This window comes from Watersipora subatra, chromosome 9, assembly GCF_963576615.1.
Source record: "Watersipora subatra chromosome 9, tzWatSuba1.1, whole genome shotgun sequence".
Lineage (NCBI taxonomy): Eukaryota > Metazoa > Bryozoa > Gymnolaemata > Cheilostomatida > Watersiporidae > Watersipora > Watersipora subatra.
The window spans coordinates 11844646-11905593 of NC_088716.1; the positions used below are offsets into that span (position 1 = coordinate 11844646).

Here is a 60948-nt window from a genome sequence, read left to right on the forward strand (position 1 = left end):
CAGTTTCTCAGTTATATGTTTGTCTCTCTAATAAGCTTGACAATTTTCTCAATTTAATTTTTTTCACGAATAGAAAACCCCTAGAAGTTCCAAATAATATTGAACTTTTTAAATATATTTGCTGTAATAAATGTTAGAAAAGATTTTTATTGTATTTCAAATGATGCTTTTTTTATTCGCACCGATCCAACATGTTTTTCATCATTGAATTATTATTACTGCAAGGTGAGGCAGCTTCAAATGTAAACAAAGTGACTGATTTTAGTTAACAATGTTATGTGTACATTCAGTTGAGACACATGGAAAAAACTCAGTAATGGGCCAGCTAAAATAGCAGTTTGTTGCGTTTAATAATAGCCTTTTACCTATTCACCACAATAATTGCTTTTCATTGCCTTTGTTTCAGGTGGACAACTACAAGCACAAGGGGGCTCTTCACTCCCGCCCTTATCCAATAACCCCATCGTACCTAAGCTTGATTTATCACAGGAATCTCCGAGGCGAGCTGGTGGTACAGCACCTGATGATGGCAGTGATGGGTGGTCCACAGACTAATAGATTATATAATATCCTTGTTTGTTCATATTGTTATGTATTTAATAGAAAATGCTATTCAATTATTTAAAACAATGCTAAGTTCAAATATTCTGCTATTGATATCATGTGAACCTTGACTCGACACGCCTCTGGCAATTATTCAATTCAATGATATTGGATTTAAATATTTAGAGCCATTTTTTGTGAATTTCACCATTTCGTTGTGAAATAGCTTTTGGTAATACAGCCTACCATAGTGCACTCCATTTTAGCAATGTTTTATTTTCTTTATGTTTTTGTTCACTTGATCTCAATTTCATTTGCGCACACATTGTAAAATGCCTTGCACAAGATCTCTACAAATACAGATATTCACCCATCTTCATTAACCATTCATGTGCAAGCTTTTTAAAATTACAGCAATATCTCATTTCATAAAAATAGAAGTACATCATACGTGTATCATTTGAATACAAGCCAGACAGAATGGATCACCTATAATATTAGGTTTACCCCTGTTGACCTTGGCACACAATTGGTTTAACCTGGCTTATCCGTTGGCAGGCAATTCAATTTTCACTTACTGAGTTGCTCTGCTGCTAGTTGAAGGGGTGGGTGAGAGATATCCTGAGTGTATTTGGTGTGGCTAGATCTGCTCTCCCATAGTCCTGTCTCGAAGTTGTTCTTGGAACTTGAAAAATTATCTTTATAATGTTATTTATAACATTATAGACATATATAACGTTCTATAATGTTATTTATAACATTATAGAATGTTATATATAACATTATAACATTTTTTTTAATGTTATGTATTTTTTGAAAATAAATATATATATCTCTATTATATATGCTAGTACCTTGGCAGCCCAGTGCACCGTGAGAAATTATCAAGTGTGCCAGTAAAGCTCAGAGAATAAGTATGTGCGCAATTATTCTATCAATTAGTGTTTGAGCATTGGTCTACTAATAATTATAAGTTATAATAACAGTTTTGACCATAGCTTGAAAAGTTCTAGAAACTTCTATAAACTTTGCCAGCTCTCGTGATCACAAGCTAGTTCATCTGTAGATACAAAACTACTTTAATTAAACTGTTAACATACCGAGGGTGTTAATTTGCAATTATATTCTCACCAACATTACAATGACTATTATTATTATTACGATAGCTTGTTTTCTCGTTTTTATTCTTATCCGCTAAAACATCTTTGACGACACACGAATGTTTGTTAAGACAGAATATTGATTAGGCATTGTAAAGAAAGATCAATCCCTATTGTACTCACTACTCACCTTTGCTTGCCGTCACCGAGGAGCTGTTTGCATTGTGTTTGGGATATTTGCATTGATTATATTGTTTCTAGTCTATAGAAACAACTTTCACCTGTAGTAGGTGTCATCTTGCTGTCACTCAGACAGCATCTTTGAGTATAAGTTGGTGAATGTTCATCCAAAATGTGGAGAACCTTTTTGATAATTCTATCTTTTTCGTATATTGTCTGTTTCATCCATCATACAGGTGAGAATATCAACTTTGATTGAAAGAATAATTTGTGAGTCTCAATACTGGAACAAAAACAACGGAAGCGTTAGTCTATATTGGCATCAATACTATTGAAAAGTAAAGAGCACCTGTTTGCGATGTCATTTACAATGTTGGTGTCAACATAGTCGCTAGTTGGCACATATTGATATTGTGAAGTAATGCTATACTCACAGCCGAGAACCAAAAAACACCTGTTTTTCCATGTCACACTGGCAGTTACAAAGTAGGAAATGCCTGTTTCTTATGTCATACTGACAGCTGAGAAGTAGCAAAGACCTGTTTTCCATGTCATACTCACAGCTAAAGAGTAATAAACACATGTTTGCTAATCCAAACTCACAGCTGAGTAATAAGAACACCTGTTTTCTATATCATACTCAGATTTAGTAATTAGCAAACACATGATTTCCTTGTCATACAACTGAGAAGCAAAAAACACCCGTTTTCCATGTCACACTGACAGCTTAAAAGTACGAAACATCTGTTTTTCATGGCATACTCACAGCTAACAAGTAGCACACACCTGTTTTCCATGTCATACTCACAGCTGAAAAGTAACAAACACCTGTTTTCCATGTCGTACTCACAGCTGAAAAGTAACAAACACCTGTTTTTCATGTCATACTCACAGCTGAAAAGTAACATACACCTGTTTTTCTTGTCATACTCACACCTAACAAGTAACACACACCTGTTGTCCATGTCATACTCACAGCTGACAAGTAACAAACACCTGTTTGCCATATTATTTAATCTTAGTTATTAAGAGTGGTTATGAGCTATTTTGAAAAAATTTAGATAATATTTTTACTTCATCGATTGACTAGGACATCGGAGCAGACAATATTCTGTCTTTGCACAACAGCTAAAATTCTCGATAAAGCATAATTCTTTTACATTTTCATCGTCTCAACTGACAGAAGTAAGACAGCACTGCATCATAGCAAATGTAAGGTGACAGTTGTACATTGCTTATGGAACTATAACAGGAGAGCCAGTCTCTACCCAGTACCATCATGGCAAAGGCTTCTGCAGTCTCCAAGAAGCTTATTTTAAATAATGCCTAATAAGGTAACATTAGGTATAATAACATCTTATTATAATCTGCTTGTTTTCTGAACCCTTGTTTCTGTTTAGATGCCCAGGCTGAGCTGAATGTTCAAGGAGAGCTGCATATTGGATATGAAGGTAGGACCCCAGTATACTAAATTTTCATAAGTACATCACAAAGTTTTAATTGCAATTGGAGTAGTTGGATGTATTTATAGAGAAAATATGCAGTTTCTATTTTTATTAAAAAAAACCATTGCATACAATATTGGTTTGTAAGTAAAAGCAAATATCCATATCATATATCCAGAATACTGTACATATAGGCTATAGTGTACATATAAGCTATAGTGTACATATAGGCTATAGTATACATATAGGCTATAGCGTGCTATAGTGTACACATAAGCTATAGTGTACATATAGGCTATAGTGTACATATAGGCTATAGCTGTATACATATAGGCTATTATAGTGTACATATAAGCTATAGTGTACATATAGGCTATAGTGTACATATAGGCTATAGTGTACATATAGGCTATAGTGTACATATAGGCTATAGTATACATATAGGCTATAGTGTACATATAAGCTATAGTGTACATATAGGCTATAGTATACATATAGGCTATAGTGTACATATAGGCTATAGTATACATATAGGCTATATTATACATATAGGCTATAGTGTACATATAAGCTATAGTGTACATATGGGCTATAGTATACATATAGGCTATAGTGTACATATAGGCTATAGTGTATATATAGGCTATAGTGTACATATAGGCTATAGTATACATATAGGCTATAGTGTAAATATAGGTTGTAGTGTACGTATAAGCTAAATAATTGTACATACCAAGTAGGCTATAAATGTGTGTTCAACGTATGTCCTTCTATTTTGCTGGAGTGCATAAAAGAGCGAAACGTTTTTGTTTTACTTTTGGTTGGCATAATGTATTTACCTGATTAGAAGAAATAACAACATGCTGACCCACTCAGACAAAAGTTAACCAGTTAGTTTTAGCTCACTCAAAAACTCTTCTCACACTTTTTGATGATAATATTTTTTTAAAGATTTTTTGTGATATCCCTCATTTGGAAGGTTTTTTAAGATGTGTATTAGTTGAACGGGTTTTTTAAAAACATCTGGCAATATATTCTGTAATTGTAATGTTTGTCCATTGCAAATAATAAATCTCTGCTCATAGACAGGATTAGCAAAGCTTGTTATGTGTCTCCACAAAAGAGACCAGCATGCAACCTTTCCATAGATTACCTGAGAAACTGCTGAATTGGTCAATGCTGTTCATACATAGATGTAAGCATAGAGGTACTCACATGATACTCATACTTGTGTATGTATTTTAACAAAGAATTAGTGAATTCAAGAATATCAATGCCTGAAATCTATTCAACATTTGGCAATGGTGCCATCAATGGTATTCAAAAGGTTTTTTCAGAACATTCTAGAATGTGAATTTAAAACCAGCCTTACCCCTAGGCACCTGACAAGATGAACGTAGTTCTTTTATTGCAGATCAGTGCAATGGGTCAGCAACAGTGATAGAAGAGCCAGAAGGGGACTTACTGTTTCCTCCATTTGGTTTTGGAGTTTATTTCCCTGACTGTCACTGGTCACTCACAATCAATTCCGGCAGCGAGAGTCAGCATCTGACCTTAAAATTTGAGACATTCAATTTGGGATTAGGAGACAGTCTTACAGTAAGCATGCCATCACATATGATATGTCCAACATTTTTAAAAGGAAAAATTTACCATAATTATGACTGAAGTTCTATTTGCTGTTTTGTCACATGTTTGTTCTGTAGCTCCGCCTACTTACTCTTTGAAGAGCAAACGATTGCTTTCTTTAAACTCTAAAATGACTTATTATTAAAATTTACCAAGTAGTGATTATCGGAATGTTTATTCCAGCCAATACCAGTCAAGTAAGTCTATGATTGGCTGTCAAAGATATATTTAAACAATTATGAATTAAAATAGTGAAAACCTGATGTATCTGAATTATGAAACAGAAACCGTCTTTTAAAAAACTTATTAGTCTCAACATGTTTGTTATAAAAACCAATTTTCTTACCATAATACTAAAAGAAATTTAATTTATTCTAACCTTATTTAGGCTTTGATGAAGTGCCTAAAAATGCAAATTGTGTAAAAAAAATGTGTCAACTGAAAAAGCTGCTCTGTTATTTGGTTATTTTGGTATACGCTGTCTTTGTACCATGTTTTAAGCATCTTTTGCTTGTTCTGTGCTCGAATAAGAAAAACTAGTTTTGAAACAACTTTAAGGCAGCCATCTTATTAGTAGGTCGTAGAGAATAAAAAGTACAAATGCTTTTACAGGTTTTAGTTATTCGAATAATGTGTAAAAATGTTTTTTACTTTTTCTAGTTATTCAAATTATTATTATTTGAGTATTTGAAAAAAGACAAACTTTAGGAAGAAAGCTGTGAGTTTAAAAGCTTTGCCTAATCACTGAGCGTATAAAGTTTTTGTTATGTTATATATAAGGTACACGTGCACATTAGACTGCTTACTTGTTCAAACTCAGTCATAAGTCAATCAAAACAACCTTGTAAAGAAAATTGTTTTTTATATGTTGATCGTTAGTTTAGAGCTTGATAACATTTAATTTCACAGGCTTTAAAACAAGGGTTGACTGGGGACCACATTTAGAACAGGCAATTATCAATCCCTTCATCAAATGTTTGAGCAATGTTTTTCACAAATCTTGCTAGCTGCTCTGTGAATAGGTCGCAAATGTATAACCAATAATTTCCTATGGTTATCTCTAAAACATAAGATTAAGAGTTGTCTCCTTTTTAATTAATTTAACATTTACGCAAGAGCAGACAACTGCTAGTGCCACGCATAAAATAGTTCTCTCAATTTATGCTTGCCTAATTGCCTAATTCTAAAAATCTTCAACTCGAATGCTCAGTGAAGAGCTCATGAAATAAAATTATTTTAAATTTGTTGGGAGTCTTTAGATGCTTTTAGCATTTTAAAAGACAATCCTTAGGGTGCAACAGATATACTTGAGTTGAAATGTTCTTGTGCTTTCAGCTGAATGACTGTGTCTATCAACATTTGAATAATTGTCTTCTATTCAAACTATGAACAATCGACAAAAAGGCAAAATCATGTCAAGTTCACTGAATGTGGAAACACATTTTTTATAATATTGCATTGAATACATAAACTGGGTGAATAGTAAAAAGAGTAATTGGGCTTTACAAAGAGTTGTCTGTTCTTTTGCTAACCCTAGCTAATATAAAAGAGGAGCCAACTTTAAGCTACTTAACTAAAAATTTACCAAAAACTTATGAGTTTGGGTGAATAGGTCGTCAGCTTTTCTATGAATGAAATAACTCCCAGCTCAATGAGCTCTTATTTTGTCTTTCATAGATATCCGACACAGCATTTGGTGGTTCCTATAACGCTACATTCTCGTTTGACAACTTCCCAGATTCGAATCCTATACATGATTTTAAAGACATAGTACATATTTTGTTCGAGTCAGATGGAATCTCTGAAGGAAGAGGATGTGTGCTGTTGTGGTACCCCACACCAGAAAACCTTGAAACAACGACTTCCAATGGTTGTAAGTTTCTCCTTGTACCTAAAAAGCAATGACTCCGATATTTCTTTTACACTCAGGATTACTTATTGTGTTCAATTATTTTTCAAAATGATTTTGCAATTACTTCTGGTAACTTTGGTACAGCAGTGATTGTATTGAATGTTATGATCCGCTGATCTGACCTATTGCCATAGAACACTTTCCGGGCAATGGTAAAAGATGCTGGTTTGTGTTTTAAAATCAGACCTAGAAGACAAGCAATTACATATATTTTTTTAGTGCCAAATTTTATTTTTCGTATATATACAATATATATATGAAAAATACTTTTCATATATATATATTGAAATGTATCATACTTAGAACTAAAATCAAAGTGCTCAACATAGGATGGAACAGTATAAATTAGAAAATTAAATAGTTCATTTATTTTTTTTCAGCTACTGGCAGTTTCTTGCTAAAGAAACTGACTAGCAAGAAACTGCCAGTAGCTAAAAAAAGATAAGTGAACTATTTAATTTTATAATTTATATATATATATAATGACTCGATGTGTTTTTACGTACAGTCATATGAGCTTCAGATCATTTTAATGTTACCTGATAAATGGTAACAACCATGAAACTTTAAGTTGTAAAATGTTTTAAAAGTTTTCAGTTCTTAATATAGTTTATATAAATGCTCTATTTTAATATTGAGCACTCTCTTCTAGTGAACTGCAACCTTCTTCTTCATCAGTATATATATATATATATATATATATATATATATATATATATATATATATATATATATATATATATATATATATATATACATGTATATATATATGTATATATATATACATATATGTATATATATATATAAAAAATTGTTTCCTCACCCCGGATACCCCGTATGGGTGGTAAATTCTGCTCTAACTCGGGTCTCCTACCAGAGACCTGGAAGTTTGAGCACTCGCCTCAAGATCTTAGCTGTTCCCAATAGCGCACTTTTCTGCAACTCACCGGAGTTGATTGTTGTTGGTATTTGGGCAAGCCATATTTTATGCGCCGGTGTTATTGCGCCCAGTGCCCCAATGACTACTGGGATTACAGTTGTTCTTACATTCCAGCATTTTTCAATTTCTTCTCCAAGAGGGAGATATGTCTCTACCTTTTCTTTTTCTTTGCTGGCTATATTGTAGTCATTGGGTACTGCTATATCTATTAAAGTAGCCCTCTTGTTCTCCTTGTCTACCACCACTATATCTGGTTGGTTTGCTAGGACACGCTTGTCAGTTTGGATGTAGAAGTCCCAGAGGATCTTAGCGCGGTCATTTTCATTCACCTTACCAGGAGCTTCCCATCAGTGTTGTAGTTTATTAAGGCCATACTCATCACATAGACCTCTATACACAACACCTGCGACATGATTGTGCCGCTCAGTGTATGCGTTCCCTGCTAGCTGCTTGCATCCACTGATGATGTGTTGGATGGTCTCAGGTGCATCTTTGCACAGTCTGCATCTAGGATCGTCTCTAGTGTGATAGATTTTTGTTTGGAGTTGCCTTGTTGGGAGCACTTGCTCCTGGGCTGCCATGATTAGCGACTCTGTATTGGCCGTTAGGTTTCCTTTGTTCAGCCACATATATGTCTGGTGAAAATCGCCAACCTTAGATATTTGTTGGTGGTAAGCACCATGAAGAGGTTTCGTGTGCCAGTCAATTTCCTCATCATCAGGGCGTAGGTCCGTTGTAAGAGCAGCCGATTGAAATTCAGCTAGCAACTTATCTGAGATGGCCATGGAGGCTGCATATGCTTTGATGCTTTGCTCCTCTTCTTTCACTGTCTGCTGTACACTTTTGAGTCCCCTACCGCCATCTTTCCTCTCAAGATACCATCTAGTAGTATTAGATTTTGGGTGGAGTGCTCCATGCATGGTCAGCAGTTTACGAGTTGCTATATCTGTTTCTTTGATGGCTTCCTCAGTCCACTTTATTATGCCTGTTGGGTATCTTATTACTGGCAGTGCATAGGTATTTATTGCCATGATTTGGTTCTTGGCATTGAGCTGGCTCCGTAAGACCTGCCGAAGGCGTTTCTTGTATTCGGTAATGGCTTTGTGATGTACCTCCGCTTCGTGGTTGATGTTGCTTTGCATAATCCCCAAGTACTTGTACCTTTCTTTTATATCTTTTATGGTACCATTTGGCATTCTTAGGCCATCTGTGAGCATAGAATGGCCTTTCTTAAGAATTAGCCTTCCACATTTCTCAATACCGAAGGTCATTCCGATGTCCTTGCTGCATACCTGAGTGAGGTGTATTAGCGAATCAATGTCCCTTTCTTTGTTAGCGTACAGCTTGATGTTATCCATGTAGAAGAGGTGGTTTATCTTGGTGCCACTCTTAAACTGGTACCCATATTGAGTCTCCTCCAGCATATTGCTTAGAGGGTTTAGGCATATGCAGAAGAGCAGCGGTGATAAGGAGTCACCTTGATAGATGCCTCGCTTAATTTGTACACTCGCCAGCTTTTTGCCATTAGCTTCCAGTTCCGTCTTCCATTTGGTCATTGACATCTTGATGAATGCCACAAGAGCAGGGTGAACATTGTACATACCGAGGCACTCAAGTATCCAACTATGGGGAATTGAGTCATAGGCCTTTTTGTAGTCAATCCAAGCCATGGCAAGATTGGTTTGCCTTCTCCTGTTGTCTTGACAGACCGTCCGATCCACCAGTAACTGATGTTTAGCTCCTCGGGTGTTGCGCCCAATTCCTTTCTGAGCACTGGTCATATAGTGACTCATGTGCTCTTCCGGTTTGTCTGCAACTATTCCTGAGAGCAGTTTCCAAGTGGTGGGCAAGCACGTTATTGGTCGATAGTTTTTGGGAATCGGCCCCTGCTTTGGATCTTTTATTAGAAGTAGAGTTCGTCCTTTGGTCAGCCATTCTGGATGGTCACCTTGTTCTATTAGGCATTCCATCTGCTTAGCCATTCCAGTGTGAAGTGATGTCAATTTCTTTAACCAGAAGGCTTGAATCATGTCATGGTCAGGTGCTGCCCAGTTGTTCATACGCTGCGCTCTGCACTTGATGTCCTCTTTGCTGATGGTGAGTCCTTGCTGAGCCACAGTGTGTTGATGGCTCTCTTTAAGCCTCTTCAGCCAATTTGCAATGGTGTTATGAGTAGTCTCTTTCTCCCAGATGTCCTTCCAGAACGTTGAAGTGCTAGATCGGGGAGGCTCAGACATTGGCCTCTGCAGTTCATCTTTGAACTGGGAATACACTCTAGATGGATTATTGATGAACAGTTCAGTCCGAGTCCATTTCATTCATTTTGAACCAGTAGCCCATTTTTCACTGCCTTGTCCTGGTTCAGCTACAGGCAGCGCGGACCTTGTTTGACCGGGCGACGTCCGAGCCGGCATGGCTTTGGTTATTGCACTCATCATAGAGGTTGTAGACGTTATACAAGCAAGGGTCTTGTGCAAGGACCACCAAAAAAGTGCAGTTGTTAGGGTTTGAACCGAGGACCTAATGATCACGGTCCCGATACCTTACTAACTGCACTATCTGTGCTGTATATATATATACATATACATATATATATATATACATATATATATATATATATATATATATATATATATACTAGCTGTGTTTCTTGGCTTTGCCCGACTATTAAAAATCAGTTTATAAACAATGAGAAGTAATAAGAGTTGCCTTCCACTTGCTATTAGCCTGGCACATTGCCAATGGGAAATTTGAGTACGCTTAATAATGAGAGCTACCAGCTTCTCATGACGTGATGCTATGACCATGCGTAGTACGCAAAGCCATTAGGTATATGCTCCCATATAGCGACATACATGTATATCAGCTGGCGAAGAAATCAATCTCTGTGGCCTAAAGGGTACGGTGCCGGACTTGCGAATGAGAAGGCCCGCGATCAAATCTTCTTCAGTGCGAATTCTTTATTCCAAGATTTTAATAGCTATAGCCAGGCGATAACCTAGCAAATTAAACTACTCGAGACACAATGGATTCATTTGGTAATGAGTTGTTATTGTGGTTAAAATTCGCATAGCACCATGTGTTACACAACGTCATTGAAGCTTGCTCTCACAGCTCTTAGTAGTAAATTTAGCAATACGGATAGTAGCGTACTGAAATTAGCTATTATCAATGTGCCAGGCTAATAGCAAGTGGCAGGCGACTACACTACCTGCCACTATTTATAAGCTGTTTTTAATACCCATGCAATGCCTGGCATTTGCCTAGTTGTGAATAATTAATTTTATCCTTGAGATCTTTTTCATGCTCAACTTAAGCAGCAGTAATCAACATGGTTTTACAGGAAGAGCTGTTTTATGTGTGTAGTGTTTGAAAAAAACTTTTAATTTCATGTGTGCAGTGCCTGAAGACACCATATTTCGATCGATTCTGGCTGGTGAGACAGAGACAATCGTCAGCCCAAACTACCCTGGTGATTATCCAAAAGGCAGAAATTACTACTGGGTGCTGACTGCTCCTGAAGGAGAACGGATTAGGACATCATTTCAAGACTTTGCTCTCTCCTTAGACGATGACTTGACAGTAAGTCTCATCTTAGATAATAACTTAACAGTGAGTATCTTAGATAATAACTTGACGGTGAGCATACCTGCCAACTCTCACGCATTGGGCATGAGACTCACGCAATCACCCCAAAGAAAAAATGAAAATGCGTGAGAAATGCGTGAGATTTTTGTCCCAATTTCCACAATTTTATAGATACTATCATTGATACATCAATTACACCAAAACCAAATCTCACGCATTGCCCCACTGTTGGGTTGGCAGGCCTGACAGTGAGTCTTATGTTTCAGGTGACATAGTGACAGATTATAGTAGTACTAGCTGACACAGTAATAGGTGATATAGTACTAGGTGACACAGTGACTGATGGTATAGTACTAGGTAACATAGTGATAGGTGATATAGTATTACATGACACAGTGATAGGTGGTATTGTACTAATTGACACAGTAATAGCTGTGCCCCCCCCCCCCCCCCCCCCCCCCCCCCCGGCGTTGCCCGTGTAATAGAAGAGTATTTGAACAGAAAATTAATTTGTATTTAACATATAACAACATTTGCCATTCTAACTTTCAAACTACATATCATGAGAAAAGTTTTTTTGTCTTATAAACAATGAGAAGTAGTGAGAGTTTTGCTAACAGCCAGTTTAATAATGTGAGCGAACAGCTTCTCGTGACGTTATGCTATGACCCGCGTCATACGTAAAGCAGTTAGGTATTGCTCTGATATAATGACTTATATTGGCATGCTAGCAATTCAACTTTTGTAGTCCAGTGGGCTAAGCGTAAGACTGGTGAACGGCTAGGTCCGAGATCGAATTCTCTTAGGTACGGAATATTTATTCCAAGATTTTAAGATCTATAGCCGGATTTCTGACGGACTTTGAGAAAGTCACACAGTGACACAGTAATAGGTGATATTGTACTAGGTGACACAGTGATAAGTGATATAGTACTAAGTGACACAGTGATAGGTGATATAGCACTAGGTGACACAGTGATAGGTGTGTAAGTGACAAGTAAGCAGGGCGGCGCATGGTCTGGTAGAAATTTGTATTCAGCCGTAACCCATTTGCTATTCCCAGATTCAGTCACCTAAACAAGTCTATGATTTTTCTTTTAGTTTTATGAAGGAATAGAAAAAACTTCAGAGAACCAGAGAGCGAAGTACACGGGTCAAACGACCAGCATACCTAATGCTGTTACGTCTCTCTCTAACAAGGTCATGATCATTTTCCACTCTTCAAATTATGTCGCCGATAGAGGCTTCTCTTTAAGGTGTTCCATCTTCGTACCTGCTGATCCCGTGACAACAACAGAAGGAAAGAAGAAAAAGGAGGTTAGACCGTTAACAGAAGAAGGTGAGTGAAATGACAAGGTTTGGGAGAACAACTTGCAGTAGAGCTGAAATATCATAGTTTTCTTCTCCTGGATAAGTACAAGCAGCACTGATTCTTTTCCACTACAGTAGACGCCCCTCCCACATAAATAATTCACTCTGAGAATGTTTATACTATGGGAATTTTACGTTACACAAAGCGTAAAATATATTTTAATTGCCTAATTCATTTCAGGATTTTTCTAAACTCACCTCTTTGGTCTTTCAAAATAAGAACAAGTAAGTGTAAGTATATATAAAAGAATAATAGAGATACTCCTAGATGAAATGATATATGTTCCTTCATCTTCGAATTACTGCCGAAAGTAAGATGATATTTTAAGGTTAGCTATAGAACTTTCGTTATTCACATCAAATTTAAACCATAACTGTCACGGAACAACTTTTATCGTATTTTCTAGGTAAATCAGACACGCTGATTCCGATTTTGTACTCAAAATAAAGATTAGTCTACTAACCTTCAAAGTCATTTAGGCTTTTTTAAAGCGTTTCAATATCCGTTTCAAAAACAACACAATCAGCATTACAAGCTCCGCCCATAAATATGTGACGAAACCTAGCTTTTTTAGAAACGGAAGTTGGGAATGTTTAGTCCGATTTAGAATAATAGAGATGGGTGTCTTAAAACCCATTATTATCTAAATCCAGCCTGTAAAATAGTTTCAGTTTTTTATGAAAGGGATATAAACTATTTAAAATTGCTCGCAGCTTGTTACATGACGTTTAAATAGGCTGGACGCCGAGAAAAATGAGCTCAAAAAGCGCGGTTTTATCACAAGCTAGCGTTGTTACTGCGCTTTTTAAATATGCAATGCTAAATAGCTTATCTACCTTTCAGAAAAGACTGATATTATTTTTAAGGCTGAATTTAGATATTAATAGATTTTAAAACACCCATCTCTATTATTCTAAATCGGTCTAAACATCCCTACGTAACTTCTGTTCCTAAAAAGCTAGGTTACGTCAAGTATTTATGGGCGGAGCTTGTTATGCCAAACGTGTTGTTTTCGAGACCGATATTAAAACGCTATAAAAAGTTCTTCATTACTCTGAAAGTTAGTGGCCTAATCTTTATTTTGATTACAAAATCGAAATCAGCATGTCTGATTTACCTAGTAAATATGATAAAAGTTGTTCGTGGCAGTTATGGTTTAAGAACTTTACACTAACAGTTCACGTTATATTGAACGTATATTTTTACGTAGTACTTTCATCAAAAACCTTTCATAAATTCTGTATGTCAAGTGAACTTTTTATAAAAGGAGCTTTACGCTATGGAGATGTCTACTGTATCTAAAACATATAACAAAACTATATGATTTGTTTTTAGAGAAATACTTTTTATTTCTAAAAATTAAGTTTATAGCGGAAATAATTGCTTTGTTGGTTTATTTGTAAGCATCTAGTAGATCAGTAATTCAAAAGAGAGCAGTCAATTTTTTCTACTTTTTCACAGCACTCTTGACATCATTATTTATGCCAGCTTAACAGCTTAACAACCATAATTAGAAGGAATCTAACAAAAACATAAAATAACATCAAAAGTAACAATCATTAATTATTAACCTGTATTTATTTATTTTACTATATCAAGGTGTTAGTAACGAATTTGTTTAGCTGTATACAGAACATGGTTAAAGCATTAATGTTGATCTTCTTACTGTTTTTTTAAATACCTGAGCTAGTTCTTTCAGAGAAAAAATTGTACCTCAAAAACTATTTCGAACAAGTTTTATTCTTAAAAAAAACTTTAATGTGCTGCTGCCAGGTAAACAATAAGACTGGCTTTATTACCTTCATAATTCTTTAAGTTTAATATCTGTAGTTACAATCAGAGTAAAACTTCATTTCATGCATGGAATAAATTATTTAAGTATACATGAATAGGTGATCATATATCATCATACATTGAAATTCTCAGTAAATTTGTTTAAGCAAAAACATGTTGTTGGTTCAAAGTTTACTTAACAAACTGAAAATAAACTGGTATTTTTAAAGTGTATACAGTGAAAACTCTACACACAAAATCATTTTATTCAGAGATCTACTTAATTAGATGTTAAAACTATTGTATGTTGAAGCAAATACTTTTATAAACATACATTGTAATTAGTTTAATTCGTTCCACAGTACAGAAAATTTTTGTTTGTGCTCAAATAATTACTGCAAGCACTTACACATAGAATTGTAAACTCATTGTATAAAATATAAACAAAATTGTATAAAATGATGTAAAAGCTACATAAAAATGAAATAAAATTATTTGTAAGAAAATTTTTTTTATAAAATAATAATTAATAAACTGAGGTTTTTGTCATTACTTTACCTTGATGGTTAAAAATGAAAAGAGAGCTTTTGTAACACCAATTTAATATAGTTTTATATCTTATAGACATAATGACATATAAATAAGCTTTCTAATTTATCGGAACATTTGCAAAGTCAGTGTTGCGATATTGCTGTACTGCGTCAATATTGTGTTTTCAAAAGATGAAGCCACTTATATCTTACAGTAAACTTTTGCTTTTATTTGAAATTGCCTTAATAAATTTTATAACGAATGGAAATCGAAAATTAAATTTTTGCATACAACACTCCAGGTAGAACAGTGCTCATCGTGATCTGCCTGCTGGCTTGCCTATTACTCGCTATTGTGTTGGTCTACATTTTTTACTGGCGACCTAAACAGAGGAAGGAAGAGCAAAAAATAGCAAGGGAGCTCTACGACAATGTCCCAGGTGAGTATAAAGCCATTGATCGCTATTTGTTGTAAAAGTACAAAATTTGTAAATGGTTTGTGGATGGTGGATGGTGGTTATATCCTGTTGGAGTTTTGAGACACAAAATGCATTTTTACACTGTCAGCTCTCTTATAATCTATTTATAACTTTCTCAAAAACATTTTGCTAAAAATTTACAATACTGAAGCATTAGGTGGCATTAAGAAATTGCTGTAGCTGATTTACAGTATTAGAGAAAGGTGCACATAATAACCAAGGCTAGACTTTTTGTTTTAGTGGTCATAAAACATCAAAAATAAAGTAATTCTCCAGCTGGTAGCATATCGGCCAACAAAAGTTTAAATGAGACAAGCTAAAGTTGGTAACTGTCCATAATTCTTGCTAAAGTTGGGTGATAAAGCCTGCAAAATGTTTGCAGATAAAACTTTTACTTGGCACAACAGACCATAGAGTTATCTCCCCCTAGAGTGATAACTGTGCCATCAACAACACGAGCGTTTCCGGTGCCAACAAGGAGCGTTTAGGCCACGCCCCTTTTTTGTGCTAGTCACTCGCAGTGATTGACAGAACGATAACATCAGCCATGAGAATGATCATGAATTTTCACAGTTAAGATAGTAATTATTGCTCTTATTAAAGAAATGATGATTATAGTTTATTACTCTAATATATGCTTATTATTTAAAGCAATTCAATAGCTATATGCATTGCAAAGGCACTGAATAGATAATGTTAAGTAAGTGAGTTAATGCAATCAGTTACTCCAATGATATACAGCCCACCACACATGGGGGCTGTATATCATTGGTTACTCATAGACAAGATAGATAGTCATACTGGGATTGTATTACATTGGTGTGATGGGAAGCTAATCAACTGCCATCAACTGAAAGTATTGACACTGTATGGTGATAGAGTGATTCATTGACACCACAGTTCACAAACAGCCCTTGCATGTAATATTAGATTTCAATACATATCAATCAAATACATAGACTAGCTTAAAGCAAAGATGTCCACTAGTTAGTGGACATCTTTGCTTGATGTAAGCAAGCAAAAAGTTTGAAAGTAAGAGTGGCAAATGTTGCTATATATTAAATAAAAATAAATTATAACGTACTTAATTATACTAAATTATAATTATATAAAAATAAAATAGACTCTTTTATTACCTTATTTATTAAATAATTTTTTATTGTAATCATAGCTAAACAGATTATATCTAGCCATTACTTGCTAATTATTTTACATTTAAACACATTTACAGTTTTTTTTTCCTAATTTATTTCAACAAAACACTTCTTTCATGATATGAAATTTAAAAGTTGTAGTTGTTTAAAAAAACTTGAAAACCTTTACAGTTGTTTTCTTTTTCCTCTTAATTCATTTGGACTGCTTAGAAATATTTTCTCATGATATGAAATTTAAAAGTTAGAATGGTAAATGTTATATAAAAATAAATTTTCTGTCCAGACTTTTTTATTACTCGGGCAACTCAGGTAGTACAGCTCATAGTTGATGGCAGTCGATTAGCTTCCCAACACACCAATGCAATACAACCTCAGTATGACTATCTATCTTATCTATGAGTAGCTGAATGCATTAACTCACTTACTTAACACTATCTATTCAGTACCTTTGCAAGTCAAATAGATATCAGAGATTACGTGTATGTCACAATTTCCATTTCCATAATTCATTTCCATATCAATTCCATAAAATTTCCATAATTTATTTCCATATTAATTCCATTTCCATAACCTTTCCCTATTTCATTTCCATAGTATTGCCATTTTCATAACATTTCCATAATTCATTTTCATATTATTTCCATTTCCATAAAATTTCCATAATTCATTTCCATATAATTCCATTTCCATAACATTTCCATAATTCATTTCCATATTATTTCCATTTCCATAACAATTCCCTACTTCATTTCTATATTATTTCCATTTCCATATTACTTCCATTTCAATAACATTTCCATACTATTTTCATTTCAATAACATTTCCATATTTCTAAAATAAAATTTCCATATTTCTAAAATAAAATTTCCATATTTCTAAAATAAAATTTCCATATTTCTAAAATAAAATTTCCATATCCATCTCCCTAAAATTATGGAAATATTTATGTTTATGAAAACAATGATATACAGGGGGGTTGTATATCATTGGCTGTATATCATTGCTGTATGGGGCTGTGAGGGGTCGCATATCATTGATGGAAATGGATAGGAAAAAGTAAACATTTCCATAATATGTTTAGCGATCCCTGGTAGGTATTGAATTGTTTCAAATAATAAGCATATATCAGAGTAATAAACTATAATCATCATTTCTTTAATATGAGCATTAATTACTATCTTAACTGTGCAAATTAATGATCATTCTCATGGCTGATGTTATTGTTCTGTCAATCACTACGAGTGACTAGCACAAAAAATGGGCGTGGCCTAAACGCTCCTTGATGGCACCGGAAACGCTAGGGTAGTTATCACTCTAGGGGGAGATAACTCTATGCAACAGACTATCATTGCTCAGTATGGCTGGCAGGCACAGAGTTTGTCTCTGCATTCTTCTCACATATTTTTACTGATCTGTTCTTTTTGTTTGGGCCAAATGAAAGTTCTATAAACTCAATTATTTGTAATAATGCTGCTATGTAACGCCTAGAAGTTCTAGTCAGCGGCAGCATAATTCTTCAGAACACTTTTCAAACAAATTATTTATTGCCTGGTTCATCTATCATACAGGTGAGAATGTCAATTTGAATTAAGAATGATTTGCGGGTCGCAATGCTGAAAAATAAAAAGAAGCATTAGTCTTTTGTGGCATCTACACTATCGAAAAGTGAAGAGCACCTGTTTACAATGTCATCAAATAGAATTTTAGTAATGTCTGTTGGCCTTGACATAGCGCATTTGAATTTTCAATTCACAAAAGATAGATTCTGTGCTGCCTACTTGTTCAATCGAAAGCAAATGATCAACTTTATCATATTTCTGAGTAACATACATTATAGAATAACAAAGAATTAAAATAACATTTTATTGAAGTTTTGTGCTCCTGTACTGTTAGTAAAGGTCATCTTCAAAAAGTTTCACCAAACAATATGTCACTTGACAATAAAAAGTGTTAATTTGGAGTTGTGAACACCTGTTTTATAAAAAAGAAATTCTCAGAACTGTCAAATATGCTGTTTTTGTCTAATCCTTGTAAACTTGACTAACAAAATTTAACTGTTCCCAAAATTTAGTTTACAAAAATGAAATGAAAATTTTTATAACATCGACTCAATATTTCTATAGTATCATGATGACATTTTGTAACACTTGATAAGTCAACGTTTGATTGGGTTTTTGTTGCATTGTTGCTTTACTGCATCGATATGATGTTTCAAAAGGTTGAAGCCACTCATACATCAAGTGAAAATTTTATTTCATGCTTAAAATCTCTTAAAAGAATGTTTATAGACTAAAAAATGCAAAGTTTAATGTTTTATGTGTGACACTTGAGATAGAAAAGTGCTGATAGTGATTTTAGTATAAGACAGTAAAACTTCACAAAAATGCCAATAGTTTGTTTTCAGAGAACAGCCATTGCGACCAACTTTTACAGACTTTTACTTCTGTGACGTGAAGACAGCCATCTTGATTATCCTAATGATCGTTATAGCAGTTGGCTTGAAAATGTAAAAACGTTCTTAAAATCATCATTTTTATATTTGACTTTGACGACTTTTCAACGTTTTACTTTTTTGCATTTTTTGGTCTACAAATATAGCATTTATCGGTTTTTCCTGTTTCAGAGCCATTGACAGAAGATAAAATTCCTCAGCGACCTACAACAGCCTCCCAAATGGCTCGAATCAGAGCAGCTGCAAACATGAAAAGAAGTTATGGCATGGAGCTAGAAAGAAGCGGTACCCAGGCGCAGCTCACGATGCGCGATAGAATCCTATTGGCTGCGCAGCAACAGACCCCTGGATCACCTCAGCAACAATCAGAGCGGCTGCCTAGACCGGCATCTGGTCAAGTCTCTAATCCTATCAAAGCAGCAGCTGAGATAGAGGTTGTTCCTGAACCTGGGTGGAGCAAAAAGTTAGACTCACAGCATATGAAAAAACAGCGACTATCTGGGAATGATCAGACGGCTTCACCAAGAGGTCAGAATCTACGACAACCAAAGGCAGCTGGTATGTTGAACTTGTCTGCAATATAATGCTGTTAAATACGCTTCTAGTGTTTTTATGTGCCTAAAAGCTTTCAATTTACATTATATAAACAATTGTATGAAATGCGTATCGTTGATGACAGCATTTATGCATCGTTTGTGACAGCAATCTACCATTTAAATTGTGTTTACTACTCTCAAATATATACTTTGTAGTGTTATTATATCCTTCAAGCTGTTGAATTTAAATTATCTCAACATATATACAAAATACATGTCATTTACAATGCATCATTTGTGGCATCAGGCTGCCAAACCTAACTGCATGAATTGTCAGAGTTAAGATAAATTATATGGTAACCCTGGAACTGCAAATTTATCGGTCTTCGTTACAAGATATTTTCAATATTGTGAAGTCAGTATTGAATGAAAATTTACTTTTTAAACATCCCTAACATTTAAGCACCAAACATGCAGACTATAAATATACAATGCCATGGGAAGGTCACGCGAAGGTCAGGCGAACTCATTGTGCAAATGATAACTACCGCCGCTGTTCTCATTTCAGATTAGTAAAAGCACCCTAATTTTATTTACTTGTAGAGACTTCTACGCCAGCAGCAAGCAAGACTTCGCTGCCTCCAATAATGCAGGATGCTGTTGATGAAACTAAACAAAAGAAGAAAAAGAAAAGGAAACCAGCTCCAAGTATGTTTACAATCTTATCACATTTTAGTAAACACAGAGAGAAAACTGCAAGTGTTTTAAGGGTTGTCTTCTCAAAATGGATCACTTCCTTTTGGCATTTTTAAAGGTTGACTTGCAACAAAATTCACATTACAGTTATTTCATATCAAAAGATTCACCTTGTCTTACTCTGCTGTGTTGCAGGTGCCAAATATGTGGAAATGTGACTACAAGCTCTTAAAAGCTAAAGAACGAAAAGCCGCCGTAGATTGGAATTTGTTTATTGCTCTGACGTAGTCATTACATTTGGTTATTGTCTTGTCACGTGATGTTCTCACGGAAATTAAAAGGCCAATAAAAAGCTCAATATCAAACTTATCGTAGCACTAGTTTATGACAAACACTTCGGGTTTTACCGAAGACCTCGTATCAAATATAGATGCTCGCTACTTCACAGGTTTGTTTCGGCTTGATCTAATCGTCAAGTCGTAATCTGTTCATGTGACCCAATACTTCACAAATAATTTTTGCAGCACTTTTCGATTATCACAGGTGACCAACAGGCTCGTCATGATTATCAGACAATGATATGTACTCTTTCGACCTAAGGTTAAAAAATTAAACGAATTTTTACGGTAAGTTATAAGATATCAGTGCTAAAAGTGACAGCATTACAATGATGATAAAATAGACGCGTAAGAACAATAGACATGGTTTTATTGAATGCGTAAAGTATATTTGTGAAAAATATTTTGACTAATGAGGTTGCATGAAAGTGTAAACAAAAACCATCTTGTAACAACTATGTCCCATTTGAGCCGTTTTGGAAAGAGAATCCAAACTACGGCGGTCTTGTGTGGCTGCGATTAACTGTTCGTTTTTTACCTTTTAAGAGCTTGTAATCACATTCCCACATATTTTGCACCTACAACACAACAGAGTAAGACATGGTGAATCTTTTGATACCAAATAACTGTAATGTGAATTTTATTGCAAGTCAACCTTTAAACTTTTGCAATTAGGAAAAATCAAAAGAACACGCTGCATATGTTCTTTTAATTTTTTTCCTAAGTTAAAAAGTTCAAAAACCTTGCAATCTTTTCCTCTCAACATCAGTCATATCAAAGTTTTGCAGTTGATAAAGTAAGACTTTTCCTGATTTTCAAATAAGAATTGCTTGGGCATTTTCAACCAAACACGTGATGCACCTCGCTGTCATTTGTGGCTAAAGAACAACAAACAATTTGCTTTTTTCCACTTTGAGAAAAGTGGAAAAAGCTGAAGGAAAAAGCGTTTCATTTAAGCTGAAAGATAAATTTATGGCAGACTGTCAACACTACCTGTCAACAGACTGTCACAACTTTTTGTGTGAGTTAGAGCTTCGCCAAATAAACCGTAATAATAATTTACACCAAATTCAAGTCATAAATAGTAAAACTCATCGTTTTGACCATGCAGTACAAGCCCTAATTTAGTTGAGAAAGTTGTCCTCTCTTGCCATTTAAACTTTTATTTTCACCTTTTTCATCAATTTTCATTGTCAAGTTATTATGCTACAAGCCACATATTTGTATGTTTGTTTTACTAGAAAATCTAACACTCATTTGCAGATGCTGATGAGCCTGATGTGGTAAAGACGACTCCTCGACCAAACTCGGCTAGACCTGGCTCCGGTTTGAAATCTTCACGAACGGCTCCGGCAGACCTTGGTGCATCCTCTTCTAAACTACCAGGCTATGTGCTTAGACCTGACGATGAAGAGGACATTGTGTAATTATCAATGGCCAAATTGTACATCTATGTTAATGATACATCTATGAATATTCTTTCATACAAGCTGCTAGTCTATTTGCAGTTGCATCTTGAACAATGGAAAAGTATGTATGCTTTTGCATAACATTTTTTGTTGCCCATATATGTACAGTACATAAACTATTGATCAATTATTCAATGACAACTGTTCTAGCAGACATGCGTGTGAAATACGGATATTTTTAGCATCTACTGTTTTTATATTATATTATTTTCAGTTTAGACTAAAGCTGACAAATAAATCCTAACAATAAAACCAATGACGTACAATATTTTTTTTTAATCAAATTGCTTTTAGGTAAGTGTTTAGGAGACTAATTTTCAGAGTCTAGACAGAGTTTTGAAACCAAATATTTTAATGACCTGACTTAAGGCACGAACGTGTGAAGTTTTGTTGAAATTGGCTAAAAAATGTGAAAACAAATAGTGTTGATACACCCGAGACACACACTGACAAAGTGGTATTAATTATTGTACATTTAACAAATGCTATCATATATGTTTCCAAGTAGAAATGAGTGGTTGGCATTCAGGTTCTAGAAAAAGCGCTGCTAGTAGTATAAAAGGATTATTTGACCCTAAATGACTGCTTTCTCAAATGCAACATTGCAAGTCTTCTGTTGCGGCCGCCAAAAACCAAAACTCACCAAGAATGCGGAACCAATTGTGCTAAACATGTTTAGCTGACACTTTGAACTAAATACTAAGCATTGCAATATAAAAAAATCGATAAATATTTACTTACATGGCAGTAGCAGACCATTTTTTGGAGGTGCAAAACTTTGTAGTACTGAATAGTGTAGTTATAATATATTTGCATAAAATAATTAAAATAAATGACAGCATATTGAAGCTAAAAAAAGTCATTATATATTGTGAGATAACGACAAATGGTGCGTGTGATTCACTGCTAAAACATTTCACTAGTATTATCATAAATAAAATATAGCAAATGTCTGTCTAAAACAAGTTTTAAAATATAAACACTTATATAACAATAAAACGTCAGTAATCAAAGGTTAGAGCGTTTGATGCTGCCAACATTGTCATAGAGCTCATCATTGTTTATGTTGCTATGGCAATCGTCGGAAGTGCTCTCATTCGTGGCCGGCTCACCGTCCACTATAGCTTCTGCTCCAGGCAGCTCCTCGTAGTGATCCTCTAGGACAGCATAGACGCTCTCCTTCTCTTCATCCTTCAAGTAATCACACACACATACGGTGGAAACTAAGGCTACCGTAATAGCTTCTTTCAGTTTCACAATTTTTAAAATGATGCAGGATGCAACCTTACTTTTTTAATTTAAAAGAAAAACTGAAAAAACCAAAAGTGTTTGTTGGCGTGTTTGTTCTTGTAACTGCAGTTGCGGCATAAAATGTGAAAGTTTACGGGTGAGTAACTATTAACAAATTTTGCCTAGCTAAAGTTTGCACATATATCTTTCTCAAATTTGAGATCACCTCAAACATCAAAAACAATCGCTAATGATGGAAAAATTTTGATACTTTTTGGTTAAATTTACAAAATCTATTAAAATTTTGTGCAAATCTATCTTAAAGGCAAAAACAAACCTGAGGCGGAGCTGGACTGCCACTCGTAGCATCACAGAGATGACTATAGAGCTGGTCACTAGTGCTGACCACCGGCATCGCTTCTACTCCTTTAAGTTGGCTGTAAATGTGAGGATCCGGGACAACAGCTCCTTCCTGGTCTGTCACATGCTGGTAGTAGCCAGTTGGCGTCAAAAATGTCAAGTTTTTTCTATCTTTTGATCCAAAAGAGCTAGATCGACTAAGGCTGTGTCCTGCAATACGAGTTCATGTAAAATAGTTCATTGCAATTCTCAGTTTAAGTAGAAAGTTTATTACATTTCTATATAGTACAAGGTCATGGGTACTGCATAAATACTGATAAATATTCTATATATTATCTATTCTGCGAAATATTGTCAAACCTTTGCTATTTTATCTATTATATGTTTATATAATAGATAATTCTATATATAATTATTAATATTATATATTATACAATATTCTATATATTATCTAGAATTGTATAATATATATACCATAATACCGTAACATATAGCATAATAAATGGTAATTCTATTATAATTTTGACTGAGAATGGCTGAGATTTTAATAAAACATAGTAAAAATAAGTAAGGATGTATTATAATAATGACGGCGTGTTTTAAAAATAACAAATAAAATTAAGACTATAAAAGATGCACAAGAATGGAATAGATCTTCAATGTGATGATCCACCAGGTGGCCATGATTACTATACAGCTGGATGTTCATGTGTAGACGACTCCTTGTAGCTGGTGATTTAGTGTCATTACAATGTAACTTCTTTTGCAGCCCTACAGCATAGGGCAGAGTACATAACTGCTATATGTACATTATATAGTGTGCTATTTTTCTAATTAATATATTATACATACATATGCATTATATATATAATATATATAATATCTATATATAATACAATACATATAATATAATATATATAATATAATATATAATATAATGTATAAATATACAATATGTACAATACATATAATATATATATTACTTTATTGGCACTAATTAATTGGTTACTAGCTTTTTATTTATCCCTGTTTTATGTAAATGAATCCATCTAGACTCAAGCAATCAAAAAATAAAAGCACAACCTCTACAGATGAATATGGTAAAACCCATTTTTATTTAAGATTGTTACGAGATTAGTATTTTTTAAAAATTTACATAATATTTTGTCGAATAGGTTTTTCGAGGTTGTTGAAAATTAAAATGAGAATATATAAAAATTTAAAAAATAAGTCTATACTAGTCAAGTTTAAAACTAGTTTAAACTCCTTTAAACTCGCTTAGTAAAAGTTACAGTACATTCTGCTTATATCTTCATTGCCTCATTTACCTCCAAACCTCCACATCCTTGAGCCTACACTTGACATGTCTCCAAAAACAATTGCTAAAAATCTTTATTAATTAATATCTAATCAATTTAGTTCACGCATTTAGTTTTTTGCGGTTTAATTAATGTTTTACTGATGCGTATTTGCCTGGTGTACTTATTAAAAGAATTACATTAGATTTTTTTAGACTGTAGAACAAACCAATTACTATGTATTATTATAGGAATAGCAACTCCAATGATTTTAACATGCGAAGCTAATTTTGGAATTATTTAACTTGGTGTGTAAAGGTTTGATTGTGCATTTTTATCTCGCGCTTCTCATAGCAATATGTGAAGATAATATTCTGTCTGTAAAGTAACTAACTTTTCTAGCCATAGGTGATTGGACAAACAAGACTTGCAAAGATACCGTGTACTTGTAATCTTATTGCGTGGTCCACACAGGAGCGATTCTTCAAGGAAACCTTACAAGGAGATTTCTTTTCAGCAATTTGATGGATTCGTTAAATTTTTGTGAGGATCTGATACATATTAGTTTGTATCATTTGTGTGTTTATACATTCATGTTGTAACTGTTAGTTTATTAGCTGTGCAGTCATACTTTCTTCCAGTAGTGTTTTAATCGAGTAATTGTAGCTATGGACTTACTAACTAGTGTCAGTTCCTTTATGTGATTCTCAGCTGTTAGCTGTGTTCTCTATAATCGTTGGTGACAATAAAAAGAAAATATTGCTACTACTGTCAATGTGTACTAACCAGCCAGAGTGCAAATCCCGCATAAACAGGCAATACAACAACAAGCAATGTTTGTTTTCATAAAATTGTTAAGAGAAAATAGAGATATGATTTAGTAGCTGCACGTTCTTATGTTTTCGTTACTGGATGAAGCTACATCTATGCATCTATGCATCTATGGTGAACTATTTGCAAAAGAATTATTTGTTGTCTCGCGCAGTATTTAGCTTACTCGAAGGTGTGACCACTTATACCAAACTTATGGTTCGTTTCGTCCTAGGTTTTTAAGTTTTGTCCTCATGTGAACAAGGTATAAAATTTATCTGCATCAGTTAGGTGACTTGAATTTTAGGTGCCGTCTGCTAGAAGTCATTTCAAATAAATTACACATACACCTTAGTTTTTAAAGGATCTTGTATCCAGCGCATAAAAGGCTGGTTCACACTATATCGCCGCATCTCGAAGTTGATGCCACAATACTTCGGTGATCGTCTGTAATAACGATGTTCACACTATCACAGACCCTTCCGCGTTTGTATCAGCAAATACTCAGTGATGTAGTGTTTTCATTTACCTTTTTAAATTTTCACGAAGAAACCTTTTTGTTTTCACGTGCTGGAATTAAATACTAGTCTCGTAGCGACTATCATAAACGGATATGAATAAATCACTATTCGCGACTGCGAATCACCATCGCCGAAATGGTTCACATTTGAAAGGCAGACGTCGATGCTCGGCAAAGTATCGGGAAAGTTTGACAGCTGTAAACATTCCTAATTGTTTCGTCGATGACATCATTTCACGGTTCACATAATCGTCTATGAACGCCGAAAGGAAAATGCTGACTAACGACGATATAGTGTGAACCAGCCTTTAGCAAGTAGCAAATGCAGAGTTCATACCTAGCGTCGTCTGGCATAACTATACTTGGCTATACAAATGGCGGCGCATGATTAATCATTGAAGGCGGAAGATACGTCTCTACAGCGGCAAACCTCCAAGATCTAATTGTTACGTAACCTTCAGGCAGCAGTAATCAGCGTGTAGGTAGTTACTTCTGCTAGTAGTACAGCTTTATTGCTGCTGCAAAAATTTATAGCAAGGAGCTGTTATCACTAGTTGTAATGTTTGTTTGTTAGTAAAGGCTCGTTCACACTGAATCAAAGTGTTGGAGTTTTCCTCTCGGCGATTATTCATCGACTATGTGCACAGCAACTGATGACATCGTCGAGGCAACACGGATATATCGGGAAAGTTTGCAGCTGTCGAACTTACTTGATAGGTTATGGAGCATCGACGACAGCCTATGCAATGTGTACTGATGATTGGCCACCATGGATGGCTCAATCCATATTTTTTATTACAGTTGCTGCAGGACTAGTATTTAATCATTTCCGTGATGTGCATAAGAAAGCTATACAGTGCATCCCCGAGTTACAATTACCCTGTAATACAATTTTTTTACCTTACGTTGTGGAACACGATGTTTATTCGCCGTCGTCATAAGACATTTTTCGCCATATATCAAAGATTTTTTTCGATTTTCAAATTTGCCAATTGCTGGGCTGGATACGTCAGAATAACAAAGATGCTGATTTGTTATTCATCGAAGTTCCTCTCACAACATATGGGAGAAGCTGGTGCTCGCTCTTTTTCAGTTCAGTGTTCTTCGTAATAAGTTATTGTGAAAACAAAACCAGAACCGAGATAAATATTTAGACAAAATTAAAGTTAAGTAAAATACATACTAAAACTTGGCTTTAAGTATGTGTGGAGTAATGCAAGTTATGCAAGTTAAATTCAAAGTCTATAATGTTATACGTGTGTCTTGAAGGTGAGAACTCCCTACGGTACATACTGCACGTAGTACATTGTAATGTTACATTTTATTGCAGATAATAACCACTAAATACACTAAAGTTACTGCAGATAACTAAGACTAATATACTATTTTGTAGCTAGTTTTCAAAATTTACAATATGTATTTAAAATTTTGATGTGTTGTACCAGAGGGTAAAAAACATCAACTTTTTATACATTCTGTACATCGAAAACTTTAGATAATTTCTATGGGTTTTTATACCCCTCTATACAACATTTGCCTTACAATGACAACATCGGAACAAATTACTGTAATATGGAGCGGGTCTACTCTACCATAGACTATTTGCCGAGGTGAAGGCGGATGCGTTTGTGATGTTGTAAACATTGATCACCGCTGTATTGCATCATTAACACCGACATATGGCGTGTGAACATATAGTGTGAACAAGCCTTTGGTTAGACATTGGTGAGCCATGGCAGCATTCGACAGCTCATTTTAGTCCATTTGAAATATTCCAAGCAAATAAACTCTGGCAGTTTTTCTCTTCGACTTATCTTCTACAAAACCATTGCCTAACTAAATTTCCTTTGACATTAGTCATAGCTAATGGCTTGAACTCAACCATACTCACCAAACACTCACAACTTGAGCAAATTGTAAGGAACGATCGCCGCACTATGTTCCCTCAGGATTAGTTTTTCACTTTGTTGCCGGTATTTCAGATTGTTCCAAAATTTTTTAGACTATTCAGGAAGTTTGATAAGTTTAAAATATTTTCAAATAGTTTTAAACAGAAAATGCAGTTAAAATTTAATTTAGATATAAAGTAGTCAATTACAGTATAACCTGGATACACGGATCAGCTGTAAAAAGTTGAATGGACATATCCATGAATTCAAAACATCCAGTTTAAAATTTTTTGATTGGCATTTCTTAGCAAGAAGTAAGCAATTGATGTACATGTGTGTACTGAACAATAAAATGAGTACATATATAAACAGCTTATGTACTTAAACAATTTCTTATGCAGGTGTACACTAACTAATTAGCTATATAACAACTTGTACACGCAAATGTATAAAATTTAATTATTATAGCTGTAATTACAACTTTAATTTTTTACTAAAAGCTATGATATCTTTTTAGTTGCATTAAAATTTTTGCCAGGTTTAAATTGATGGCAGTCAATCAGTGTATCTGAATATTCTGTTGATATAAATGTGAGGGGATAACAGGCAAGTTTCATGAAGTTTAATAAAAGTTTTATCAAAGTTCCCAAACTTTGATATTCATTAAACAAATAGTAGCAAACTCCCGATGCACAAGATATTTTATTTTTAATCAATTAGTTCGTAGGTGGGTCACATGACAGGAACCAAGCAGAGTTTTAACAAATACATATTTTCTTAGTTCTGGTGGAAATCATATACATGTGAAATTTGGATGAAACCAGATGAGCAATGTGGGAATGCATAGCGTTTACACTGGACTAACAGACAGACACAATGGTAAAGGTGGATTTACTAATATGGAAGATAAATTCTGAACCACATCAATCATGGAAGGTGATATATAACTTATTTATATACTATTTTTAATAAATTGAAGTTGCCATGACGATAAGCAAATTGTGAGTTTGTCTCTTTCTTGTTCTACATATATACTATCATTCGAATCTATACCGCTTTATTAAAGGTTACAGCTGTAAAACCGGCATACTTAGTTTGTGCATGTGTTGCTAGGCAACAAGGCTCACCTTGGCAGTCCAGATGACCTCTATCCAGGCACTGCTCACACTTCTCCTCATACCGTTCATTAGACTTTTTACACTTGCGAGAAGACTTCTTGTATTCCTTCTTATCAAAGAGGATGTCAAAGGAGTCTTTATAGCCGCCATGAATTAGGTCAAATTCGCTCACCATACCTGGAGGTAGTGGAGGATATCCAGCCTGTTTTCCTTTCACCTTGCTCAACTTCCTGTAAAGAAGAGAAGAACAGATATTACCTGCTGTCTATCTCTACTTTTGTTTAATTATGACAATATTTGATATTCAAGTGTCAAATGATTATTTAAATTGGACCAAACATTTATCAGAGATTTATCTACACCTGCACTAAATAGAATCATTACACTCATAATCGTTACACATCCTGATCTTTCATACAATCATGATTTTCAAGCACACTAGTCAAGTTGACTGTGTGACATAATAAATAGCACGCCAGTTCGCAGAATTATGTTTCTAAGTCCAATGCCAGTGCGAAGCAGTTTTTTTGCTCTTATAGCATGTTCATTATAACTGGGCATATGAACAACAAGTATTTAGATTTATATAAATTGGCGCTGTATTTATAGAATTACATATAATAAAGTGAATACTCATTTGCTATTCGATGATATATATTTTTTAACTCATCAAACGTACCCGTATAGGCCACCCGTTGGGAATCTGCAAACACCCAGAATCCAATACCATTATTTCTATTGACTGGTTAGCATACGCCAACTCTAAATCACATACCTGCGTCGACACACAAGAACTACAGCTAAGGTCAGCGCTGCCAATAGTGCAATTCCAGCCAGTAAAATACAGATGAGCCACACGAGACTGATATGGTGCAGATCATCACCAAAAGAGGATCGATGGACAAAAGTGGGCTCAGTGGTTGATTGAGGTTGTGAGTAGGCCGTCGGTACTTTCACACCTAAAAAGGTACTCTAAGGATATCTCTGCTGCTGTGTTCAGTGGGGATGTTTAAATACTGACTACATCTTTTAACTTTTTGACAAAGTTTTTTGTGAAATTGACTAGAAAAATGATTTTGATGGCCTGATCAGTGCATCTGCTTTTAAAGGGAATTTATAAAACCAACTTTAAATTCTTTATTGTATAAATCGGTGAATTAATAATTTATATTCAAACTTCAGACGCTGCAGTACACGTCACTGCCTTCAACCATCATTGGTTACTTTTTACATTTGACTTGACTATCTAAAAGTCATTGGTTCAAATCTTAGCTACATCAATTTTTTGAGTAATATGCTTTAAACTGTCTTTCAGCTAAAATATCGAAGATGTTCCATATATCTATTCCTCTTTGAAGCAATAAAAACAAATTAATTTTCCTTATTTAAGGTTGGCTACAGAAAATGAAACCACAATATAAAAACTGTGCCAATAATGACTACATATTGAATGAATTAGTAAGAGGGTATTGTATCATATGCGTGTAGGTAATGTGCTCCTTACAGCTGCTGAGAACAACCTCAAAAGTTAGCCAAGCTCTGTTTACACTTCAGGAATTTTGCTAAAATAACATTTTGATTAATAGGCTGCCGCAATAGTCGGCACTATTGAACTTGAGGTCAGCCATTTTAGATTGTAAAAAATATATAGAGTGATTTTCCAGACAGGAGCCAAGAGCCATTGTGCCCTGGTTTGGGGTGGACTTTGTTTTGAAATACTAACCACAGCTGGCTGTTCTAAAGGTCAACCAGTAATATTTTAACCAAAATTAGATTATCCATACTTTGCCTTTTACGGCACAGAACCTACAGTCTTGAAATACTGTTACAACAGACGTGTGACCGACTAGTTTATCACTATTCGACTAGTTTATCACTATTCGTGGCCTTGTAAACCCATAAAATCTAATATTACATGGTGGTAGCACTCAACACCACATGGTATATTTAACAGAAAGCCTATCAGTGTTATATTATATTAGATGTCTTCCAACACAACGGAAACAGTGTGAAACCAATATTTTAACTGAAGTATTTAACTGTATATCATGACAGCGATCAGGTTGTCATAAGCACAATGCAATAGCAGCTATTCCATTTATGTTAGTCAATGCTGTATTATTAGTCATCTTATCACGTATCAAATTTTTGTCAATAAAATTCATGTTATAGTCGGCAGCTCATTGTTACTAGATGCCCTCATTATTATTACTATTATTAATATTACTACTATTATTATTAATATTATTAGATACTATTATTATTACCAATATTATTAATATTATTATTTATATTAATATTACTACTACTACTATTATTATTAGAATATTACCCTTACTAGAGGCTTCAACGATTGCAAAACTTTTCATGCTGATTGACTTTAAATTGATAGATACCGAGTATTGACTTTAAATAGAAAGTACATTTCAAAGCTAAATGCTGTGTTTAAACAATAACGTTCGCATATCGAGTAGTGTAATTTGGTGGCTCTTCGATGATTCTTGTGACAAATTCTATAATGTTTATTAAAAACATAAATATATACATGTATCTATAAATGTAAATATACATGTATAAATACACTATAATATAAAGAGCACATAGTTGTTAATCAATTGCTAAAAACTTGTTTCAAACAAATATAGATTTGCTGTTATCAGGTGATAAGTTCAGCAGATATCCCCCGATGAGAATTACAGATCTATATCTGCTTGAAATTAATTTGTAGTGACTGACTAACAGCTAAGAGCCCTTTATATTTTATATAACTTTGTTAAAGCTAAAAACACCGAGATTTGACATGTTGTCAGAAAGCTCAAAACATCAAAACTGTTATGATACAGAGTGTAATATGATCACAGGCATTTATATGCTCTGATAGCTTTTAAAAGGGCATCAAAACACAGTTTTGACTAAATTCCTTTAAATTAAAAGGGTTAGAGTTGAAGCAAGCACTCACCTACTGCATCCATCTTGTAATATCAGTGTCACACTGCTGACTGTCCACTCGCAAATAAAACTTCTCTCACGGTCCTCACGGCTATGGCTTTATCTCTTCTAATTGTCTCTCTCTTTCAGCAATTATTACAGGATGAGGTGGCTGTTAGCGAGCTGGCTATCAGGTAAGCAAGTTAGTGCGGTGCCAGCCGATGGCTTATAAGATAGCCTTAGATGCAAGGAAGATAACGACTATCTGGCTGTTGGCCGGAGAAGTGCAGCTTATGTACGCAAGTAGTGGTCGATCTCAGTCACACTAGCTAGTAAAAATGTTCACAAGTATCTGAGGGAAGCTTTTCTTTATAGTTTAAGGGAATCAGTTCTGCAAGAGAAAATACAATAAGATTATGACTGGTGACTAAGATGAGTACATTGGACTCAAGCTAATTAATAAAACAACCATCACAAGAGTTGCATTCTCTTGAAAAGTAAACCGACAGTTTTGTTTTCAATACTATAAAACCTTTACTATAATAGGAGTTCTGTTTATGCGTATATCTATTTTGGAGCTGCAGAAAAGGTTGGGAAAAAGTGCTTCATATAGGATTTGAACTCGAAACACTTCGTTCACAAGCCTAACATGCTAACACATACACCAATCGGTCACCTTCCATTTTATTCAAATAATTGTGAACATAACTATTCTCTGTGCCTATCTGCACACATCATGATCTTTTACAGCCCGAGGCAGGCTACTGGTATTTATAATAATAGCCACTAAAGTCATCAAAAAAATTTATGGATATCTCTGCATCAACCTTCTCGAGCAGCATTTAAAATTAATTTTGTATTTTATTTTTTGTTTTATGTGACAACCACATTTCTAAAATTTATACAAAAGACATAATATATCACAGAACAGTGATATATTTCTAGGTAGTGCAGCATGCTGTGAAGCATTAGTAAGCATTTTATCAATGCAGTAGACATTCCTAAAATGTAAATAATCCATTTTGAAAACTTTTCGGTTATAGTGATTTTACGTTATACGAACAGTGAAATGCGTGTAAACTTAACTTTTCAATTCAACAATTGTACAGTAAATGTGCTATTATAGGATTGTATCAACAACTTTTTATCAACAACATCTTATCCCTTACATTTGATTTAGGGTCAATTTAAATAAATCTTTTACACTTTTGTCTCAACTGCTACATGTATGGCTATGCAGGAAAAAATATTCTATATGTCTAATAAAGTAACATATAAATGTATAAAATGAAGTAAAAATATAATAAATAGTGAGACAAGAAAGAAAGCAATGTTTTAAGGCTAACAATAGGACTCTCGTTATTCAAACTGAATTTGAGAACTTGCATCGACTTTACGCTTTACCTTATATGGAAGTCTTTACCTTATATGGAAGTCTTTACCTTATATGGAAGTCTTTACGCTTCATATTATATGAAGTATCTTATGTAATACAATGCAAAAACTTTACATGAATTCTTTGTTTAGAGACATTTTTGTTAAACGAGGTTTGTGTTATAGCAGCTTATTGTACTACGAGGAGCTTTGGAAGAGCAGCAGATACCATGTTAAAGAATACTGAACGCTTGAATTCGACCTCTTTTAAAGCAAGAGCAAGTTGTCTAGCTAAAAGACACTCTACCAAGAACAGCAGCTCGCTTGGATTGACTGTACTGCTTACCAATTATATAAAACAAAAAGTAATATATTGCAGGGCAATGTATCTTAAAGTCTGGTTCTCATATCGCATGCGAGACCCCGGCAGTATTCTCGCGCAGCAAAACACTTGCGGCGCAAGGCTCCAGCGGCTCTAATGTTCCAGTAAGTCTGTTCAAGAACAAACCAATCAGAATGCTGATTTCTAATATGGTTTCTGCCTGACGGGCTGATAAATAAAGTTTCAGGGTTTACAATGGTTTTCGCCAAAGTTGGTGTTCACTAATTTTGATAAAAATAAAAATCCTTCCTGTTCTAAATATTTAAAATTAATTTATTGCAGGTACCATCTTATCTAGCTTTGCTTGTTCTATCAGCTTTTCAATGAGCCACTTTCTTCATATACTATATTATGCTCTACCTTTCTTACAACACTATTTTTTTAATAAAACACTGTTTATATATTATATATTATATATAATATATAAACAGTATATTATATATAAATATATATATATATATATTTATATATAATATAAATATATATATATTTATATTATATATAAATAAATATTATGTATATATATAATATAAATATATTATATATATAAATATATATAATATATTTATATATATTATACATAAATATATATAATATATATAAATATATTATATATATTTATATATAAATAAATAAATATATATAATATATTATATATATTAAATCATTTTCACTGTTTGATATTCTTAGTTTTAAAGTTACATGAACTGTTCATCTGTTTTGACCTGATAAACAATGGTCTGTTTGATATAAGACAGTACTATTACATGATAGACTGAGGTCTTATTTACATTTCTATACATTTATGAGGCATTAGATTAATGCACCCGTGCAGACTGAGCAAGCCGAGTAAGTGTTACACTCAATAATATTTGGAGTTGTTCTCTCAATAAAACAAAACTTGTTACAGTAGTAGCTTTTTCACCTCACTCATATAAGATTGAGTGACTCAAAGTGCATCAGCTTTTCACTATCACCGGTCATAGCAGCAGTGTTGTCAATTTGGCAGCAAATAATGAAGTTTGCTTAATTACACCACATAGCTGTACTACTTCTGAAAATAGTTTACAGCAAAAATATATATTATTCCTTATTCATTGGTATGAAAACGTTTAAAGTTGTTAGAGTGCTTAATCATTCCATAGAATTCATCATTCGTTGATATTTTATTGGTTATTGACCTTTGTAATCAACAACGAGTCTGAGTTTCCTGCGCCACTATCGATGGTAGAGACATGAGAGATCAGTGTAGGATTACTGCGTGTTCACACAATGCAATGCTTCACTTCTCGCATTGAATAGGTTTTTGTAATAGCTCCAAAAAATATTTCTGCTGGTATTCAACGGAGAGAAAATTGGCAAATGCACTGCTATTGCTAGGGCTAGAAGCTGCTTAGAATACCTGTGCACAGCTCACATATGTTGATGGTACTTGTTCATTGTGTTAGCCAAAAATGAATTCGAAGACATAAATGTTCATGAAGTTACTATAGCTTACAGGCCAAATAATCTATTACTTGATCATTGAGTTAGTGCTCTTTCGTTAGCCGAAAATGAGTTTGAAGACATATAGGCCTATATGTTAATGCAGTTACCTATGGTGACCTACACTCATGGGTCTGAACATGGAATGCACTGTCACGACCCACTCTGCCCTTATCTCATTAGCTCTGGTCAACCCCCTCACACCTGGTCACTCACACGACTTGTGTCACCACCCGGCTCAGTAGTCGCTAATCCTCTGACGGATGGCCGACTATTATCACATCACTCCTCATATAACCTTTTATATCTTATTAGAATTAGTGTTCGTAGCAAATCTTCCGGCTGGAAGTAACTAATTCTCCATCCAAAAGAATAGTTCACCTTCTGTTCTCTACGTATTCTTTCGACATTTTTCTCTATTAAAGGTTGTCAAAGCGGATTTTCATTATTTATAATTTCCATCCATTGCATTTTAATTCGCCACTTCCAGAGACCTCTTGTTCTTTCTCATTGTATCGTTAAACCTCCTCTTGAGCCTTCCTGTCTCCACGTTTCTGGTAGCTTCCTCCTCAATACCCTTTGTTCCTATTTACCATCGACCTCTCTCCTGGACTTGTCTTCAGCAACTTCTCAATTTCCTCCCATCCATTTAAAACCTGTTGTCCCTCTCTAATCTACTTGTTCCTGATCTGTCTATTCCAGCCGCTCCCATTGCAAACCTAAACATCCTTAACTCAGCGCGTCAAATCTAGCTTCCTGTCTTCTGGTTAGCGTTACTGCACACTGTATAATATTGCTAGTCACACTGCTATTTTGTATACACATCTTGTTAATCTGGCTATGCCTTCTTCTGACAGATAGAGCATCTGGTTCTCTACCTTGCTCCTAACTAATAAGGGCAAGCACAATGTACTAACCTTTGAATCAATAAATATAAAAACAAAGTTATAGTATTTTGCATTTATTCGTTGTGTATATTTGACAATCTGCCAAAGTTAATGCTGACATAACATTTTTATTTCCTTGAATTACTTCATCAGATTGACTTTTGAGCCATTTGAGAACGGAGATCAGATTAGCCTGTCCTTGGGTTAGTTAGAAAGAGGCACGAGTTGCACTAAAACTAACTCAACTGGCCATGTTCTTCATATCTCTATGGTTAGGTCTTCATAGTCTATAAATACCTCTATGGTTAGGTTTTATGGTCTATAAATACCTCTATTCCTCAGTTTTATGTTTATGTTTTAGACAATTATTTGTGAAAGTATTTTCATTTTTTACTTAAAAAGTTTGCTCGTATTAAATAATAATTATTTTCACTTTTTATACTAAAGAGTTTTTTGTTTTTGGCACTTGACCAGACTAATAACTGCTTTCTGAGAGGTAACCGGAAAAACCTGACTTTCCAAGTATTTGGCCAAACCTTTTTGACACCTGCTGCAGTTGTGCCTAGGCAAAGAAGTTGTAGGCATCGCTTATACATGTAAATGATTTTATTAAAACTTATGAAACCTTTGTATGAACTAGAAGTAGAACTTAATTTTCTTAGTGGCATTTCAAGCTTATAGAATTGTGAATCTTTACCATCATCTTTTGTATTCAAGTTTTTAGAAGACAATATTTATATCTCAGTGTTTTTCTTTTTGTTAAACTCTGTGTCCAGTTATAGCAATTAAAATCTAGCCAGCAAGAATCCACACGGCACTGGATTTGTTCTTGAAACTTCCTGACCTAGAAGTGGTGAACCTAACCATTAAGCTACACAGAATATCATGGATTCATTGGTCGAATAGTCATTACATTGGTTACGATACTCATGCGTAAAGCGCCTGCTTGAGGTTAGTAACTAGCACTGTTGATCATTACATGAAACAATTGTAAAGTTGGCCCAAAACGAGGGCATTGTTTTAAAAAAACTTTTGTAAACATTTAGCTTTTCAGGTAAGTTACTCAAATTAATTAGGTAATGATTTTATTACCGTGCAACACCAGACATTCACCTAGTAACGAGACTACATATTTAGTAGAGACTACATATTATCATAAAAATAGTTCTACTGAGGGGCAGATAGCTTGGCTCTGCCAACAGAATCAAAACTGACAGATGTCAGAATACAGTTCATCTGAATAGCTTCTTTGCTGAACCCTCTTGAAGTTTATCAGTTTACTGCTGTTAAAGATAAATAGTGCTGTCAACGTGCAGTCAGTGAGTGCAGGTGCTGTTCTGGATTTGAGTCATAATTTCAACTAAGTTGCTTCACGTACTGCTTCCATTCCATACCAAATATAGCATTTAACCAATTTCTAGAGAAGGATGAAAAAACACAAAAATGCTGCCATTAACAAAATCTATATGGTATATAAAACAATACTTCATAATTCTATAATAAGTGAAGCATGGAGTCTGTAAAAACTGGTTTCACGATATTGTAGTATGTTTTCATTGATCCCACAATACTTCGGTGGTCGTTTGTGATAACAGTTTTCACACTATCACAAACCCTTCTGCGTTTATATCAGTGAATATTCAGCTGTATCGCATTCTCATCATACAATGAGGTCACGGAAGCAACAAAATACTAGTTCCACAGCAACTGTTATAAAAGAAAATATAAATCAAGTCATTTGCGAGACTGCCACGGGTCAGCTATCAAGAAAGTTACGCCGCTGATATCTTTCCTAACATATCCGTGTTGCATCGATGATGCCATCGATTTACAGTGCACATATTATCGATGAATATTCAATACAGTATAGACGAGCGTGAACTAACAGCGCCTCTGAAGACGTCATTATCTACCAAACTCAAAAAACAACTTATCAGGCAGTTGCAACATTTTCTAGTTAGTAGTAGTTGATCATAAATGAGAAGCTGGGCAGTTGTTGGCTCCCAACCCCTTATTAAGGAACTCTAAAAACTCTAAAAATGTTTTTAAGTGAGAATAAAAAAACAGTTTGCTCAGGATACACTTTTAGTTTGGGCGTGTAGTTGAAGTGATACAGCAGAAGAATAAGTAAAGCGATAAAGGCTACATATCGTCTGCTGGAGATGTATTTAGGTGCAGTGCAGCTTATCCCTCAGCTCACATCTCAAAGTGGTTTTGTTCAAACATTTCTATTATGTAAGATACTTATCGGCTCCATTAGCTATCAAGTCAACTAGAGAGGTGGAGCCTTGAAATATTAGGCGTGTAACATATACGTCTGCAGAGCAAACGCATGCACTATCTGCTCCAGGTTTAAATTATAGCTCAGATCTATGTAGTTCGTATGAAGTTATTCATGTATATGAGCTAGCTTGTACAGAAAAATTCAGCATTAGAACATGGAGTTGTCTGCTCTATAGAAGACTATATTTATCAAGCTCATAAATATGGTCTACGAAGGTCGAGTTAATGTCAAGCAAAGTTGAAAATTTACAGATATATATTGGCTAGGTTTTTATGGATATTTTTGTTCTAACAAATTTTTTAAATATAGCCATTTCCATACAATATTAGAAAACCGCGAACAACCAAAAGTAAAACTAACATTTCAAACCTGTCTAGAAAAAAAGGTGCAAGTGGATTTGTTTTATTTGAAAATCGTTAAATATTTAATGAACACAGGTTTATAAAAGCTCCATGATTATTGGGAGTTGCTCCACCATACTGCCTTGTTGAAAATAAATTGCATATAGATAACCTCTATCATTATGAGTCTCTCTATTTCAATCAACTAAATACAACGAGACTATTCACCACTCTTTAGGTTTGAGCTTTAAACATAACCAGCACATATCTTCTGTTACTAAAGACAGCAGAGCACTTACTCAATATATTGATGTTTAAAAACACCCATCATTGAAGGCCCTTATCCTGATCAACCTAACTATTGTGCTAATTAGGTAAGTACGCATTATTGAAATCGTATGTATAAAAACCGCATACTTTCTTATACATGAAGGGCTTATTATCATTTTACCAATTTTCTATTGGCTGAAATGGAAGTCTTTCAACTAAAATGTAGTTTTTGTCAAAAATTTAAGCTATTTGTCAAAAACTCAAGCTAATTAGTTGACATAATAATATGTTATGTCGTAATTACTTTACGTAAAAAATACATGACACGCAATAACTCATTTTTATAAAAGTCTGCAACATACAGGTGTAATAATGTATTGTGTATTCATTTGATTCAAGATCGAAATTGCTATTCAAAATTTGGTTTGTTGAAAGCTACCACAACTTCACCAACATGCATGTTTATTTATTTTACAGATATAGTGAAATCTTTTGAGATGGCATACTTTTAATATTACGGCTAGATGTGTGCTTTTTGAGAATTGTAGCCAAATTCTAGTGTTATACTACATGTTTTCTCAATAGTCTTCAATTTTGATTAATAGTCTATGAATTTGACTAATAAACTATCGGCAAAACGGTTTCAACCGCTAACTCTTTAATAAAATCTCTATTTACCTACATAGAGCTGGTAAATTCACCAGGGTGTCTTCTAAATTACTCGCATAATTAATTTGGTTAAGCAACTTCTCTTATAAGCAAGCAATGACTAAGGCACCAGAATATGACAGACCTTATTTAAAATGTGAGTGAAGCGACAGGCTGTAACAAGTGCTTGGGTGTAACCATATAATGTATCCGGCTATTGTGTTTGCAGACCCATTTTAGCTCTGATATAAGAACGGACTCTTACAATTATAGTTTAACAATAAGTAAATTTAATTCAATTTACGGTTTATATAAGTGCAACGCACAGCAAGGTCAGACACAATCTAACACCTTCATAAGTTAAGTAGACAATTCCTCATACTGCAAGGGCTGAGGATGTTTCAGAAAACAAGTTTGCAAATTTATTACCTTTTTAGAAAAGTATGTAGCATGGAACTACAGGTTGGGTTGAACATTCAACCAAATTTTTAATAATCTTTGTAGCAATCTTATAAAAAAAGAAATGGTTGAAACTACTAAGTAAAATGAACACAGAAATGCTTGCAGTTTGGTTTTAATGTGAAGTCCAAGTTATAATTGTTCTGATATTGAAACATGTGTATATAACAATGTGATCAGCTGCAGATGATTTACAGTTAACCCTGTGACCTATACTCTTAGTTCAACTAGATTGCTTTCTATGTAACAACAATTTGCTAACTTGAGCAAAATGGCTGTTGACTATGTGTTGGCAGTAAGAGACCATAAAATAACAAATTAATTAGAAACAGTTTTTTTTATTAGCACCCTAGCAATTTGGTGCGCTGTGAGAGATGTAGGTGTAATAACTAGATCTACAAGTAATTTGATATACCAGTGGGGTGGTCAATTAGCATAGTTATTAGAGCAATGGTACATCATGCTGATCGATGTGAGTTCAATTCCGGAATAAAGCAATCTTTTTTCCACCTTTAACCGTAACTTTGGACACTCGAACAGACAGACACAACTTTTAAGATATGCTTTTATTAGAACATAGATTCACGCTTATTCCTAACTAAATTAATTTGTAATTTCAAAGAGAAAGGAACACATAAATTATACTAAACATATATTCCTGTTGATTTACTTGTTATAGTATCTTTACCTGAGTGCTAGCCAAGATAACAACAGTAAGTACATGTACTTACAATACGAGAACTTGGTCAAGGCTGCATATAGTCTTCATCTTGCTTTCCATAGGCTTAAAGCATAAAGCTATGCTTCTAGATCATTCTCAAAGAACCTGTCAAGAGAAAACACTAGTTGACACCAGCCACCTGTAGAGATTAGTCACAAGCTATGCCAATGTAGTTACCACCAATGCTACATGGAGAAAATGAGTAATGCTCTATGCAATTTCGCAGCCAAACCTACCATCTCGAGAGCCAATCCTCTATTGCCACAGATAAACGGACTGGTGGCCTGAAGAGACACGCTTAATGGACCATGCCTGTCACTCGCTCACTGACACTACCCTATCAGTGCTCTCTAATCACTAGCTATAAGTGTAGCTCGATGATTGGATGAATCTGTCATATAACTGCCATGTTTTTTAATCACCACCTCATTTGAGCACAACATTAGTTTTAGGACCTAAATCTATTGATTTGAAAGTTCTGTTTTTTACCAGTATATCTTTCTAGAAATATCTTATGTTTGAATGTTTTACAATTTATTTACTTGTTATGCATTTAGAAATAAATTAAACTCTTTGTTTACCCAAATTATTTATCCATAAATTTCAAGGTCATTAATTTATGTGCCATTATACAGCAATAAGTATTTTCAACGGCATTTAACTGTTTGGAATATAATGGGTTTCATAATCAGGTGAGTATTGGAGTTGCAGTCCCTCTCTCTTTCGCTCTCTTTCAACTGTCTCTCTCTCTCTCTCTCTCTCTCTCTCTCTCTCTCTCTCTCTCTCTCTCTCTCTCTCTCTCTCTTCTCAACTGTGTCTCTCTCTCTCTCTCTCTCTCTCTTCTCAACTGTGTCTCTCTCTCTTTTCAACTGTGTCTCTCTCTCTCTTCTCAACTGTGTCTCTCTCTCTTTTCAACTGTGTCTCTCTCTCTTCTCAACTGTCTCTCTCTCTCTCTTCTCAACTGCGTCTCTCTCTCTTCTCAACTGTGTCTCTCTCTCTCTTCTCAACTGTGTCTCTCTCTCTCTTCTCAACTGTGTCTCTCTCTCTCTCTCTCTCTCTCTCTCTCTCTCTCTCTTCTCAACTGTGTCTCTCTCTCTCTCTTCTCAACTGTGTCTCTCTCTCTGCTCAACTGTGTCTCTCTCTTTTCTAAACTGTGTCTCTCTCTCTTTTTCTCTTTCTCTCTCTTCTCAACTGTCTCTCTCTCTCTCTCTTCTCAACTGTGTCTCTCTCTCTCTCTCTCTCTCTCTCTCTCTCTCTTTTCAACTCTCTCTCTCTCTTCTCAACTGTGTTGTGGTTGATTCTTGTTTCCCTGACTGTGAGATGAGCAGTTGTCAGCTCAAAGTTATTTGAATCGAATGAATTACACAATTGAATTGTGTAGCAATGCTTGGTATAGCCAAAGAACCTAGCCACAAGTTGGTGATGTGATAACGCTGAGAAACAGTCAGTCAAATCCATGCTTGGATGGTCCTGTTTACCTTAAATCATAACTGTCACGTACAACTTTTATGGTATTTTCTAGGTAAATCAGACACGCTGATTCCGATTTTCTACTCAAAATAAAGATTGGTCCACTAACCTTCAAAGTCATTAAGGCTTTTTTAAAGCGTTTCAATATCCGTTTTGAAAACAACACAATCAGCATAACAAGCTGCGCCCATAAATATGTGACGAAACCTAGCTTTTTCAGGAACGGAAGTTAGGAATGTTTAGTCCGATTTAGAATAATAGAGATGGGTGTCTCAAAACCCATTAGTATCTAAATCCAGGCTGTAAATTAATCTCAGTCTTTTATGAAAGGAATATAAACTGTTTAAAATTGCTCGTAGCTTGTTACATGATGTTTAAATAGGCTGAACGCCAAGAAAAATAAGCTTAAAAAGCGTGGTTTTATCACAAGCTAGCGTAGTTATCGCGCTTTTTTGAGCTCATTTTTAAATATGCAATGTTGAATAGCTTATCTACCATTCAGAAAAGACTGAGATAATTTTTAAGACTGAATTTAGATAATAATGGATTTTAAGACACCCATCTCTGTTATTTTAAATCGGTCTAAACATCCCTAACTTCCGTTCCTAAAAAGCTAGGTTACGTCACGTATTTATGGGTGGAGCTTGTTGTGCCGAGCATGTTGTTTTCGATACCGATATTAAAACGCTGTAAAATAGCCTTCATTACTTTAGAAGTTAGTGGACCAATCTTTATTTTGAGGACAAAATTGGAATCAATGTGTCTGATTTACCTAGCAAAGACGATAAAGGTTGTACGTGACAGCTACGGTTTAACAGCTCTGTCTTTCTGGTTATGTGTATGTGTGTATGTTTATTTGTATCTGTGTCTACATGGATAGGGTTATCAATGTCTATTTGTATGAGTTTAGTTGTATATGATCGATGGCTCTATTTGTATTTGCCTTAATGTACGATGCCAACAAAATATGATTTTCCTTTAAATAAATTACATTATTTTTCATGAACTACTTGTAAAACTATTTCTTTTAGGTAAATATACATTAAATATGGGTAAGGCACAACTCCTTGCTACATCAGCAGGGCCCGACTCCTTGCTACACCAGACATGAAGACTGTTCTTCCATCTTATCTCCTATTGCTAAAGCAAAAGGCTGAAAGAAGTTGTAAGAAAAACAAACTCGCTTTAAGGTTACCTTAAAGTTGGTTTACACAATGTTGCCGTATGTTGGAGTTGTTCTCTCGGCAACTAGTTGTCGATTATGTGCACCGTAAACCGAAGGCATCATCGAGGCAGCGCGGATACTTAAAAACCTTTCCGACAGTTCGCCGAGCTTCCACGACAGCCTGTGCAGCGTGTACCACCTCGACAATGGTGATTAACCATCACAGATTGGCCGATTCATTTTTTCTTTTACGAAATTTGCTACAGGACTACTATTTCATCGTTTCCGTCACTGCATGGTATAATGAGAATGCTATGCTCCGGCCTACTCGCTGATTAAACGTGGATGAATTTGTGATAGTGGGAACATTGTTATCACAGACGATCATTGAAATATTGTGATTAATGCCAACAGTGAGTCAACAGTCAGGTCAAAGTTTAACACTGATGTGTTTGACATCTGCTTCCCCTGGCATTAACCATAGACATAGATATAATATTTCGCTGTTTGTTCTGGATCTTTTGCATGGCTCACAGCTGATTGGCTAGTTCTTTTTAATTTTTCAAATTATTTATACAACTACAATAATTGTTTTTATGAGAAAACAAAATAAAAAAGCTCAACACTATTAGCCTTTAATAAAACCTTCATCTGATATAAAACAGAAGATATTTATAGATTTATTGTTATAATTCTTACATCAGCTAGCAGAACAATGTCACACATGACTAAACATGGGTTTTCTATGAACCAGTACGGCATGCTGGATAGTGATGATTAATAGAGCTTGCTTGCGTCACGGCTCTATGGATAACTTGTGCCATTGCACAGCTCTACAAAGGAAGCTCACAGAGTTGTAAGCTCAGCAAAAATGAATAAAACCGCTTTTTCGTGGTCAGTACATAATATATAACCTCAGTAGAACCCAGGACATTATAGAGTCTTATATCATTTCATGGTGTATTGCGCTATCAGAACTTATTCCTGCAATTTTATGCAGTATTCCTGAACATATAAAGTTTTTTAAGACTTCAAGCACTAAGCGCATTCTGTCGAGGACTCTACTCAGCCCTGCTACTACTATTTGCAACTGTCTACTGTCTACAACTACTACTAGCTACATACTGCCTGTGATAATATTGGTCACACTATCACAGACTCACTCGCGTTTACACTAGTGAATAGTTCACGATATATTGTTTTCATTTACACAATGCAGTCACTGAAACAATGAGATGCTAGTCCTGCAGCAAATATTATGAGTCTCGCAGCAAATATCATGGAGGGAAATGTAGATTGAGCAATTCACAACTGCCAACCACCATCATCGAAGGGGTGCACATCATACGGAATGTCATGGATGCTCGGCGAAATATCAGGAATGTTTGGCCGATGCCTTGATGATGTCATCTGTTTATGGTGCTTGCAGTCAATGGATAATCGCCGAGAGGACAACTCTGACAAGTCCGTATGAGATGACATGACTTAAATGAAGCAGTAGTCATACAAAGAATAATCGATAGTAGTGGAAATTTGTTTTAGCCGATATATGGTCACACCATAACTAGTGATTTTTGAATAGTAAATTGGGTGTCAAGGAAAGGTTATAGAACTTAAGCTTTCCTGCAAAAAAATATCCATATTAACCGCATATACTACCTTTATATCTCGAGTGTCATCATTTTGCCCCTAATCAGAATCAAAGTACTTTTATAATGTAATTCTACTCCTAAAGTACACTGCTGATCCTTTGATCAACATAGTTTTTCAATGTTGAGGAGCCTTCTAATACCTCAATGAGCCATTGTTTGATTTCTATGCAGTTACAAATCAACTTGCAGGCGCAACATCATGGCAACTTAGTAACTAGAGGCATGGATTACAAGTGAATCCTATTTTAACCGTATCACAGAAGACAACACCAAGTTAGCTTTGTAGTAGCAGCACTCATAACTAACCTTACGCAAGCACCAATAACCTGACTGCTACTGCACTGCTGAAGTTGCAGTGCCCTTTCATTATTGGCATCATTAGTTCAAGATTAAAGAGAGAAGACATAACACAAAGAGAATGATATGATGGTATATCCAATGCAAGAAAAAGGGTTTTCAACTTTCATGACCGTTATCATATGGCTTTTCCCCCCTATACTTGGTACCTTCTGTTGTATAACATTACTGGGAACTGCCAGTGATAGAAAATTAGTTTCATGGTAGAGTTATAGAGGAAGGATGGTTTAGATTTGGTTGGTGTTTTACATGGAAAGAAATGGAAACTCAACTGCATGGTTATGCTGTCTTAGGCTAGTGTTCTAGTGGTTAGGGGTCTAGTGCTCTATGTCTCCTGCCTACTAAAACCACCCAGTGTTCCACTCCATCTGCTACATGCGCCCCACTGACTTTGCTTCTCCTTTTTTCTCTTATTATTCGTTTCGCTTCTACTATTCCTTACTCTTAACACTCCTTACGTTCTCTACACTCTCTGAACTCCATACACTCCCTGCGTTCCGTACCCTTCGTACACCCCTACGCTCTCTACGCTCTCTACGTTCTTTACCCTCCGTACACCCCTATGCTCTCTACGCTTTCAAAATGTCTTACACTCTCTAAACTCCGTACGCTCCCTGCGCTCCGTTCCCTCCGTACACCCCTATGCTCTCTACGCTTTCAAAACTTCTTACACTCTCTAAACCCCATACGCTCCCTGCGTTCCGTAACCTCCCTACAACCCCTACGCTCCCTACACTTTACACTATCCACGCTTTTACCTTCTCTATGCTTTCAAAATTCCCTAATTTTCCTATTCTCCATCCTCTCTCTATGCTCTCACCAGCTTATTACACCCTCTACCCACTGTACTCCCCTTTTCTTTCCAAAATCGAGATCACCCTGCTATGTACTCTCCTTCTGCTACCGTCTCTCTACACTCCTTTCAGTCCTTCTCCTCCCTCCACTCCCTCTACCCTTTACAACTCAGTACCTAGTCGCCACTGTAACACTCAATTACTTCCTGCGCATAAAAAATCATTTAGTCATAATTTCATCACCAAGTTACACAGTTTATCACACCAACCTATAACTTGACGTACACTATACACTGTTTGAGAAATAGCCATAATATATTGCAACTCCTCTCCAAATGTGAACACGCTTTAGAAGATTCTCCTTTCTTCAATTTCACAATACATGTATGTTTCACAATATATGTATGTTTCACAAGTGAGCAAGTAGGAACAACTGTTAGTTGTGTCAAGCAGATACTGATTCATTGGACAGAAGAAAACAATCTGAGAATTTTGAGGAAATAAGGATTCATTTTTAAACTATGTGTAACGCAAAAACGCTCTGAAAATACTTTCATTATTTACTTTAAAATAAATCTATTACAACTATTTTAGAAAACTCAACAAGCAGAACTTTATTATGGCAAAATTAAAAAAATTTCTGTTCAATATCAACTTATTGCTACTATAGTAATAATAAACAAATTTTAAATATACACAGTTAATTCCAGCTTCAACAAAGTGCATAAACACAAACGGCTAAAGCAAAGTTATTTTTAATATCTCAGGTTGAAAGATTGTGTCTCCAAGGTTATGGCTTTTTAAAACCTTACGACTAACTTTCTGCTGAAATTTATTCATATCAAAAATCCTATTGTGCTATTTCAATTAAATTTCAATTTTGTAAAATTATAAAATTAATAAAATTTAATAAAACTAATAGAATTTATTAAAGCTAATTAAAAACCTCAAAGCTCTATTTTATGTTTACAAATAAGACTGCAATTCTTTAACAAAATGTAAGAATCCAAACTGTAAAAAAAAAAGATTTTCAAGGTTTTAGGCTGATTGTTATGTTTTTTTTAAATTTCACGGTTTTAGCTTTTTTACCATCTCTCTCAACTATGAAAGGCTACCACAAACAATGTATAATATACGTTGAAAAGGTGAATGTATATGTTTCAGCTATCATAAACCGCTACTACAGAAGGTTCTTAAGTTGTTGACAGCTTCCAGCAGGTGCCTTGCAATGTTTGCAATGCAGAGGAACGTTTATGGTTGCTGCCCCCTGAAGCAATAGGTCAAACACGTCTGGAGAGGCAGCCGAACACATTACAAGTGCGAATATGATGCTGTTGCACTACGCAATAAAACGTCATTAACATTTGCCAGCTGTTTCAACATCATCACGTGGTACCTAATTGCAACGAAACAATTTCGTGGCAGACAAAGAGCTGCTGTAAAATATCTCCATAACTACCTATAACTTGACATAGACACTGAGGTTGTTATTAGCATAACATAGACATTGAAAGTGGAGTCTGTACATAGACTTCATTGGGATTCTAATTAGTACAAGTACAAAATGGAATAAAAGTCTAATATTAAAAGTTTATTAACAAAATTTTCAATTTTTTTATTTTAGCATTTTTGTTTCATTAAGTTGTTCTGCCATATCAGTAATCATTTTTTTAGAACAGGCTTTTTTAATTTTTTGTGTAGTTCGACTCAAAATAAAAACTTGGTGACTTTAAAATAATACAATGTAATTATGAATAAAAATGGTTCACAAAGAAAATTATTGAACATGAATACTAAAAAATATCCAATCTTCACTATAATGTTTACTATAATGAGAACCGTGTATGTCCGTCTGTCTAAAGTCACTCGGAGAGCGTTAGAAAAAAATGCACCATGCAGGATTTGAACCAAGGTCATCAGCTTCCTGGCCAGGTACACTACTAACTGCAGCACTCCACCACCTGCATTGTGGAATAATTGTGCACATACTTATTCCACTTATGATATCTTACAGTGCACGAGACTGCCAGTATACTTGTTAATATTACAACTGTCATAATAAAAATCTATTTCTATACATGTTAAAGAAAAAACATTATCCTTGTTTTTTCCTGCCACCTCTAGTATGCTATTGAAAATCGTTCATCACCAGTTCACACTAATACATGTGCAAGCAATTCACAGAATGATCTATAGATCCTAAGTCTAACCACAGACTACAAGTAATGCTTTGTTAGAAGAAAGGCTAAATTTTTATCAACCAGTGGTTAGACATAACTGATCACGTGAAGTTCTGTTGGCCGATTTTCTTCACCTTCAAATTCGTTCATTGAAGTTAATGATTTAGTAAATGAGCTACTATAGGTGATCAACAGTTTATTAGTAACGAAGGTCGGAGTTGTAGAAGGTCAGAGTTGCAGAAGGTCGACTTCTGCTTGTATACCAGTTGTTATGCCTTACTACCAACTTAGCTATCTCAACCTTTTGTGTAAAAATAACTGTAGCCAAACCACTACATACAATATGAATGCTTTGCAGGATTTTCTTTGTATTTTCTTTGCTGGATTGTTCTTTGTATGGTATGTCAAAACCATCATATGTTAGAGCAATTACATAAACACAATGTATTTGGTTTAATTGGTTCAACAAATGCAAAACCTACGAGAATCTTCAATATATTAGTGTGATAGCGTGTGTGTTCGCTGTGTGTCACCCTGCGGTTACAGGTTGAGCTAAAAGATTGTCATAAGCGAGGTTCGACTTGACAAATTTAAGCGAGGCAGGCCGGCAATCTACCACCAGCGCCAGTTGATCACCTGCTGGTATTTGAAAATAACTGAAAATAGAGTTATTATAATTACGTGTCTGATTAGCGCTCCTGATGATCTTTCATAGCACACGAGACTTTCAGGCTTTTAGTGAAAACTATTTAACATAGTTGGGATTATACAAAACAAGGCAAAAAGTTTAATGGAGAAAACTAATTTATATGTAATTTTCATGTTGAAGTAGCGTTTAGAATGTGAAGTGTTTTGGCAGCGATGTAATAAAGGCAGTATATCGTCAATAAAAACAAACATGCCGGTGCCATTCGCTGAAGAACTTTGCCATTCCAGATGCTTCATTTTACTACCAAATAATCCTGTGTTTCATTCCTTAACAAGCATTCTATTCTCACTGTCTACTCACAGACGTCTGAATGCATAGACATGCTGATGAGCAATAGAAGCATTTATAAAGCACAGCATATGCTGTACTTCGACAGAAATATTTTAATTAACTTGAACTTTTCATTAGCTGAGCCTGTGGTTTATAGTTATGTAAAGCATATTGCTATAATAGTAATACATTAACATGTTTAGAATCAAGGAGCAAAGGCTTCATCTGATGGCGGTAATGTAACCTGATCCAGAGCTTAGCTATATATGGAATACCTTAATGAATGTAGCCGAGGAACTTAACGGCATATATTATTTTGTTTTCCCTGCATCCGCCCTACAGTTTTGCTAATTCTCAGTCTAACGGTGCTAAAAGAACACAATGGCTAACCATTAGTCTCCAGTAGGCTTATTTAAATGCTATGAAATTATTTTTCCATTCACTCCTCGTACTACCCTCTCCGCGCATAGCTTCAAACTCAATTCTTCATCGCAACGAAAGAGATAGTCATGAGTGAACCGTCAAACAGAGCTGCCCTCAGTGGGATCGCCCATGACATTGCCAAAAAGGTAAGTGGCACATAGATCAGCAATACTATCATGGTTAGAAGTCATAAGTGCTAGACGCTTAACATACCTGAGCGAGAGTAAGTTTGCTGACATCTACAAGCCAGTACTTGTAGCCTAGTGAATAGACAGTGACTTGGGCAGACAATAGACACTAATCACTGCCAGGCGAGATTAAATTGCTTCAAGCAGGTGCTTGTTCATCACAGCTTCAAAGAAAGTGTAGGAGTTATAAATTAAATACTTCAATGATGGGTGGATATAGTCGAGAGCCAATTTAATGCTGTCTTATTGTATGTTTTACAATCACAATTGATATTCAATGAGTAGTTTATTACTATTGTTGTCAATACTTAGCCTGATGGTCTTCTACATTCTTGATACTGAGGTCGGGCTGTACTACCTAGCCTAAGGAATTCAAAAAATTTTCCCATCACTATTTTTATTATTGTTAGTGTTATTATTATTATCATTATTACGTTTTTATGACTTTATGCTTAGTACTTCAAACTGTTTTAAATATATTTTGTATTACTACTGTATGTTTATTCATTTATTTCTTTTTCTTATAATTCTTATAATAATAATTACAATTATAATAATAATTATAATTATAATAATTCTTATAATTTATTAATGCATCTTTAATTTATACTTAATTTTACTTGCTTTATTTCTAATCTTCCATATTTATTTGAAAACTTAAATTAATATTTTTAAATGTTTATGCAATTCTGGTGATCGAATAACAAACTTAATTACAGTTAGTTGAAAAACCCGCAAAGTTTTGTAAATAATTCATATTAAAACCCGCTCTGTAAGTGAAATGCACAAATGTAGGCATGCCGACTCAGATTGTGTTGGTCTGACAACTCTCAAACAATTGAATGTTTACTTTTAGCCTGCAGTGGTAATTTTAATTATGGGACCGATTAAAATAAACATGTTATTTGTTATTAATTCAAAGTTTGTTAGGCATTTATTAAATGGATTATGACAATATACACATCAATGAAAAGCTAAGGATGTTGTACACATTAATATTATCCAATATCAACCGATATTTGTCAGTTTAGCCTGGTTTTGCAGTAGCATAGCGGTATCTGTACATTATGGCAAAAGATCCAATAAAAACTGAGTTTATATTGCCCAAATTTAACATGGTTTTTAAGCATATCAATACATGCAACTATATGGAAGTAAATAAGTGGCCTTTAGAGTCTGAGTAGCATTTTAATATTTAATTAGTCAGCCTTTATAGCCAATCACAGGATAAGATAAAATGGTTCCCCAATAAATAGATTATATTTCTTGAGAATAATTTTGATTGCAGAGTGTCTACAAAACTCATTTCTCAAACATGTATAGTATGTATGGTCAAAGATAATACAGTTTATGTCACAAATGACAAAGAACATAGGGAGATTACTATATGGTCTTATAGTTATGATCACCACTGTAAGTTACGGAAGAAAAATATACAATATTAGGCTAGTGTTTGATGGTCTGACAACTCCGAAGCACTTGGCTCATTATCTTAGCCCGCCGAGTTGCAGAATAAAAATGGGACGCTTATCGTATAATGCGCAACAGGATCTAGATTTTGTTATTGAATATCAAACTATTGCTGTAAAAATCAAAGTGTTTTAACAACAAGAAATATTAAATCATTTTAAGCTTGTCTTGAAACAATCGCTGCCAACCAGGTTTTGCAAAACATTCTGGGTAAACAGAGCTGATAGTCAGGACTGTATAATTTGTGTTTGGTTTGAAGCAAGCATGCAAGCCTCACATTTTATGTAAATACAATAGCAGTTGTTAATGACTTTGTTTGTTCTCTGAAGTATGTACTGTCTGTTTACTTCTGATTACATCACCTGATAAATATGAACCACTTACATATTGTGCTGTAAACCCAATCAACCATAGCTCTCGTGCTTTCATTCAACAGGCTTCTGTAGAACAGTGACTTCTACAAAAATAGGTTGGCATACCACTTCTTGCTTTGAGCGTCACAAAAATATTTATTTGCAAGAAATCATTTCATTTCTTTGGTTTTAATTCTTTCTAAAGTAATATTTATGTAGTTTCAATATTTACTTCTTTTGCAGTTAAACTAAATTTATTGTATATCTCTTGCAAACTGTCTGTTAATAAAAGGCAACTTAAAGTCGCAAGGGTTGGCCATTTGAGTTTTTCATTTTAGCAAATTAAAAAAATTATTTTTATCATCCGGCTCGATAAATAAACACTAGAATAACTTGGTATTAAAATGATTAAAGATAGAGGCAAAAAAGAGCAAGATAAAAAATAATTGAGAGGAAAGGCTTTCAAAACTGATAAGTTTGCTGTGTTTAGTTAATATTTACAACTATATTTAAGGCATCCTTTGCAGGTGCTTTTCTAAAGACTTTGACTAGCACCAGCATATGGCATGTTCTTTTGATACCTACCAGAAATACTTGTCTCAGTACCATGCATACTATTTATTCTACCTAATATGTGAACATATCTATGTTCATCTGTTGCACCTTGCATGGCAATCGCTTGTATCCACTTTGTATAAACAGCTTGAGAGCTGATGGTAGAATAATTCATGCAAATGCTGCCGGGCTGAAAGAATGCAGACAATTATTGCTGCCTACGCTCTAATAAAGCGCCCAGCTGCTGCCTTCCATGAAGCCATTCATTCCCCATCCATCAACACTAATTGGTCATTACGGGCCGGAGGGGATGTGAATGTCTCTTTGTGAGCCAAGAAATAGAGTTATGATGAGCTCATAGAATAACCTTACATAGATATTCATTGTTGCATCATATTGAGCTTATAATGTAATAGAGGTCTAGGTTAATGCTGTGTAATATTACTGTACAAATTAAGTTATTAACCATTATGTAGAAAACAAACAGAAAGAAAATTAATTACAGCAGAATAACACAATAATGCAACTAATTTTGCTTATCTTTGTATAAAGGAATATGGTGTAACCAGCTAAGCTATGTATGTACGTACATACGTATGTACATATATACGTATGTACATACCTACCTACATACCTGTAGAAAATGTATGTACGTACAGGTATGTGGTAGGTACGCACGTACATACCATGTATCGTACAGGTACTGTAGGTAAGCACGTACCTGTACGTACATATGTACATATAGGTACATGTGTACCTGTGTACATACATACCATATGTACCATATGTACATACGTAGTTGCACAGACGTACATACATACCGGTACGTGTGGATTTGTGTGCATTCATATCATATGTACGTTACATACGTACCATATGTACACACGTACGTACATATGTATGTATAACCTTTAATTGACATTGATGATCATTACCAAAATGATGTTTTTAATTACATGCCAAAATAGAAATGAGAAGACAGAAGTCAGGAATTGTTGAGTGAGTTGAACAACAGTGCTTTAAAAGTTGATAATCTAATAGTGTTGTGGAGGAGTCAGAATAATGAATTGAGAGTTGTAGTAGCAGAAATTTCACAAACTGAAACATACGATGGTGAAACAAACCTCTGACACTAACTGTAGTACGTTAGTGTCAGATGTTTGTCATCTGTGTGGAAGGACAATTACAAATATTCTAGGCATAGTTTACCTGGTATTTTGACACTGTAATACAAATGCTTTAGAAGCAAGTCAAGTGTCGAAACTAAAATATGTAGCAAAGGTTTGTACCAACACAGATAAAATATCTGTTGATATCGATATAAGAAACAATCATACTCATCCTTCATATTCATCCCTCTAATTAAAACAAACTCAGCAGGCTTTGAAGATATTGCAGGTAAATTGTTGCAGTCGTTTGCCAATGTTGTAAAGAGAGAGCAACTTATAACTATCAAAAGAATGTTTTATACAAACACTTTCTGTATATATCAGAAGCAGAACCAAATCATGCATGTAGCAAAATAAATTAAAAATTTTAAACTCTTATATGTGTGTATTTTATTTCATCAATTAGTAAAAATATAATATTAAGCAAAATGAAGATATGGTTATAATATTGATTAAACTAAACAAAATAAGTGAAAGCTTAGTTCCTACTTATTAAGGCATGATGAGGCCCACATGCGCAGTAGCACTGCAGCTAGTTGAGGCGCTGGGACGGATTAGCTGCAGTGCTAGTCTGGCCCAGCGCCTAACATAGAACATAATTATTCTAGTATTACAGTAACCCAGTTACTTGTTAAAAAATAACTTCTAGCTTCCTCTCATGCCTTTGCAATTTAATACTGTTCTGCTTTTAAATACATATTCTAAGCTATGGCTGGAACTTTCTATTTTTGTTCAGGGGAGTCTTAAAATTTCTTATCATCTGAAAATGTTGGCAGGTTGCTAAAAATAGAGATCCCGAGGCGGAAGCGAAGGCAGTTGCATGGATGAAGGAGGTGCTGAAGAAGGACCCACCTCCGGGTACCTATGAGGAGTCACTCAGGAATGGAGTTTATCTTTGCGAGTAAGTGGAGACAATTACAACAAAGTTAAGTAATTAATTATGTAGATTTCATTTTTAATTGTATGATTGATATGTAGAAATGTTTATTGAATACATAACAACAACCTATAAATTTAGAAATCACTGGTTTCTTTTATTGCTTTTTAAACAAATAATGACAAAATATTATTGCTATCTCGTAACAATAATATTTAGTAACAACAATATTTGGTCCATATTCATAAAAAATTATGAATAAAATAAGAACTTTTTCCTCAATTTTGATAAATTTTTTTTTCAAATTTTGTTAAAATTTGATTAAAAAGTCAGCTATATAGCTGAGGTATTAATAAATTTTGTATCAAATTTTATTAATTTTAGAATATTAAAATTTGATTAATGATTAAAAATATATTAATGCCTCAGCTATATAGCTAACTTTTTAATCAAAAAACTGTGTTTAAAATTGTTATTTGTTTATTTGTATACTAAGTTTATTTCCATGCACAAAATATTCTTGATAGTTTTATAAATTTTATGACGTTCTCACAAGAAATGTGTTTTTATGTATGTCTATGCATAAAATGGAATGCTAATTTCCAAATTCAAGTTGCAACCTCTCACCCAATTGATCAACTTTACGACTAGGTGTTCACAAAAACCCTTGCAGTATTACAAAATGAAAGCTGATGATCAAATGGTCTCCTCGTAAGATATTCAGCAGCCAGTCCTAGTTTTGATTGACTGAATAGAACATGGACCTATTCTCTAGTGTCACAACCATTTTTAGTTAAATATACAATTATAACTTTTATACATCAGTTGGTTTGCGAACAATAAAATCTAGAATTTCAAATACTCCAAGCTTTAAGATATGCAAAAGAGTTCAGTCACTGCGTCAAAATGCTTTTGGTATAAATTTGAGTAATTCTCTACTCAACTGCTAAAAACTGAAAAATTTCAGTTTTAATGTGTAAATATTTTTTTAGCTAATAGTTTTTATTTACATGTAACAGATTTACGGTAAATTGTGTTAGCCAATTAAATAGTTTTTTAACCTCTGCCATAAATATTTTTATTTTATAGGTTAATCAATGCCATTGCTCCAAACTCTGTTAAGAAAATACACCAAAAGGGACAAGCGTTTACAGTCATGCAGAACATAGAGGCTTTTCAGAAAGCTCTTGTGGCTTATGGCGTACCAGCTGAAGACCTCTTTCAAACCGTAGATCTCTGGGAGAAGAGGAATATTCCAGCAGTAACCAAGACTATCTACGCACTATCTCGAACAGTGAGCTAACTTTTTCATTACGACCTTAGCAATGGAGAAACCAGAAAAGAGTGACTAAAGGTTGATTTGTAATTGATTCAATAGTTGTGGCATCTTTATAGCCTGATCACTCTTCTGAATTTTGATGAAATTTAATTAAGCACATTACAGAATTGTCTTCTCTTGAGAGTGCCATCTCTATAATGTTACCTCTGTTCCTGCTGCGGTTGTAGAGCATTTAAATACAAACAACTCGTTAAATTTTCAGCAATCTAGTTTCCGTTAATCTATTATTAAAAAATTATTTTTAAAGTTGCATTTTAGTAAATGGTGTTCAAATGTTAAGAAAATTTTTAATTTTAAAGTAGAAACTTCCTCATGTTAACCCAAATAGGTGAAGTTGCAAAGTTTTGTTTTACAGAAATAATAGAGGATATATCAATATAAAATGTAATCATCAACTGGCTTACTTGTGTTTTGGAATGCTGTAGTAGATGAGAACATTGTAGTGTATATAGCATACTCTGTCTTTACGCAGATTCAAATAAAACCATTATTAAGACAGTTTAAGGTAGCTAGAGCATTCCTTTGTGGTGACCAGATATTCTGCTGTTTTATAATACTTTCTAAAAACAGCTATAAATTGGCAGTCATCTAAAAATAATATTTTCTAGAATAACATGCTTTGTTAAAAAAAACCATTTAACGTTGTCTAAAACAAGCCCAGCGTTAGCAGTATCTGATTATGTTGGAGTTGTCTGTTCCAAATACAGAGAAATCCTATATCTGCAGTTTTTATTTCAGCTGTTATTTCTTACCAATACTATTTGTAAGTTAGCCTTTGTTTCATTTATCTTAGGCAACAAAGCTCGGTTGGAGTGGGCCCGAGTTGAAACTTGATATGCCAATGGCTAAAAACCTGTAGACAACCACATTTATTTGTACGTGAGTTGGTCACGGAGGTGCCAAGGCTAGCTTAACAGCTTTAATCTGTAGTTAGTACGATAGATGTAGATAGCCTGTGTGACTAAAATCATACTTATTTGCATCATCTCTTACACGCTTAATAATACTGGTTATGCAAGAGGATGTCACTGATCACAGAGGTAGAAGGTGGTTTTTTAGTTCCACAGTCTATGAAGCAAACTTGTATGACAAATGGAAAGGCGTATTAAGTAATTTAAACTAGTAAATTTTTCTTTGAATCGGTGACTCACTCATTGTTTAGCCATTTAGTAAAGTTACTTTAGGCATGTCCTTTTTCACACACATAGGCTGAGAGAAACGGCTACGCAGGTCCAAAGTTGACCCTAGATGTTCACGTTATGAAGGATCTATAGACTATCTTGACCTCTCTTCTATTACAAGTACAGAACTTGCGCTTTTCTTGATGTCTATTGCTCTAGTGCCTCATTGAAATTTTGCATAGATTCTGGTCACTAATAGATAAAATGACTTTTTTGCTCTTGGTTTATGCATCGCACGGCTCTATTGTTCGTTGAGCTTCACTTAAGCTGCTTCAATAATACACTTAAAGCTTAAGAAGAACTTAGGCTATTCTAGCAAAAATTTAAAGTTTTTTGCTCATGAGTCATAGGAGCAAAACTCCAGCTTGCAACTAATATGTGGCACATTGTGATCCTATGACTGTTGTTTAGGCTGGCTTTAAAGGATGGCAAGGGCCGACAATTCCATATGAAAATCCTGCAGCTAAGATGGACATTTGATGCAGCGATTAACTCTATTGTTACTCACAAATGTTATAAGTAATTATCAGTGTGGATATTTGTGTATGTCTATTGTTTGAATTTACCCTAGTAATTAGTTAGTTTTGTCAAGCTTTGAGCCGTATCGCCATTTCTCGTTTGAGACAATCCTGCTTTGCATTCTCTTGGCCTCTATTTACTGGCAATTGGAGAAACACTAGCTAATAATATAATTTATCACACTTTAAAGGATAATATTTCTATTACTTTAGTGACAATCTTTCTAAAAATGTTTCGATAAATGAAAAAATTTAGCTATTTTTTTTCTAGGAACAATGGCATGTACATTCGAATGCACATACTTCCTGTGTTTCTTTTTCTATAGCCAAGTGCATTCCTTAGCTAAATCACCAGGTTGCTATGCTCACCTCTGCTTGTGCTTGTGTCTGCTTGCTTTTGCATTCAAGTGTTGGTCATTCATACAACATTTATGTGGTTACGTCTTTTTTCTCATGAGAACAAGCTTTTAAGGACAATGAAAATTATGATTTTTTACATTTTGGGAGGTCATAAATATGTTAGAATAAACCATTGAAATTTTTAATCAATTATTTTATTATGCGTGAGTAATTATTTGGCTAAAATGAGGTGGTAGTATGGAATGTGTAAGATGCATCTAGTTTGACACCAAGTGAAATAAGATATCGCTCATTAATATTTTCCATTACTTTTCCTGCCATTCTATTTAACTTTTTTATTACAAATTACAAAATCTTTTTTAAAACAATCGCTCGACAGAGTAGTAGCAAATTCGATACTACTTGCATTTTTTTGCCAAAAGGGATTAATAAAGTTTCATAAAATTTGAACCAGTCTTACAAATCAATTTTGTCTTACATTTGGGCCAACGTTCTGAGTTCAGAATGTTTAGAACATTGAAAAGTTTTATCAACAAATTTTTATAAAACTTGGAAATATTTTTTTTTATAAATTTTCATAAAATTTGACCATTATTAATAATTGTATTGTTTGAGTATTATTAATTAATTGTTTATAAAATTTGAGAAACATCAATCAACTTTCACGAATTATGTGAAAAATTTATTCAAAAGTTTTCATAGTTTGACTTTATTAAAAATTTAAGCCTATAGCTTAACTAAACTTTTCAAATTTTTATGCAAAAAGTTTATCACAGTTCATGATGTGCTATCCTGAAAAAGAAACATTTTTTACACAGAACAAAATTTTAACTTGTTTTTGCTATAAGCATTTGGAATTATATTGTTGAAAGATATATAAAATCAGAAACTCAATTGATTGTCTCACACTGCATGTACTTATGTTTGCAGGCTCAAGCTAATGGTTGGTCAGGTCCTCAGCTGGCTCCCAAAATGGCCACGAAGAATGAGCGAGAATTTACTGAAGAACAGATACGAGCTGGGCGTGATTCTCATATAGGACTTCAGGCTGGCTACAATAAGGGAGCCAATCAGAGTGGTATAAATATGGGCAACACTCGCCACATTGTGGACTAGCAATAGACTGAGAGAGTCGCTTGTTTTTTTTTACCTGCTTGTACACGGACCTGCCAACCCATTGCTTGTGCAATTCTTGCTGACTGTATATTTTCAATACTCTTATTACTGGTTTTTTTTGGCTTATTGTAACGTAGCTTTAGAAACTATATAGACTGTGCTTCAGCTGCTCATCTAGCTATAAACATGGTTAGTTCTCAGTCTACACTGAAAATTTTATAATTATATATTTTCATTTTGGTTAATTTGTTATGAAATATAATAAAAAATTTCAAAGTATCTGACAAACTAAACATCGAAAGTAAGTTTAAAACTTGAAAACTTTTTATTAATTCAACTGTCTGTGGCACAATTTAAAAATGGCTCGTGCGCAAAGCCGAGCACACAACTCCAACTGCGTCAAATCTACACACTGACAGTTGGTTCCTTCTAATCAAGACTTATCCGTGAAGCATAGAGTAGCATGGGAGACAAATCTCTAGTAAGATATTCGAAAGCAGTCAAAGGATTTGTCTACACCATCCAATGTGTACCCGCTCCATTAAATAGTTTCTAATGGGAAGACAACTCTAGTATACTAGGAGCACAATAATTTTGGAATTTAGAAGTTAAAACACTTGCTAATATAAAGCAGATGCAAAGTCATACTAGATATAATAATCAAATTTAACTTTGTTGTTCTCTTGTTTTACGTCTCAATGAGTGTTGATAAGTGTTTTCAACTATCATAGAGTGATTTCAGAGGTGTGTGACCTGAAAAAAAGCTCTATTCTCTTAGCAATCGTAATGATCTTTGCCATATAGTTATACGTTATATTCCAAGGTTAGGAAGGAATCTTCTTCTAACACTTAAAAATATTGCGTATTATTTATTGCTATTACTATAAATATGTAAATTTGTAGAAAAGTGCACACATTATAGAGTTGCCACATTTGTGAAGTAAACAACCTGAAACATTTTGAACGACAAGCAAATCAAAGTTTTTTTCAAACTAAATGATAAATTGGAAAACCTTGAGGAGATACATGTATGTAAGTTGCTCGTATGACCAACCAATTTTTAGAATGCTGGTTTTGACAAGCATTCACTTGGTTTTGACAAATTACATGCACTACTTAATAAATTGTCTGCTAGTTTTAACTGAAGGCTAAAATAAAGCAGAAAATTTTTAGTTTAATGCTTGTGTCAAAAATATTTTTATCATAATTTGAGTGAAGTTGGTAAAGAGCGCACTTGATCACCAGGTCACAAATTTCCCCAATATACAAAAATGCAAAGCTGTATAAAGATCCAATGAAAGCTGAAAGTCAAAGAACAGATGGTAAAAGGTAGTTTGCCTGCTCTACATCACAGCAAGCTAGGTCAATTTATAGCAAAGTAGTGGCAAGCTAGTCTGGTTATCAGAAGAGATACTTTTTTTATTGATTACGATAACCTAAATAGTCAAAATAACAAAAGATTGGCGTTGGCCGCTTCATTAAGGAGAAAATAGACAAATGGGGTCAGCATAACACTAATTCATATTTAACCACATTCTGAGAAGTGTCAAGCTGCACAAAATGCCGGCTGCTACTAACTCCGTGATGACAATATATGCTTGTAACTTACGCTTATTATTCCGTTTGTGTTACATATTGATTTCTAGCCTATTATTCCAAGC

General features: G+C 34.5%; 2 protein-coding genes across 7 annotated transcripts; one reads left to right on the plus strand and one right to left on the minus strand.

Annotated features, from left to right (window-relative positions):
- Positions 1-22928: 22928 nt before the first annotated feature.
- On the minus strand, positions 22929-50417 carry LOC137403534 (uncharacterized). 2 transcript variants are annotated; one of them, XM_068089474.1, is made up of 7 exons: positions 50375-50417; positions 41152-41246; positions 32322-32681; positions 30138-30321; positions 29372-29592; positions 23705-23937; positions 22929-23328 (listed from the first exon to the last, which is right to left on the minus strand). In XM_068089474.1, exons 3-7 carry the CDS (start codon positions 32332-32334, stop codon positions 23146-23148), a joined length of 834 nt encoding a protein of 277 aa, XP_067945575.1. In that variant the 5' UTR covers positions 32335-32681; positions 41152-41246; positions 50375-50417; the 3' UTR covers positions 22929-23145. The 2 variants fall into 2 exon arrangements, with proteins under 2 accessions (XP_067945575.1, XP_067945576.1); XM_068089475.1 differs by lacking the exon at positions 50375-50417 and adding an exon at positions 41378-41449.
- On the plus strand, positions 50183-59566 carry LOC137403535 (myophilin-like). Of its 5 annotated transcripts, none has more exons than XM_068089480.1 (5): positions 50183-50307; positions 54673-54797; positions 55863-56067; positions 56906-56987; positions 59102-59318. In XM_068089480.1, the coding sequence occupies exons 1-4, from the start codon at positions 50248-50250 to the stop codon at positions 56969-56971; spliced, it is 456 nt and encodes a 151-aa protein (XP_067945581.1). In that variant the 5' UTR covers positions 50183-50247; the 3' UTR covers positions 56972-56987; positions 59102-59318. The 5 variants fall into 5 exon arrangements, with proteins under 5 accessions (XP_067945581.1, XP_067945580.1, XP_067945578.1 ...); XM_068089479.1 differs by lacking the exon at positions 56906-56987 and adding an exon at positions 57321-57413; XM_068089477.1 differs by lacking the exon at positions 56906-56987 and adding an exon at positions 57705-57812.
- Positions 59567-60948: the final 1382 nt, after the last annotated feature.

What these genes read in the sequence shown, in the direction of transcription:
- LOC137403535 (XM_068089476.1), top strand. Translation starts at nt 50,248, where the DNA reads ATGAGTGAACCGTCAAACAGAGCTGCCCTCAGTGGGATCGCCCATGAC. An exon ending in AATGGAGTTTATCTTTGCGA is followed by an intron (nt 54,798 to 55,862) that starts GTAAGTGGAGAC and finishes TTTATTTTATAG; the next exon opens with GTTAATCAATGCCATTGCTC. An exon ending in TCTACGCACTATCTCGAACA is followed by an intron (nt 56,068 to 59,101) that starts GTGAGCTAACTT and finishes TTATGTTTGCAG; the next exon opens with GCTCAAGCTAATGGTTGGTC.
- LOC137403534 (XM_068089474.1), bottom strand. An exon ending in GTTCTTGTGTGTCGACGCAG is followed by an intron (nt 29,593 to 30,137) that starts GTATGTGATTTA and finishes TCTTCTTTACAG; the next exon opens with GAAGTTGAGCAAGGTGAAAG. An exon ending in AGGTCATCTGGACTGCCAAG is followed by an intron (nt 23,938 to 29,371) that starts GTGAGCCTTGTT and finishes CTCGTATTGCAG; the next exon opens with GACACAGCCTTAGTCGATCT.